This window comes from Diadema setosum, chromosome 8 (genome assembly GCF_964275005.1).
Source record: "Diadema setosum chromosome 8, eeDiaSeto1, whole genome shotgun sequence".
Lineage (NCBI taxonomy): Eukaryota > Metazoa > Echinodermata > Echinoidea > Diadematoida > Diadematidae > Diadema > Diadema setosum.
The window spans coordinates 27,826,885-27,898,973 of record NC_092692.1 but is presented as its reverse complement, the minus strand read 5'-3'; the positions used below and the strand labels follow the sequence as shown (position 1 = coordinate 27,898,973).

At 37.2% G+C, this 72,089-nt stretch overlaps 4 protein-coding genes and 1 pseudogene across 4 annotated transcripts in view; 2 read left to right on the top strand and 3 right to left on the bottom strand.

Moving 5' to 3' along the window:
• Positions 1-14,500: 14,500 nt before the first annotated feature.
• LOC140232177 (retinol dehydrogenase 8-like) lies at positions 14,501-19,742 on the bottom strand (annotated as a pseudogene).
• An 8,468-nt stretch (positions 19,743-28,210) lies between these two features.
• Positions 28,211-33,975, bottom strand: LOC140231853 (retinol dehydrogenase 8-like). Its single transcript, XM_072312004.1, has 5 exons — positions 33,711-33,975; positions 32,925-33,104; positions 31,837-31,930; positions 30,820-30,937; positions 28,211-28,555 (listed from the first exon to the last, which is right to left on the bottom strand). Exons 1-5 carry the CDS (start codon positions 33,973-33,975, stop codon positions 28,328-28,330), a joined length of 885 nt encoding a protein of 294 aa, XP_072168105.1. The 3' UTR covers positions 28,211-28,327.
• A 6,963-nt stretch (positions 33,976-40,938) lies between these two features.
• On the bottom strand, positions 40,939-48,487 carry LOC140231852 (retinol dehydrogenase 8-like). The gene is made up of 5 exons (XM_072312003.1): positions 48,223-48,487; positions 47,845-48,024; positions 43,869-43,962; positions 42,057-42,174; positions 40,939-41,166 (listed from the first exon to the last, which is right to left on the bottom strand). The coding sequence occupies exons 1-5, from the start codon at positions 48,485-48,487 to the stop codon at positions 40,939-40,941; spliced, it is 885 nt and encodes a 294-aa protein (XP_072168104.1).
• An 11,685-nt stretch (positions 48,488-60,172) lies between these two features.
• LOC140232019 (retinol dehydrogenase 8-like) lies at positions 60,173-63,807 on the top strand. Its single transcript, XM_072312170.1, has 5 exons — positions 60,173-60,440; positions 61,427-61,606; positions 62,088-62,181; positions 62,763-62,871; positions 63,580-63,807. Exons 1-5 carry the CDS (start codon positions 60,173-60,175, stop codon positions 63,805-63,807), a joined length of 879 nt encoding a protein of 292 aa, XP_072168271.1.
• Positions 63,808-70,403: 6,596 nt separating this feature from the next.
• LOC140231966 (retinol dehydrogenase 8-like) overlaps positions 70,404-72,089 on the top strand; it is a 7,955-nt gene continuing 6,269 nt past the window's right edge. The window contains exon 1 of the mRNA XM_072312115.1: positions 70,404-70,428. The gene's annotated coding sequence lies outside the window, so the exon portion shown is untranslated. The remainder of the gene's footprint in view (positions 70,429-72,089) is intronic.

Here is a 72,089-nt window from a genome sequence, read left to right as displayed (position 1 = left end):
TTTTCTTATCATTCATTGCCATTCATTTTCTCGCTAAAATACCCATGGAAATTTATTTCTACGATAAATTGCTACACTCCACTGTGCATATTTTCATATCTTTTGCCGAGCAAGAACTAACAATATTTAAGGTTGTTTTCATACAGTTTTATAGCCAATTCAAGGGCTACATCTGGATGAGTGACTATTGAATCAATGAATAATTCTGAGACATAGCTTAATCAAGGCTTACATATTATTACAATAAGATAAGTGATAATAAATTTCCTGTTTGGAAGAACAATGAAAATTGGAATTATGGCGTAATCACAATAAAGATGGCACTTCAAAATGATGAGATTATACAGAGCGGATGAGCGGAGTACTGACGTAAATTCCGTTATATATAAAGTTAGATAACAGCCTCAAACAAGGTATTTGCAGATCTTGATACCAGCAAATGACCGCGGTCGTAACCCATATGGGTTGTATCACAGCAAGGGAATTGGAGGGTTTTGTCCATTCCCATTCCTAGACTTTAACCCCCAAACCAGACTTTTTATTTTTACATGTACATCACATTTTCAAATGATTTATCAGATATTGAGTAAGTCATTCAACAATTGAAGAAATCATCCTTTTTTGGGGGGAGGGGTTGTTTATTGTGCTTCTCGCAACTTGGTTATTCTAGCATGACGCATGGCAAGGAGCAAAGCAATTTCGATTTAGCAATTCTATTCGTTTCTCGATATCTACTTGGAATTTTTTTATACCTTGTGTCAGAGGGGATCGTTATAATAATTTTTCCCTGTTCCAGACTTATGAAACTCTGCCAAAATGCAATTGCTCTGAAAATTCTGACAATACTCTGCAACAAGCACTAATTTTCTCCGTCGACATTGCTCTATTTGCATTTCCGGAGATTTGCTACTCCCCAGTATATCGAAAATCGTATATAAAAACAAGACAGTAGAACAAAGCCGCCCCAAAACTCTCTCTTTTCGATTAACGTCCATAATATACATCTGCGTGCCTATTTTGTGTTTGCTCATTAGTTTGTTTGAATTAGAATTAATGTTCGTTTTTCGTATATCTTTTGGTATGATTATCATGGCACATTCGATCCTATTTCCTGTCAATTTATCCTTTCCATTAGGTGTCGAAGTAAATTTGCTTTGAAGAGTGTTTCGTATATTTAGTAACATTAACTCACCCGTTTTGCAGGATTATAAGTATTACGAAGGATGTTTTGCTATCTCTCGTTGCGCTCTTAATTTTGCTGAATATGTAGATATCTCGCTATTGACGTTTTGGTACTTGGGAGTTGTTTGTTGAGGTGTCTATGTCAAAATGATATCGAAATGTTGGTTATTTGGAGTGCTGCAGAATTATTTGATTACTAATATAGTAATCATGATTTGGACAAATAAAGGTGACAGACACAATTTCGCCATTGATAGTGTCCTTTGAAATGCCGTGGGTTTTTTTTTCACTCTTTTCCCCTAAATATCCTCCAAAGTGTTGATCGCATAGTTGAATAACAACTCTAAGAACACGAAGAATGCAACAGCTCGCGTGTGTGGAAGGGGATTCCCTCGCATTTGTTTACGTGACAGTGGATGAATTGTTATTATCTCCAAAATAGCAAAAAAAATGGAGAGAGAGGTGCTCCGCTGATACTGAAAATGTTAAATTTTGCTCACTATAAGTTTGATATATTGTCTGATCATCTCCAAATTTGATGTCGTTTCCCGAAACTTATTAAGCATATACGTTGTATAAGATATGTTTAATTAGTGTTAAAGTATTTTGGTTACCATGGCAACAAATAAACATAAGCAAGTTCCGTTTCACATTTTGACCCTTTTTTAGCTTCTTGTTACTTATTATTTTATGTATTCACAACATAAAATAATAAAATTTTATACTTTTCAAGGAAGTATTCAATTATGTTTAAAAAAACTACAGCGCCCTCTTGTGTTTTGTCTTGATTTTTTTTCTGTGGTAAGCACCATTTTCTCAAGATTTGGACCTGTAAATGCTCCGAAAAGGTTAAAATGAAGTTCAAATGTGTCTTTATATGTCTATATAGAAATCAACAGCAAAAATTAGTTGCAATTTCTCCTTGACTGCCCGACATATGTCTTAAAATTAGTTAATTTAATATTATTTAATGGAATTCTCTTTGGTTTCTTTGTATTTTGACAAATTGCTCCCTCTTTCTGGTTTCCAAGAAAAGTTTTGACGGTGCCATTTTGTAGAGTATGTCTTGAGTTACATTTGTGCCACATTTCAGAGTAATTGATAGAAAAATATTGAAATGATAGAGGGAGCGGATTGTGCCCTCCATAGTTTACCGAGCTTAAAAAAGGTATTTGGAGTTAAGAGGGTCAACGGCTGATACTGAGACTAAGCTACTTCTCTGGAATTGCTATCATAGCAAAATATCATCTACAGATACATACCATTTGAAAATGCATAAGCAGAATTTGTCCCTTTAAGTGGTACCAATATCGTAAAAATCTGGTCTTGGCCCATGGACTATATTATTGGGAGGGCGCCGGTCGTAATGTGGTATAGTCTGGTTTCCCTCGCCATGTCTTTTGTTAATCACATTGATATCACAGAAACATGCAAGTTATGCTTTTTCAATTCCAATGTCTTCTGTTAAACATTTCAGTACTTTAGCAATGATTGACAGATGAGGTCATCTGAGGAATATTGGTTTGGAAGGATTTTTTGTGGGCGTTCCCAAGTAATCTGAAGAAAAATAGAAGGAAGAATCGTTAAAAATATATGGAATGTTTCTAGATATTCGTTTCACCGCAAAAGTGATCTTGAGGGTATCATAAATCAACACAAATCAAGATTTGGCCCTGGGCAAGGGCGTGCCGAAATAAGTTTGCCAAAGATACTCCTTCTTTGTTTATCGTCGAAGTTATAATTTACAGAAGAGGCGCTCCTTTTGCGCTTCCAAATTCAAATAGTGAATAGTATGTGCGTGGTGAACAGTCTGTTGTCAACCCAACGGTTGTGAATTTAAGGGAGTATAGAAATTGAGTGAATCATGGATGTTGCCTGTTCAAGTCTAGATCTGGGTCCTATCACCTTTCGAACTGTTGAGCACTCGTCTTCTACCATCCAACACTGTCGGGATATAATAGCTTAGAAAATATAATATCAGTGGAAAATTGAGCAAAGAAAATGGGATTCCATCGGGTTTCGAACCCCAGACCTCCGAATTGCTAGCCCGGTGCTCTACCGACTGAGCTATAGAAAGCCCTAGTTCAGTGTTCATCCCTGAAACCCTAAATCCTCAATGCTCGAATGGCTGAATGGTCAGAAGCTGTAGCAGTGTGTTTGTGTGTGACACACACATACACACTTGAACCTGGCATAAACCCGAAGGATAATTCAACTTGGAGATAAATGCGAGGGATCACCGAGGTGATGCAGCTTTTTGAGTATGTAACAAACGCAAACAGAAAAACTGACCAGAAATGAATATTATTTATTAGTGGAAAATTGAGCAAAGAAAATGGGATTCCATATAACATATATCAGCAAGACAAATACAGCATAAACCACTTAATCGTTCCTTCGTTAACTGTTGAGGCTACAAACGTCGTCATTATATGTCTTTCGTCGTCTGCTTACCTAGTTTTTGAGTGAGATGATGTCCGTGGAATCAGTCGTCTACTATGGATAGGTGTCAGAACGTAGTATGTGTCAATAGCTGGTTGGTCCTTCGTTCTATAGCTACCCTTGGACGAGAAAACTGCTGAGTCATTCTGATCTCTCACAGCGCGCTCGTCAGTGCGTACGCCAAATATGCTGTATGAAATGAAATGAAATAACAAAACGAACAATTTTAACAAATGAATGAATGCACACATTCACAGGGCATAATACGAGGCCACAGACGCTGCGACGAAATGAGCCAGTGCTTGACTGGGTACGTTGTCCGATATTTCGTTACATGATTATGCTCTGATGTGAGAACTTCTCACAGAATCTGTGTAGAGCCACCTCCCACTTCCCCGCCCCAGTGTATACATAGTGCGAGCCACTATATCTCATCAATCGCTGCCATGTCTTTCATATATATTCTTTCCTCGGTTTACACCATAATACATTTCAATGCTGGAAACACCCTTACAATGAAAGACACGTACTCTGAGTGAGGGGTCACAGCGTTGGAATACTGGCTCACCAGTGGTTATTCATGCAAACATTAACAAAATCAAAATTCCCACTCCACAGAGATTTTTCTTCGTCTCATCTGTCACTTGTCGGCAGCAAGGTTTGTTGCTTCCGGCCACCAACCGAAGTGTATCGGAGGGCAGTCTGAGGAGCCCGACTGGTGTTGGTAGACCAGGGTCGACTATCAGGTCAATGTCGCACATATCGGCCGTGATCCGATGAGGGAGAAGATCGTCCGATGAGTATCACGATCGACATGTCTGACACTGGCCTGATAGTCGACCACCACAAGTCGGATTCATCACTCTGCGATCCGATACACTTCAGTGGGTGGTCGAAAGCAAGAGACTTTGCTTCCCACGAGTGACCGATGAGGAAAAATGGGGATATTAGAAAGGCTATCGCTGTTGCCAGTATCATGAAGGACTTCTGTAATTAAGAACTTCAAAGCCCCTTTTGATCGGGCTAATGAATACTCTTATGAAAAGAATTTCATCATGCGTAGTAACTGTATAAACCATTCCTTAAGCCTACAACACTGCACGGTAAACGTCTTACACGCTAAACGTGGCCGTTAAGGCCCTTTTTCCGTCTCCTCTTTATTTTTTACCACAAATTATAGTGATCGAATAGTGTATGGTATTATCTATTTATACAATTTATACCCATATCCAATGAGAAGGATGCTTGATATGCTTCACAGCACCTTCTTTGTTGCACTCAAGGCCAAAACTTGAATATTGCATTCAAAGAGACAGGTCAGAAGATACCTTTGTTGTGTTTGTTGTTACCATTTTTGACATTGCATTCTTATAGAATAATCAAGTTCAGCAGAGGTTCCCGACATTATAAATATTCACAAACACAAAATACAAAAAAGACAGAAAATCGAGTTTCGCAAGAAAAGACGCACATTATTGAGCAAAACAAAGAGGAGAAAACACAAGGAGTGCAGAGAGAGAGAGAAAGAGAGGGGAAGGGAGAGAGAGGGAGAGAGGGAGGTAGGGGGGAAGGGGATGGTGAGGGAATCTAGATGTTAAAGATAACCCTGCTGGAAAGAACACAATGTCATTTGGTGGTTTACAGTGTGTTCACTTAGTCGACCATGTAAAAATGCTTGAATTCAACAGTGTGAAAATTATTAGGTGATCCGAGTATCCTCTCGGATCACCTTCTGTATCTGTACGGATTCTTTCTTCTTCTTTCTTTATTTCTCCCCAAAAGTTGTGCAGAGGTTAGCTCAGAAAGTGCTATGCCTATCAAGTTCAAACTTACACCATGTATGTATCGTGTCCCAAAGACGGCAATCGAACTAAAATCAAAGTGATCATTCGACCGTGACGTCACTATGACGTCATTATATGAAAACATTCTCAATCATATCTCATTAATGGAATAGAGTTTTTCAATGAAATTTACGTCACATAAATTTCAAGTCAAGTGCATTCTACTCATATTCTCAAAATTCATCTATACCTTGAAACGTGCGCGTACGCGCGCGTTGAAATATTTGTATGCTCAAATCGAGCTCAAATTTTTTTTTGCACACGTTTCAGACCATTTGGAGCATTTTTTGAAAAATTGAAAAAATCGGACGGACGCGTACGCGCGCGCGCGTATACGCTCGCACAGCTCATATGCAATAGAAATTTCCAATTTTTTCACACGGATCGGATGTCTGAAATGCCAAGGTATATTTCTACCAAGTTTCAAGTCAATCCGACTCAATATGACGTCATACGGGCCCGTCAAAGTTGAAATTCCGCGCGCGCGTCAATGGCGATATACAGTGCAACTATGCCAAAAAACCGATGATTTTAAATCTGATTTTACTCGTCAGGATGAACGGTGACCCCCCATTTTCTTTACATATTTTGAAAGCTGATGAATTGTACATGTCATTTCATGGGCTGGCTATGCTGACAAAATGATTAAAAGATATAAAAATTCTTAATAAATTAAAAAAAGTAAATTTTCAAAATGACGTCACCAAATTTCAAATTCACTCGAGCGTATCTCACTTGAATTTCGCCAATTTTCACCCAGATTTCAGTATGTTGTAGCTTATGAAATGTTCTTTCATTAATGTAAAAACAACATTTTGATGGGATAACGTCATCACCTCGTAAAAATGGATTGAAAGTATCCTTGTAAAATTTGATCAGTTTACGTGTTATCTCTACGGGAGAGCAGTTTTTCTGGCAGTGAAAATTGACATGACTATCTTTTTCGAGCACTAGCTCACTTATGCTTCGGTGAATTTTTCCCAGATGTTAGTACGTTGTAGCTGAGACTTTGGGCTATCGTAAATGTGCCCTCCATTTTTTCATACGACGTCGGCATTACGTCGAAAAACTTGGTTGAAAAATGGCACGTGGCTCCAATGTAACGTCATTTTGCTTAATACACAGGGCCTATGGAGCATGAAATAGGTCACTGCATAGCGCATCCGACTCGTAATCCTAAGGTCCCTGGTTCGAGGTTCACCCCTGCCAATTTTTTTTTTTTTAGATTTTTTTAAACACTTTTTTTTTCTTCTCTTTCGTTAGTTAGTCTTAATTTCCTTTCCTAACTTTATCTTTTTCTGATTTTTTCATGCTTCAAATTTCTATAAAAATAACATAATTTTTTCTTTATTTTTCTTTCTTTCTACTACTTTCTGTGCAACAGATGAACAACAACAATGGCTATTAATCCCATATTTTGCACATGTTTTGTTCATGTCACGTACATTATTTCATAAGATAACAATTACTTGATCGGACACCATCTTGGGTATGTAAATTAGGGTCAAAGGTCATAAATGTTTCATCCTGTATCTTGGTGAATACATGTCCTATCTCTCCCATATTTTGCACACGCAAAAACCATGTTATAAGAATCATTTCACAAATTAACTACTTTTTGCTCCGATGCCATCTTGTCTGTGCAAATTGGGGTCAAAGGTCATATGTACTTCTTTCTTTATCTTCGTTATGACGTGTCATCTCTATGGGAGGGAATTTTTTTAAATGTGACAATTGACATGATTGTCTTTATCGAGCACTAGCTCACTTACCCTTCAGTGAATTTCTCCCAGATTTTAATATGTTGTAGCTGAGACTTTATGCTATCGAGAGTGAGCCTTCGATTTTTCATACAATGTCGGGATCATGTAAAAAACTTGGTTGAAATTAAAGCTTATCTTCGATGTATTGAGATATTTCTTTCTTTGTGCAACTTTCTTTGCAATAACTCAAGAAAAACAGCCCCTACCACCTCCATGTTTGGCACCTGTTTAGTTCATGTCAGGTACATTATTTCATAAAATTACAACTACTTGATCGGACACCATCTTGGGTATGTAAATTAGGGTCAAAGGTCATAAATGTTTCATCCTGTATCTTGGTGAATACATGTCCTATCTCTCCCATATTTTGCACACGCAAAAACCATGTTATAAGAATCATTTCACAAAATAACCACTTTTTGCTCAGATGCCATCTTGTCTGTGCAAATTGGGGTCAAAAGTCATATGTACTTCTTTCTTTATCTTCGTTATGACGTGTTATCTCTATGGGAGGGATTTTTTTTTAATGTGACAATTGACATGATTGTCTTTATCGAGCACTAGCTCACTTACCCTTCAGTGAATTTCTCCCAGATTTTAATATGTTGTAGCTGAGACTTTACGCTATCGAAAGTGAGCCTTCGATTTTTCATACAATGTCGGGATCATGTTAAAAACTTGGTTGAAATTAAAGCCTATCTTCGATGTATTGAGATATTTCTTTCTTTGTGCAACTTTCTTTGCAATAACTCAAGAAAAACAGCCCCTACCACCTCCATGTTTTGCACCTGTTTAGTTCATGTCAGGTACATTATTTCATAGAATAACAACTACTTGATCGGACACCATCTTGGGTATGTAAAATAGGGTCAAAGGTCATAAATGTTTCATCTTGTATCTTGGTGAATACATGTCCTATCTTTCCCATATTTTGCACACGCAAAGACCATATTGTGAGAATCATTTCACAACATAACCACTTTTTCCTCAGATGTCATCTTGGGAGTGTAAAGGTGGGTCAAAGGTCATATGTATTTGTTGCTGTATCTTCGTTATCTTGTGTATACAGAATTAGTACCAAAGATAGCAGACATGACTCCCTTTTCTAAATGAGAATCCAAACATGACACGGCCAATGTCTCTAACTACAGATGAAACCTGTATGGTCATGCCTATTGCGATCATGATTCGAATCTTTGATTAAAAAAAAAAATCGGATCACCTTAATTTGTCAGTAATGAGAAATTACAATCTCTAGTTATTATTATCATTATTATTATTTACAGAGAGCTCACATATCAATGTTGTGATTCAAATTGTGAATTGATGATTCACAATGTGTTCACAGTGTGATGAAATTTCACACTGTGTTTCAGTGTGAAGAGATTTTACACTGTGTTTCACATTGTGTTTCACACGTGCGACAGTGTGTTCTTTCCAGCAGGGAAAGCGCACAACAGGTAAAGGTACTACTTGTCAACTCTTTACCGCTTCCTAGTCGATGACTCGTACGCGTTAATCTACGAAATATTGATTAGTAAGGGGAGACATTTATTCCATCTCAGATCAGCGAAAGGCAATCAAACCTGTGCTATGGTATAGTAGTATTGCACAGAACTGATAAGGCCAACGAACTTTGTAAGCATGTTCGGCAGCGTGATCAGAAATCCCAGCGATGATGGAGAGCTAAATGAGAAAATGACGCGCGTCAAGTTTTGACAACAGAATGTTGCCACAGATATATTTTTGGACATTTTATACCAATGATGGAAAGTCGTGCAAACAGAATGGATCGACAGCCAATTCCAAAACTGCTGACTCATCCTTGCTGTAGTCTACATACATGTATCAATCCGTTGGAAATAAAAAAGCCTTACTTCAGATTGAACTGGAAGTTGATGTGAAAACGACATGATTTTACCAACATTTATATCACAGCTCGAAGGAATAAAACAAATTTTGATAATCAGACTGTACGGAATCCTCAGATTTTTATAACCACATTGTAGTGTTAATTGATCTAATGGTGTGAAGGTTACAATGACGTTGTTTTCAGATTTGTGTTTTGTGTCTTCTTACTTCTTTTTCCTTGTTTCCCCTCAATCTATATAAATTATCTTCAATTGCACTCTTCCCGCATGATTTTCACTTTTAAGTTGAATTCTCTGTGGAAACCTTTGATGAAGTTCATTGAAACTTGAATGGTCATATAAAAGAATAATGACAAGGCGTGTTATTTTGACCATTGTATTTATCTACTGAAATTACTCTTGTTGACGTATAGACAGACATTAACGAAATAATGTAAAGATGAGTTTTTAGTGAGAAGTGGCCTGCTACAGCCATCACACTGTATTCCAAATTCGTACACTGATGAAACATTCTTGTGCAAATATAGTGTTCACATGGAAAAACCACACACCATGTACAGGCCTTTTGAATTAATGTTTGCTTGCTTCAACCGTTTGCTTTCCGTGTCAACATAGATTGTCTGGATGGAAGTGAACTGTGTGTACTCACACATTACAAACATAATCGTAGACATAGAGAAATAGTGAGATGTAATCATTAACTGTGTGTGAATGTGGGAGTGGCGTGATGGAAAATCTACTCGGAGAAATCACCCCATGTATCATGAAACGTTAAGTTCAGATATCGAGCATGACGCATAACGCAAATGAATCCTCTGGTTATGTCGCGTGCACAATACAGCGTTTTAAAGAACAAGCATAAAAAATGTTTTGAAGTTCGTAGTAGCTGTTAGTAGCTGTGAAAATGATCTGAAGGACAGAACAAGATGGTATAATTTCGATTAGCAGTATATCAAACAAATCAAGCTGTCTTTTGATTTTTATCTAGAATAACGGAGTCATTTGAGATAGGTCGAGGCTGAGAGCTACAAGAATGATGTAGCCATACTGATTCTGTTAGTCTTCATTCATTTATGAGTAGAAAAAACAACAACAACAGGTCATATTTGCGATATGACTTTTATTGTAAGCCTCGATAATTAGATAATTATCGTACTTACGATCCCCGTAGATATGCATCAAGATATATTTCCTTTAATGATGTATGTTTTCCCGAGTACAGTATGTTCCCCCCCCCAAAAAAAAAAAAAATACAATCGGGTTTCGGCATTGAATTTAACTTTCAAAATTATTAAAGGAGACCTCCGGATGATTTTCAGATTTTTACATATGAACAAATATAAATTAGTTATACTGAGGACAGAGTTTCAGAATTTATGATAATTGGGATGAAGAATAAGAATATTTTCAAAATTTAGAACAAATTGCAATGAACAAGGATGATGACATGGCAGAGTCACCATAAGAATTCATGAGTTGGGGCTCAAGGAAGCAGAACAGAAGAAAAAGGCATGCATAGATTATACACAGGTGAACTCGCAAGCAAGCGGTATTGTAATGGAATTACACAGCTACATTTCTGAAATATGTGAACCTCCTATGTCATCATCCTTGTTCAATGTAATTTGTTTAAGGTTTTTCAAAGTATTGTTTCTCTGCTCAAGAACCACAATAAATTCCACAAATCTATACATGGAGTTGTCGATTTATATATTACATGATGTGAAATTATGAAAATCGTCTGGAATGTCCCTTTAAACAATCTGAATGTTATTTCAGGGAATAAAACTGCAACTTCTTACGTACATTTTGCAGAAAATCCATTCAAATTGGTTGAGTGGTCACAGAGAAATGTGAATCGTTGTTAAGCATGTCACGGGTCCGTTTCTTTCAAGTTTAGCACTTGGATTATCTTGTGAACACAAAGGACAATACTTAGAGAAAAGGGGTTCCTGACATTGTCTACAGAGAGCCAATTTCTCTTTCACCACTAAAGCAAATGTAATGGAGTTTTCTGAAGACGTAGGTAATAAGTTATCGTTTCATACTTTGAAATTCCATTTGGATTGATTCACCATTTTTAAAGTTATCGTTGAGGAAAGTCCGATTGATTTTTGTGTTTTTTATTTTTTTTATTTATTTATTTATTTATTTATTTATTTATTTTATTTACTTATTTTTTTTTTTTTTTGGGGGGGGGACGGTACTGGTTGATTGGTGTAAGACAGTTTGTTGTATTTTCCCTGCATAATCATTATGAAGGTCACTGTCGCCAAACTTGGCTATGGAGGGCTTTCTACTGACTGAAGGCTTATTCACAATATATCTGATAGTGCTATTTTCATTTTTTTTTTTCGTGATCATCAACATCTCCCTTTGTTACTCCTTGCGTGACTATTCATAAAATCTCATAAAAAAGCGACGAACTGTATAGAAAGCGTGGCACACTCGAAACACACAACACAAATACAAATGCAAACACACGCACACACAGACAGACACACACACACATACAATGTTTCCAGGTTAGCATGCCTGTACAGTGACGGGGCATTAAACTGCACATTACTTGAATGTGAGACCGTTCTGAAGCAAATAATTTTCACACGACAATAAATATATAATGTACTCTTAAATGAATCCCACAAGAATGGGAACAATCATCCCCCAGTATTCCCACTGATTCCCACTGAACAGTTACTAGCCATCCCCTTTAAAATCTCTTGTATTAAATTGAAATATTCTGTTTGTATATGTTTTTCGTTATTCACTTTATCGTATTTAGACGTTCGTCAAACATTATTTTATGGTATGTGAGTGATTTATGTTATGCAAAAGCAAACATGTTTTAGGTGATAGACACCTGTTTCCTGTTAGGTTCCTGCTTTGAAAATGTAATTATAAGATTCAAATTGTAATTGCAATTTCTTCTTTTTCTTTAAGAAAAACGTTAAAACGTTGCACCTTCATAAAAGATAAACAGCAGTGTGAACAGAATGCAATAAAGGGTAGCACGTGTAAAGTCTAGTGTGTCTGTAATAAGAACTTATTTCATCAAATTTGTTCCTTTTTTAACATAATTTTAAAATAACTATCATACTAATTTCGGTTTTGCGTATGAAAAGGTAAATATTTGACGTTATGACTTGCTTTCCTCAAATTTTATCGAATCTGTTTGGGCAAAGGATTCCTGATCTTGTCTTGTTTCCTAAGAAAAAATCGGAAAATGACCCCAATCTCTATTTTTCACTCACTCTATCATCTTGACCGCATACATTTCCCAGGATTTGTTGTTAGCTTGGAGGGAGAGCGAAAGGGATAGACAACCTGCGTATTAACTCTCAGAGTAAAAAAAAAAAAGAAAATACAAGCCCAGGAAAAGATGCGTCGAAGTTTGATTGGCCGTAGTTGAATATTGTAATCTCTTTAAAAGAGGCGATTCTTGTTGTGCGTGTGTTTTGAGCAGAAAATACTTTGATTTATGAAAATGCTGACAAACTAAAGTAGATCTAAATAAAAATTTCATTCCGGTCTATCCATGAGGCTGATCGTAATATCAGGAGGAGCTGAGCATCACTTTTCACTATAAGTATTATATACACATTATGCTTATTATGTACAGTACAAAGTTCGAATATTTAGCGATTGCAGTAAAAAATGACAAATGATAATGTTCAGCAGTAATTTGACACTGAAATTCAGCGTTCTTCAAAGAATATTTCATTTCATTTTCTTTTCATTTCATTTCAGTTCATTTATCAAGTTTTCACACAAATTATACAGTGTTGTATTTGTAACATGCATTCGTAGACAATAATGAAAAGTTGCACATATTTTGTGACCTATGAAAAATGTCATTAGTCATTCCATGGTTACTTTGCAAAATGCTCAATATTTTCCTGGCAATTATCCAGCTCTAGTATTTCTAGTCTTTTATATATAAAAAAATAAAAACCCTACGAAATACCTAATATATAAGGATTTGTTTAAATAATGCCAATAACAAAATTACATAGTAAATGAGAACAAGAAACAAAATATTCGGTTTTATCACGATTTCAATCAACCTTTTATAAAACACAATCATGAAACAAAATTGATTTACGTCGCTGAAATCTATGGTAGTGTCAAAAATGCAAACAATTTCATAACCATAAAAACAACATTTCAAACATATGGTCATAGTGGGTCATCCCACGAGACCGACACCCACGAGTCTTACAGCCCACGAGTTCGACACTGAAAAAAAAAAAAAGGTCCATGAGTCATACAGCCCATGAGTTCGACACTAGGTAAAAACAGCCCGTGGGTTTGACACTACAACACGGGGCCTTGTTTGCTTATAAATAGTGTCGAAACCATGGGCTTTATGACTCGTGGGCTGTATAACTCGTGAGTTGTATGATTGGTGGGTGCCAAACTCGTGATGTGCACCCCATAAGGAGTCATCCCCAACATTGATAGAAACAAGTTCCGTAAACAAAACAAATAAAAAATCTTGTCAGAATCTTGACATCACAACATTAATGCTATGCAATGCTTTAAACTCTTTAATCTTGGAAGATTGAGTGTCTGTCGCCACTGTTGCCAATATTGTATACAAAGTGATTTTCGTAGTCACTTATTTGTTCTCTTTCACATCTAGGACCCATGCCGAATCGTGCCAATCATTGTTTCTTCGGGACTGGACACAAACTATAAAGTAAATACCATAACCACGTAATTAATGTTATATGAAGGCAGTGTGCCGTTATTTTTCGTAACGCTATAACTCGTAAGTTGCCAGGCCTTACCAGTCTAGCTACTAAAAATCATGCTAACATAGAGCTTTAGGTTTTAGACTAGTGTATATCACTGGGTACAACAAGTAACCTTTGAATATTTTGGTATAAAAAAAAATAACTACTATTTCAGTCAAAACCATACGTTGAATATGGTCGCATTTCAATTTCAGAAGATCCTACTCTTATGTATAATAGTTTGTAAGATAGCATAACGTCAGTTGAGGACCAGAAGGATGCTATCGCCTTCTAAGATCTGAATAGAAATACAAACGAAGCAATCCATTATTATGAAATAAAAAGCTTATTTAAAAATGGAGAGATTTATAAGCATAGTTTCAAATGTCGGGTAAAATAGCATCCTTGTGCTTTTGACTTTAACATTTTGCTTAAAATGAAAATAATTGAAAATAGGTACCAAAATGTAGAGGAGATTGAGCTCAGCAACGTGACACCAATGATTCGATACCGGTACCGAATAGCGATAGTGCCTTTCTGGTTACCGGCAGACGATAACGTCGTCTATCGCGATGTCTGCGTCTGCGATGTGAAGGCGAAGACATTGATGATATTATAAATTTAAAACATTTATCTTTGAAGCGGCTCGCTTCTTTCATTTAATTGGTATCTATTTTTGACATCATCTGGTACCACATATCGGACCCTGTTGCCCCCATGCCGTCGGCGTATCTCTGTGACATCAAGGCCCGGCCTACGTCGCTTGTGGCATTGCGGATCTTGGGCTCCGCAGCGACCAAGCACTCGGCTACCACATCAGCAATGTCGCTGGGTTGCTGGATGCTGGGCAGGAGATATTCAGCGGCCTTGCCAATGCAGTTAGTTAGCAGCTGTCACGATGAAGGATAGGAAAGATGAAATTGTTATATTTTGCTAATGACGACAATATTTTTTATTGGATACGCTTATCGTCATCATGGCTGCTGCCAGCATACATGGCATAGGGTGAAAATAGTTTTCTTTTGACATGCAGCGACAGTGACCATTATACTTGTAATCGTCTGACTGGTTGGAATATTGGAGGATCCAACGTCTCCCTCCATTTGTGAATGTGTATGCATCTGTACTTCACGGCCCATGTTAATTGATCGCGCTATTGAGGGGAACTAAAAAAAAAAAATGGCGATTGCCCGCAGAGACAACATACGTTAGTCTGTGTCCGAGTTAATTCAATTTCATAAGACTTGATAAATGCGTTTTGTGACAGACACATAGCCAGTCAGTTGCCGTGTATATCAGTTTAATTCAATTCAATTCAAATTCATTTTATTTTGATATAAAACGTGATACACCTGTAATAATGGTGGACAGATTCTGGTCCGTGACATAATGTTCATAATGATAACAACAGACTAAACTAAAATATGTCGTAAACAGGAAATACAGACGAACACAGTGACAAACACCGATAAAAAGTGTTATAACGTGACACCATTCTTTGTATAGTGAACTATACCATGGATGTTGTCATCACTGACCATCACTGACCATCACTGAATATAGCGTTCTCCTATAATGTACAGTGATCGTCATTAATATGTGAGCGATTGATTTTTCTTTTTTTTTTTTTTTTTTTACTCATAGCTTGTGTAAAGTGCCATAGGTATCAACCTTAGACACCACTGTTGAAATGGTATCCACCGTGGCACACTTATCAATAACATTTTAATCTTTTTCCTTTTTGTTAAGTTTCGCTGGAGAGACAGAAAACAAATACATCATATACAGTGTTGAGCCTCTTGTAAATTAATAAATTCCATGGTTTGACCCTCAAAAAAAAATTAATTTTTCTCCTGCAATATTTCATTTTTTTTTTCTTTTTTTGTATTAAATGTATATATTTTATGTATGTATGGTATAAAACTCATGTTAAGTTATTTCATGATTTATATTCTTCATTTATGCACCTCTATCTTTATGTATGTCCGAAAACAAATTTTATGTATATTTTATACATGACAATAAATTATCTTGAATCTTGAATCTTGAATCTTGTCACTTTGAAATCCTTAGCTTCTATTACAGCATCTTAGTCATGTTAGTGTATCATTATTATCAGTCATGGCAATAATAATAATAGTAATAATAATACAAATAATAATGATAATGATAATGATAATACCTTTTTTTTTTCAAGTAGTGGTATTCATTTATTCATTGTCCGCTTCATTCATTTATTCAGACAAATGAAAATGACAATAACAGTTACATAACGTATGTTCACATGGAAATGGCACAGTGGACGTATAACACAAATAGTACGAACAGGGAAGCAACACATGTTCTAGGGATACACACACACACACACACACACACACACACACATAATATTTATATATCTGTGCGTGTGTGTGTGTGTGTGTGTGTGTGTACGTCAATGCATATGCAATGCATATATGTGTAAGGTTTGCTGATTACCTTTCCTGATGGGTCGTTCGGGTCGACATCTCCTGCTGAGAGAGTTAAGTCAGTCGAGCCACTTTTATTGGAAGACAATAGGTTCTCGGAGAACTTTGTACTGACATGCCCCGGGACAAATCGAGCTTATCCTGCCATAGATGTTCATTGTTGGAAAAAGACAGAATGAATACACCAATGCTAATGCATACAAATATATACAGATACATACTAATTTTTAATATGCTTTTGTATTACCCATCCACATAGACCTCCATGATTACTAAGAAAGTCGAAAGGTACTCCTGTAATCAAATGTTACGTGAAATGGTATTTGTGATTGACCCTATTATTTTCATCACTCCGTTTATTCATGAATATACATTGTAGTGAAAGTCAACGCATCGCTAGCTAAACGAGCACTCCATCAATGTTAAAGGATAATGATATGCCTATGAATATATCAATAATGATGACAAAAGAAAATGGCACGATTATTTTTCATAAAGCACATTGATGCTGATGTGGAAGTATACTTCCATCCAAGAACTATGATTGCTGGCACAATAACTTCTACTTTTATACCGGGAACTGGTGAACCGGGACATAAATACACACACTCTAGGTGGTTAACCCATGATTTTCCAGGGTTCTGCTCCAAAACTCTTCCTATCGATCCCTGATCTAGAGAGATCTATATCAGATATCAACCGATGCGACTGTTGGAGGTTTTGTTACGTATTACCACGGTTTGATTTGCATTAGTGCTCTGCTGATTTGAAATTCAATACGCTAGCTCACCATACTCCAAAACATCGCAGTTCGGGATGTAGCGATTCTGTCAAGCCCTCCATTGCAAACTTCGTCGCAGTGTAGATGGCACTCAATGGGAAGGCTGCATATCCATGTGATTCAAATCAAATATGTATATATATATATATATATATATATATATATATATGTATATATATATATTTTTTTTTATTCACAATGAACTTAAAATTTTGAAAGCAACAACTAAATCTAGTCAGTGTGATTACTACACATACACGATAGCTACCCACGTATTATTCGAAATGATTTTCAACTCTGATATTTATTATAAATCCATTATTTCATCAAAATATTATTTCATCTATTATAGGTATTCATTATCCGTTTCATACCAAACTTACTATTTAAGAAAGCAGTGATGGCCAGAAATGCTACGTTGTTCTTTTAGAATTCATAGTCATTATTTTGTAAATTTATTAACATGTGGTTGGTTGTCTTACACAACAATATCGAGACTGACTTTCTTATCCATAGCGCAATTAATTGTTACCAATCGAAGGAACTTCAAAATGTCTAGATGGGAGCCAAAATGGCCATCAAGAATCTTGACAATCTCAAAATACCCAAGGATGCAAGAGTTGCATTAACCAGATTCCGATGCAGCACCCTTGAAATAGTTTTAAAACCGTCGATTTATTTTCAATGAATTTACCATTTCTGAGGAAATACATATATTGGATTTTCAATTTTGTTGGCCACCTCGGCTATCTCAAAACCCGCTGGGATGTAAAACTTGCTTCCACCAGATTTTGACTCAGTACCTTCGAAATAGGGTGAAACAAAGAATCTTTTTTTTCCCCCAATTTTCACCATCTATACGGAAATACTTACATGAATAATGTAAGTATTTTTCTGGTAGCCAATTTGGATATCCCAAAACCCTCCGGGGGTCAATAATTGTTTCATCATTGAGATTCGGATTCAGCAACCTCGAAATAGGATAAAAATCCAATCTTTTCCATTTTCACTGTTTCTTAGGATATGGGAATTGCAATATTTGGAAACCTTCTGGAATATCTCAAAATAATCAAGAATGCAAGAGTTGCATCATCTATATAGATTCGAGTTTAGCACACTTGCAATAAGGTTAAAATCATCAAATCATTTCAATCTATTATCTGTTTTTAACTTGAAGAACATACTTTGAATTTGAAAATTTGAATTTCAGTTTTTGGCGGCGATCATGGATATCTCGAAATCTTCATGGGTGCAAGAGTTTCATCACCTAGATTCGGATTCAGCACCCTCAAAATAGAATGAAATCATTGGAAAACATTGGGTAGAGGGTAAAACAAAATTACACTATAAACCTGACTTTTGGCATCCAGACTAACAAGGGAAAAAAAGTAACCCAACATTCAACACACCGCTGATTCCCCCAACACTCCTGATATTGATGATACGTCAAGATCTTTGGCGTTTCATGATAGGAACCACTTCTTGGATCAGGCGGTACGTCCCGACCATGTTTGTGTTCACCATTTGCCTCATGTCGGCCACAGGCATTACTACACGTATTTTGTTCGAAGATCCCCATGTAACCGTACGCGGCGTTGCTCACTGGGAGACAAGAAAGGAATATAATATTGTCAACGTTACCGAGTCAGAAAAATATCGAATTTTAATGCATGAAACATCGTTGCACAATGATATTTATGAAACACATTTTGCAGAGGTTGCTTACAGTTCTTTACATAAGTAAAAGAGAAGCACCTTAGATAGTTATGCGTGAGACTGGGTATGAAAAAACATTGAGCAGGCTGTCTAGACAAGTCAATGTATAGTCCCGTAGACCAAGTGCATGACCTGGAAAAGTTGTTAAGTACAAGATTATTTGCTTGTGTATTTTGATTTGTTTTGTTGGTTCGTATTCTAGAAAACTATTGAATGAATTTAGCTTGTTTGCCACCTTCGTAACCTTGAGCAACTTTTAGCCTAGATAGCATAATCATGTAATTAGCACATGAAACATTTGTGTAATGCCAATTTCAATCCAGGAAGCCTAAGACATAAAATATGACAATTTTGAATGATTTTCCATGACAAGGAATCATTTTATGACACCAGTTTAAATCTTAAAGTAATGTGAATGTCTTAAAAAGCACAATTAGCATGATAATTTAATTTGCACAACGTATTCGTTATGAGCTCGTTAAAGCCATTGCAGTAAAGCAACTCATTATGAATATTCGTTATTTTGACGGCAGTTCGCTGTACGATTTCAAAATTATATCAGAGCTCAAAATGTGGGGATTCGTATATAAGGCTGTGCTGCTCATGTAATTTTCCCTCTTTTGCTCTTAGCAGCTGTGCCTACATTCAGTCACTGATTCAGTCACACTAACCGATGACGTCAATTCGGCTGTGCCTCTTCATGATCTCCTTCATGACTGAAACGATCTGTTCTTCTTTTGTGATGTCCAGTTGGAGAATGAAGAGAGTCTTGTTGAGGGCGCTGCCGGCTGTTTCCTCGAGTTCTCCTTTCTTTGCCAGGTTCCTAGTGGTGGCGTAGACCAGATACGACTTCTTTGGGTCCTTGGCCAGCTTGACCGCCGTGGCGAGTCCTATTCCTGAAGAGCAGCCGGTAATGAGTGCAACCCCTGTAGCCATGGTGATGTATCGTTTCCTGGAACGCGAGTTTAAGAAGCGGCAATGACTGTGTACTACTGTTCATGATGATGTACGTCAAAAGAGCTGCAAAAATAATTTATGTAACGCTGTCGTGTATTTTACGCTTGTTTACTCTTGTTTAATGTTATTCAGGATTTTTTACATGATGTTTATCATACTGTTATACTGTCTATCTTGGATCAGTCACTTTATGAGTTAGACTAACAAAGTTTAATGGGCATGTTGTAGCTTCTCTACAGTGCATGTACTAAGATTCCTTTAAAACATCGTGAGAAAATTATTTTGTAACTAAATCATGAGTTGTTACTTAGAGATGACATCTATCTAGTGAAAAGTACATTATACATGCTTTTCTTCCTGTTACGACTGGCACATTCGCATACAAAAAAAAAAACAAAACAAAACATGACCTGTCATACCATATACCCATAAACCCTGTCATTTCTCACATCAGGAGCTGACAGTAGATGATTACAGCGGTTATAATGCTTTCACATGTTCTATATAGGTCAGATAGGTTGTAGTGTATGTTGACTATGCCCAAGCCGAACATAGAAGACAACAATATCTGTTTACCTCCAAACACTGCTTCAACCCCGAACGGACCTTTCAATTAGCAGGGGCGGATCCAGGAATTCCGTAAAGAGGGGGCGTGTTTACAAAATTAAAGGGGGGCGCACGCACCCCTCCCCCCATTTTTTTTCTTTTTGTTTCTTTTGTTTCAACAAAAAATAAAGGGGGGCGTGCGCCGGTTGCGGTCCTCCCTGGATCCGCCCCTGATTAGGGAGGTGGGAAGAGCTTCCCAAACGTTATCAACCAGATGATAATAGAATGTGGTGAAATCGCATTCGGAGAACAAATATGTGAGACACTTTCTCATGTGCGCCACTTCTTTAAGATGATGATACATTCGGGGAATATATGTTGTACTGCTTAGGCACTGCCTCAGCGAAAAAGAAAAGAAAAGAAGTGTCATTCCTCTTTTATTATTTGCGCGCGGTCTCTGACATTTCTTCTGTTCGTGATTTAGACCCTAAACAAGGGCATGCCGAATTACGTTTGACGTTGAGCGTCAAAGCTATACCACACAAAAGAGCCAGTCAATTCGCTTCCAACTCAATAAATCTTCAATTAATGGAATCCATGCGTAGTGGACATCAGTATCAACACAACGGTTGTGGATCAGAGGGAGCAAAAATTGAGTGAATCATTTCTGTTCAATGTGTTATTATGACATATCGCCTCTTAAAAATTTGGAATATTCATATTCTACCAACCGACACTGCATTAGTGTATGAGACATAATACACCATTAAACCGTCCCTTCGTGAATAGTTTTATGGCGGTCATTACACGTAAATATATTATTTGTTTTTGTCCTCCGCTTACCTATGGGGAGTGAGAAAGCCGCCGCTGAATCAAGCGTCTACTAATGTGCCCGAACAAATTGTATGGTTGGTTGGTTCTTCGCTTAGTAGCTGCCCTTGGACGAGAAAATTGCTTAGTCATTCTGATCTCTCGCAGCACGGTCGTCAGTGCGTACGCGTCGGTAAACGAAAAAGACGATCAACAAAGTTTGACAAAAGACGCATCCAGACCCAGACGCTGCAAAGAAATGAACCCAAAGTGCATTTAAAGTGGTTGGTTATCAGATGTTCGACCTTCTGTAAAGCCACATATCTCCCTCTCTCGGTCCCACCCCATGCAGTGTATAGTATAAGCTACATAGTATTATGTCTCAATCGTTGTCATGTCTTTTATGTTTTCTTTCTTCTCTAACCTTCATTATTTTCATACATTTTCATTCATTATTTTCTTACATTGATGCAATAGTCTAGTACACAAAACTATGTTTCACATGGAAATACCACACACACTATTATGTGGTGTCTTTTGACTGCTCTGTTTTCTCTGGCCTGGTAGGTTTGTTTTTTGGTATTAATATAGACTGGAAGAGAACTCTGTCCATAACAGAGAGAAATAATGACATAACCGCTTCCCCGTGCGTGGATTTGGGTGTGGCACGATGAAAAATCTGTGCATCGATTAATCGCCCCATGTAATAGGAAGCGATGTTAAGTACACACTGTATTTACTCAATAAGGAAATATCTCCTCTGGTTTTACTCCAGCTGAATTTTGTGTTCACTCTACTTTCTACAGATCTAAGCATTATACCCTTGTGTTTTTAAAGACTTAATGACAATTATCTAAATTAGAGAATTCTTGCGTAGAGTTGTCTTGATAGAAACTATTTATCAAATTGTCCTTCATCAACCTAAATAAGCATCGATTATAGGCATACTTTACCATTTGCAGATGAAACAAAAACCCAGCATTAGTACTTCAAAATAGTTCTAAAATGTGAGTTAGGGATAGAAACAACCAACGTGAAAATTTGAACAAGTATAATCGATGTAAGTATTGTTAAATATACAAAATGTGAACAATAGTTATAATAGGAATATTTCCAGACTAAACAGTCTGCAGTTATGGTTTAATGAGAAAAATAGTGATATCTCCTTATGTTTTAGGCTTTATTGCAAAAAAAAACATGACATGGTAGGATGTTTTGTGATACAACTGACCTACACAATATATCCATCAAAAGTAATATCTTGAACATTTTTTTTTTTAATCACTGCTCCCAAAGGTAAACAGGACCTTTATGCAGTATTAGTAGAATACTGCCATAATAAGAAGTATTGGCATATCGTTGGGTTGGACTCGAACCAACGATCTTCTGATCTAGAGACAGACGTCGTATCCACCTATTGACCGATTCGGGTTCGTTGAGGGCAGCAGACATTTTATGGCACTGGGCGCAGCCATGAGCTCAAATTGCGGTGTCTCAGCCGACCCCCCCCCCCCTGCTCTCCCCCACCCCACGGACAACATGTTTATCGCGCACTTGTAACAAAGGTTCGCGCACTAAGCAAGCATTCGCGCACTCAGTACGAGATGCCCATTGGCTAAAACAACCATGCATCAGTTTTTCATTCTGCGCGCGTAAGAGGGGTGGGGAGAGAGGAGGGGGGGGGGGGTCGGATGATACACCGCAGTAATGGCGCTGCCCATGCCAAAAATACACATAGCGCGTCACAGAATCGGTCAATACAAGATGGAGCTATTGCTCACCAGCCAGTGCATCCAAAAATATATATTGGGGTCGACAACTGGTGAGAAAATTTCGTCTCTCGAACCTCTAATATTGGATGACATGTTCTCGGTGAACTTTGTGCTGACTAGCCCGGGACAAATGGAGCTTATCCTGCCATAAATTTCCATTGTTCAAAAGAGAGAGAGAAAAAAAAAAAGAAAGAGAAAGAACACAGAAATGCATCCAAAAAAATATAGATATAAAATCGGAAATAATGGAACTTTCTGAGATAGTGAAGAGACCTGGGGTCCGTTGCATAAAACTCCAACCGGATTTTTTTTTTTTTCCGGTTGAAATCACAAAATTCCGGTTGGAAGCTCCCAACCAGAGTTTTTATGCAACGGATTTTACATTCTTAGGTTAGCAACCTTAAAAAATTCAGGTTGGGCAAATCCCAACCTGAATTTTTTAAGGTTGCTAAAAAAAAAAAAGTTTTATGCAACGGGACCCTGGCAGGATAGCGTCTTGGAGGGACATGGCCATAAGCAGTCATTTTTTTTTTTTTTGGAAATATTATTCGAAACAATCATATCTCAGCCGATTAAACGAGAGTGTTAGAACGGTTTAATATATCTCTCTCCAACACGAGAAAGCTTTAGTGTTGTTAGAATTGAAATTCTGCGATCTGGCGCACACTTTTGGTGGAATGATTGGAAAATTACATTGATATGTCGGATATCTAAGATGGAAACCAACCAAACTAAAAAAACAATTACTTCATTGTTGACTGTCATGATACACATAGAGAGCAATCTTCCCAAGACTGGACACTCAGAAACCCGTACCTCACCCGAATTACGCCATAAAGTTGTCCAAGGTTGCCAAGATGGTAATAGAGGTACCCATCAAGAACATGAATCAGTAAAGAACGTTGTAATGAACACTTTTTCCCATTCATACCCATAACGCATGATACCATTTATATTGCTACATGTGATTAATAGCTTATTATGCTAATCATGGTCTTTAATACAATCGTGCTGCTTTTCAAGATAAAAACTGGTATCATAAATGGATTCATCGTCAAAGAAAACCCTTTACATATTGGTGTTATTCTTGTCTTAATGGCTTCCTGCAGGAAGCTTACAAACATATAACATATAGTGCTAATTAGCCGATTACGCTACTCAGCTGATTTTGCATTATAATTAGGCCAATAAAGATAATTAAGATTATCGACATATTACACATTGTTTATGTCTGAATTAAATGATTTTGGTAATTAGGCTAATACAAACAAGTAAGATTATCAGCATATCGCATATTGTACAGTTAGGTCTTAAACATAATAAAAAGTTTTGGTACCTCAAAAGTTTCCCTGAATTTCCGTGTTTCAGGTTAAAGTACCTTTCAAATAACTAACACTGTGAGACTTACTCGCCCAAAAGTGCTCTTATTTCTTAGTAATCATGCAATTTACTGCGACCAGCAGCCCCATACGCATAGCGTAATTGGGCTTCGCATTGTAGCATTCAGAATCATGACAGATTTATTATCGCGGGTAAATATCAACTTAAAATCCAAAAAATTCTTCAATTTGAAGACTTACCAATTAAGCTGAAGTCTTGAAAACAGGCTTCGGGCAACGTTTGGTTCTGTCAATAGTCCCTTTCTGTTCGAATTGATGACTGAATGTGACTCTGTCGAGAGGACCTTGGGAGAGCTACATACACTAATTACTACGCACACATCACATGCGAACAAATTTTAAATCCACGAACGGATAAGATGTTAGTGTGCGCATGCGCTGGCTGTCAATTCAGTGTAGCTCTCCCAAGGTCCTCTCGACCGGAGTTGTCGGGCATCTTTTTTTTTTTTAATTCACGAAATTACACGATAAACATCACTCTTTGAGAGAAGATAAACCTCTTTGTGTTGGCCAAAGTTAATACAGCTGTAATGATGTTCAGAGTATGAGACTGCTCATGAGACAGTGTGTTGTCGCATCTGATTCTTGTTGCAATGTGCATCATTCAGTTTCGTGATTGATTTAATTGATACAATGTGTAAAGTCAGTTTCGCACGATATGTTGGCAGCTTGAAAAGGGGCATTCAGCACTAACCGACGATGTCGATTCGGCTGTATCTCTTCATGATATCCTTCATGACTGAAATGATCTGATCTTATTTCGTGATGTCCAGTTGGAGGATGCTCATTTTGGATAAAGTCTGCTGGACAATTATTATTCTTTTTTTAATTGAACATAATTATCACCGTTGCTAACTTGACAAGAAAACTCCCTTCAGTTTTTTACTCGTCTTTTTTTTTTTTTTTTTTTTTTTGCGAGCACAAATTTCTAAACGTAGGCCTCGAGGCCAATACAGGTCCCTGTTCACATGACAATGTAATCGTTTGACGCATGGTGGAATTTTGATCTGAAGTCGTTGAGCAAACAAATCGACACGTAAGTAGGCCTATGTTATCACATGCGCCTTGCAGTGTAAAGTGCAATGTTAATGACCGCTTTTCTATTGATCACAAAAAACAGATGCAATGCACTTCAAACAAAAAGAAAGAAAGAAGAAAACTATGAATCGCCCCGAGATAATACACGGTTGTTGATTTTTGCTCAGTAATATAGATCCATTCTATTTTGATACATCGTACAAGTATCACAACGGTATCATCGTGTTTAAGCATTGCCACGTACATCCACACACACACACACACACACACACGACATTTCAGTTTATGTTCACTGACCTGGATCGATACCTTTTCTTGTTGTTCGTAGTGTTGCGATGCCGTAATATTGATATTTTATTTTACATTTTCATTTCCTCTGTACTGTGAAACATGTAGGCCTATTACACTGTTTGTAATATACTTTCATATTATATACGTGCATCACATAAACAGTTATCAATAAAATGCTCTAGTCATGTATATAATCCATTTTAGGATAAATACTTTATTTGCATGTTGTTTATCGAAAGATATGCGTCTTACAAGCTCTACTCTTCAGTAGATCACTCATACCCATCGCTGTTTTACTTTTGTCGTCCTTGCAAAGTAAACAGTGTTTCTTTCATCATAGGTTCATTCGTCTACATTATATTCTGTATCATATTTTTGACTCGTAATTTTACAGATTGGCAAACAATATAATTTGAAAGATGTATACGTTGTGTTATGTATTACATTCGGTTGAATATACTTCGACATATAGGTATCGAATAGGTATACTTCGATTGAATTAATGCAATTGAACCAAATTGGATTGAATGTCAAGGGACTCGTTTCCAACGTCCTCTTTCTTACATAGCTTTATTATGTCTTGCTCTCTCTCTGTCGTATTTTCTACCATTTTCTTCATTCTCTTATTCTTTTAAAAAAAAATACGCATACACAACATAAACACGCACAGAAAATATTCTGGAAAACTTTGTAAGAAGTTGATGCTCATTCTTGGCAGTATGCGTAATTTTATTAGAAATTGAATACGAACACGTTTGGTTATAGTATTCAGTTGAAGTTGATTCAGTTTTAATAGCACAATTACATCTTTAACCTTCAGGTTGCTGGTATGACTTCTAGGTTATGCCGGTTGAAACATTGATAATTATCAACAATGTAGTGTGTATCACGAATCATTCCAAAATAACATTTATAGTACATTACTTTTGAATATTCTACACGCTCCATGCCTAAGTACATGTAAATGATCATGTTATAAACAAGAGCACAAGGTGAACTTTGTGCGACATTATGTCCCATATTTTGTGCAACATCTACGACGTGGTTGTTAGATTATTATAATCATTTCACCAAGGCAAATAACCGGCCCAAGTACTGTAGTTAGCAGTGCTTTAGTGGTCGGGATCAACCGTATGTGATGGTGAGGAGAAAGCAAATAAAAGAACAACAACAAAACTACAATAGCACAAACGACACTGATAATTTTGAATCAACACCAAGGAATATGCAGTATCAATGTGTTGATTCTTGGTGAATGGGAAATTTTATTAATTTTCTTTAAATTATTCTGGCATTAACACGGCGAAAGGATTAGAGAATGCAGTACAACACATTGAGATTCCAATAAATCAAAATCAAATAGAATCTCAAGTCAACCTATCAAATGCGAAAAGGTTGAGTGTTTTTCTTTTTCTCAATAACCATTTCTGCGTGCTAAAATAAGTACAAGTTATAGGCCTGCCTACCCGAGCAGGTATAGTATGAGCTTAATGATGGTTGTCAACTAGATTGAAAGTACTTTATCTCCTTGCCTATATGCCAGCATGCTCTCTTCGGCAATTCGAAAAGCAATTGAAATATCCATGTTATCCAATTCACAAAAGTCTGAGACTGTATATTTGCATATTAATAAACAAGCGCATTATGCTTGGATCACATCAGGAATAACACTGAATGAAATTATAAGGGAGTTCATGATTTTCCGAAAGCAAATGGTCATGAGAGCTTGTAAAAACCATAAATACCATTCTTTGTAATTTTATGATCACTCATGTTTAACAACGCCCTTCTTGCAGGCGAAATTGTAGACTAGTATACAACACAGTGGAATGTATATTGGTGGGATATCTTAAACATGATACGGCACCTGGCATGGTAATAATGTAAACGTTCATCCTTTTCTATCGATAATACACTGTGTCATGGTTCAATTTCAAATATTATCTAGGAGCTGAATAAATCTATACATCACTGAGACTTTCACGTCAAGTGGTTATAATTGATAATGTTGCTTAAGCATGCCTGTACAGTGACGGGGCGATCGTTAACGGCCTATTAACGATCGCCCCGTCACTGTACAGGTATGCTAACCTGGAAACATTAAACTGCACATTACTTGAATATGAGACCATTCTGAAGCAAATAATTTTCACACAACAATAGATATATAATGTACTCTTAAATGAATCCCACAAGGATTGGAACAATCATCCCCAAGTATTCCCACTGATTCCCACTGATCAGTTACTAGCCATCCCCTTTAAAAGATAAAATCACACTTTATGTAAGTGGAAACCAAATTTTAGAAATTTGATACTTTCTTTATTCTAGTATGAGTTGACCCGAATAAAGTAAATTTTCCACTCCCCTGTAATAGTTCTAATGAACAAGGTATACTATAGTACATTGTAAGAATATGGCAAAAGAAACGGTGTCCCTTTGAAAGAAAGATAAAGGTTTTACAATCATCCACTGAAACTAGTTCAGGGATATATATATATATGTATATATACATGTATATATATATATATATATATATATATATATATATATATATACCACATCAGGATTACTCATTATTCAGATAAATGGCTTGTCGCAAATCTTACGAACAAATTTTCAGTTTACGATGCTAATTGTAGTTAGTTGGCTGTGAAAGCTGCATGGGCGGAGATGATACACAATAATCCATAGATACCAGACATGATTACGTCGACAACTTAGACATCAGCTGATACCACTCCTCCGCTCTTTCTCCGCCTACTCCGTCGGCGTACTTCTGCGACATCCGGCCTCGCGAATAGTCGCTGGTTCCGTAACGAATCTTCGGTTGTTCCTCCCGCAGACACTCGACCACGACATCGGCGACATCGGGGGCTTGCTGAGCGGTATTCTTCATGTGACTTGGAACCATCTCCAAGAAAGAGCTCATCAACTATTAGGGAAAGGTACTAGTATACGGTAATGTGATCACTGGAGTCATTGATTCATCATCATGTTCGTAATCATCATTTAATTTGACAATGTTGCCAATGTTGATTACGTTGTTACACCAGGGTTGGCAATAATTATCTCCACCAAGAAAGGGGCTTAGGTTTTCATCGGCGTTGGTTTATTTGATTGTCTGTTTGTCAGCGTGCTAAATAAGGCTGTGAATGGATTTGAATGAAACTTGCAGGAAAGGTCGATAATGACACAAGGAACAGATGATTAAATTCTGGTAGTGATCCGGCAATTGTTTTGGATTTTTGAAGGACTTTTTTTTTCTAATCTGTTGGCATATAGGGTCAATGGATTTGGGAGTTCAAAAGTGCGTGTGATCTGATCGGGCGTGGCGCCGCGTACCTGGTGGAAGCTGATGACGAAAGCACAAGTCTTCTATACACTGTATTGGGAAATTGGGCGATTTTCAGCCTGCGTGTATTGGTGGTAATGAGCGGTGCTCTCATAGCGGTTTTCTAGTGACCTCTACCAAGGAAGGAGGTTATGTTTTTATCGGTGTTTGTTTGTCAGCTTGTTTGTTCTTTTGTCTGTGCCAAAAATAAATCCAAAAGTTGAGGACGAATCTGACTGAAACTTGCAGGAAAAGTTGTTAATAAGACAAGAAACAAATTAATTATTAAATTTTAGTAGTGACCCGGAAAATTTTGACTTTTTGAAGAATTTTCTTCCATACTCTTGTGTGTGTGTGTGCGTGTGCGTGTGTGTGTGTGTGTGTGTGTGTGTACTCTAAAAACATCCGGGTCAGAACTGACCCGGTCCGTTGGGGTCACACTCCGTTCCAGGTCAAAAATGACTTGGAATTTGGTCATGAAGACCCGGAATGGGGTCACCCTGACCCAATTCGTGACTCTGAATGGGGTCATATCTGACCCCATTCCTTGTCATTTCTGACCCGGAACGGAGTGTGGCCCCAACAGACCCTTTCCAGGTCACAGATCAAGGAGGTTTTATACATGAAGTAACAACAGTTTTATTCCCTTTGGTCTCATGTTTGATGCCGCCACTAAGAAATATTTTAAGTATGTGCTAAACTGGAGCTGCCTCACAGATAGGAAGACAATTGACTAGTGTCTCATTGCATAATCACCAGCCACTTTCAAAGGAAGATATGTCTTTGTGATGGTAATTACTTTTCGCTACCCCTTCTTAATAAAAGGTAGGTGGTACAGACACGATGATGCGCGAACAGAAATTGAGCAAAAAATGCTCGAAAATTACTCGACTGGGCATATGTGCATGGGCACTAATCTGATATATCTATCAATAAAGAACTATACTTGAAGATCAGTCCATATTACTTTTCATTGGGGAAATTAAGCCGAAAAGTGATAAAACCAGCTTTCCAGGATGGTACAGTTTTAAACATTTTCACATGATACAGCTCTGATTTACACTTTTGTGCAAATTTCCGGACGGAATTGACTTTTGTTTTATATGCTTTATCATTATTAAAGTGAAATTTCATTTCATTTAATGAGTAAATAGGCAAAATATGGCCAACATTATGATAAAGTTCAAAATATATCTTCAGATTGCTAAGCAAGACGGCGGCGTCAAACATCGATTATCAAAGGCACAAGGGCACCTGTGGAATTCTTTTGTACATCAATAGAAATCTGACAACTGTTTGAATATTTACAGCCAGTTGGAACTCCATGTATAAAACCTCCTTGGTCAGACTGACCCGATTTTTTTTTTTAGTGTGTGTGTGTGTGTTTGTTAGAGAAAGAAAGAGAGAGAAAGAAGGTAGAGGTATATGTATATTACGTGTAATTATGTTAGACACTTAAAAGAATGGTATGTTATTGGATGAGGTGATGATACAACTTTTGTTTCGTGAGATATTTAGAAACCACTCCATAAAATGCCAAAGAGCATACAATTCTAAGGGGAAAATCGGTTTTGAAATGTGATCGAGATATCCAAAACCATGGAGCAACAAAGAGATCCTGATGAAAGTGGTGGCCTGTCACATTTTATTAGGATCGATTTTTGTTGTTGTTGATATCTCAGCCATTTCAAGACCAATTTTCATCAAATAAATTTTGAATTCCTCTAAGAATTGCATGCTCTTTCATACTTCATAAGAGCTTTTTCATTATCTCACCAACACACACACACAAAAGTTGGAAACCTGCAGCCCCATCTAAACCAAAACTGTTCCACTGAGGGTAAGATTTGAATTCAGATGCCTACCTTTCCCGAAGGGGATTCGGGGTCGTTCGCGCGAGCTGCGAACTCGCCCGAAGCTTTGTTCGATGACAAGTTCTTGACAAAGTTTGTTGTGACTGCTCCTGGACAGATGCTGCTAATCCTTCGGGTGGAAGATGTAATGAAAGAAAAAAAAATCGATGATGTGCCTCACACTCTAGATTACACATAAGCAGGAATGTACCTTCTACGCTTAGTCTTTTATGCTTCAATACGTCTTATCCTTCTGCCATACGCGTGTATACATGTGTGTTTCTCTTCGACATGAAATGAATGGTGATATAAAACAAGAACAAGGCTAGACAAATTAAAAATTTTTCAAACAAGAGAAGGAGAGAGAGAATGAGAGAGAGAGATAAAGTGAGAAGGGGAAAGAGAGCTCATAGATTCATCATCGCGCCCTCTATCGGTCTGATGCCTCAATGTTAAATGCCTATTTAATGTGTCCTGCCATTGTTTGTAGACATGCAGAATAAAGTTTTTTACATGGAATCCACTGCATGACTTCTTTCGAGGGAGACAGTCTTCTGCATTCGTAAATATAATATTCTCCATATACATCACAAAACATTTTATCTTTTGACGGGAAAGTAGCTTCTCTGAATAAAAAAAAAACATAACAACAGCAGAAGATGACAACTTATTTAATCCACATCGTCCACATCAGACCACTTCCTTCTGATTGGAGACAATTATTGAAAGACAAGTAGTACGCAGAGAGTGACAGATGACGTTAACTATCAGGAAGTTTGTCAAAATTAGACGCTTTTTTTTTTCATTTCCTTCCCCTCCTGTGACAGAATGAGATCATTTAAGAAAGGCACAAAATCTAAACACGGAGTAATTACAACGTTTGAAATGCAATAACTGCCTGGCCGACTGGAAATGTCAGAATGAGACGGATGATAGCATTTGGACGAGCCATTAACAAAATTGGTATTCGCTTTTTCTCATTAAACTCATTGCTCATTTTGGAACACCTAGAGCTAGCGGTGAGCTTACCAAACTTTGAAGCACTTCAGTTCTGGATAGAGAGCCTCCGTTAAGCCTTCCATTGCAAACTTGGTAGCGCAGTAAACAGCACTATACGGGGATCCTGTCATGGATGAAAGATGACCAGTATAATATCCGAAACTGGCCTATAAATTACCGAAATACATATTCTTTTTCTGTCTAATTTGCTGCTGTATCCTTTAATTGTAATTGTAATTTTGATAATTATTTTCAGCATTCTTACAGTGAAACAAAACATTTTTGTCGTGTAAGCACTACTTTGGTAAATACCATTGTTTATTTCTGTAGCAGAATCAAGAACAGACTTGAAATCACTGAATTTGTTTTTATCCTTACATTGGCAACACATTCAATATAATTAACTTCAGTGTTCCTGTATGAAATGTATACTTTTTTGTTTTTACTTTATTCCTGTGTCGACACAATCGTCTCAATCGATGCAAATTGTCGGTAGCAATCTTTATTTTTCTTTTTCTTTTTACAATATAGATTACTGCAGTATAACTTACAGTTGCCGATGTCATTAGGACGACATTGTAATTCCTGAGCCTAAATTAATCTCGGACTTGATTGGTCAGCGCAACAGCCATTTAGTTTCATGAAAAACACTGCCACGTGTTCAGAATACATAATCGCCATTGATTTTGTCATATCATTAATTATTCATTACTATTATTATTATCAGACTGGTTTATTTAGTTAAAAAAAAAAAACGCAACGTGCAAAATCTGAGCCTGAAGGCTAAATTACATTGCAATCCCATATGAATACGTCCAAACCACACATTGAGCTATCTTGACATCCAAGGAGGAAGTAAATAATGTCATTGACAATTCCTATAAAAATTTGTTTCTTTTGTTCCCCTTTTTCATACTTTGTGTCAAATTGCTGTTGTAATTGAATATAACAAAGAAATACAGAAATACAACCTAATCAAACAAAATGTGTCTACAGATAAGAAAAGCATCTCGAGTATAAGATACGAAATGCACTCCGCAAAAAAAAAAAAAAAAAAATATATATATATATATATATATATATATATATAGTTGAACATGGGTCTGCTCGTTGCTTACCACAAACTCCTCCAACACTGCTGATGTTGACTATGCGTCCAGACATTTGTTTCTTCATGATTGGAATCACTTCCTGGGTCAAGCGGTAAGTCCCAATCATGTTAGTCTCCAACATAGACCTCATGTCATCCATGCTCATTTCTTCGAACAGCCCAAAGTAGCCAAATGCAGCATTGTTAACTGTTTTAAGAGAATATGAACCAAAAAAAAAAAAAACAGAATCTAGCACAACAACTACTTCTAACAAGAAATACATCTGCCAAATCTATTATCTTATATCAAAATAAAATCCAACGAAGAAATGGAAAAAAAATAACGAAATGTTTTGTTTGATGTTTGATAGATACTTTATTTTCTGCAAATCAATATACATAAGTTACATAATCATGAAGATGCAGGAAGTATACAAAGTAAATTCAACGCAGAGTCGTTTGACTTGCATAAACCACGATACATATAAGTACATAATCATGAACATGTAGGAAATATATAAAATAAATTTAACACAGTCTTTTGACTTGCATAAACAACGATATGAAAGAAATATAATATACAATATGCATGTCTATGCAGCAGTGATAAGAATAGCATTTATAGTTAAGAAACGATTATGCAGAGGGCCGCCATTATAAGCATTGCTTGAAAAGATGGCCGGCCCATCTTTTCATGAATTAGAATTTCAGAGGAAAGAGAACAGATTAGGCTCTAAAACCGTTTAAATGTGCACAGTTAGAGAGTCTGTCGACGAGATCAGGAAAGAAATGATAAATCAAAGATTGTACTCACTTAAGACATCGAGTTTTCCGTGTTTTTCCACAATTTCCTGCACAGTTGAGACGACTTGGTCCTCTTTGTTGATGTCAAGCTCCTTGACAAAGAGAATGTCGTTGAGGGCGTTGTCTGCCTCCTTCTCCAGGGCATCTTTCTTTGCCAGGTTCCTCATGGTAGCATAGACCAGGTACGACTTATTGGGGTCCTGGGCCAACTTGATCGCCGTGGAGAGACCGATTCCTGACGAGCAGCCGGTAATGAGGGTGATTAGAGGTGCCATACTTATGGAGTTTAAGGCTGTCTGAAACCAGGGTATGCTGAAACGAAATGAAGACAAAATATAACTGTTTATAAATGGACCATTGCCTACAAGCAATGTACACGTAGATGCACAGCAAGCTACTGTTGATTCGAAGGGCCTGCTGACAGCTTCAGACACAGACGTTTTACGTGGAAGTGCTTCGGCAGAGAAATCGACATAAATCGATAACAGCTGTCAGGCGATATAACAACTGAAGGAATTCCTGTTTCCCTTTGTCATCGGGTGTTCCCTCGTTGTTATACTTCATTTTCTCGAATGTACCCTGACACATTCAATTTTATATTGTAACCATATTGACTCTAATTGCATCTGCCTGTTATCACTTACAGTTGCATTTTTTTAATTCTTTAATGATATAGTAATAATATATCACTGCTTTTAGAAATACTCTGTACCAGTAATGTCTGTGTTACTCCATCTTTCTCAATTGATTGTATCAAAGGAAGGATAGCATTAAAATATCGTGGAATTTGTACATAGATCACTATTTCGACGCTGGAAATTATATACGTACATCTATTTTTATATATCAGAATTGACAACCCATCAACCATACTTAGGTTGGTACCTTTACCTAAATAGGTTTGAGATAACAGGCAGCCACAATTGCTGTGGTTTATTTTTGTTTTTCAATGAGAATGATGCATAAAGATGATAAATTACGGAAAATTACGGCAACGTCAACAGGGCGAAAAGCAATGCCAAGTAATTGCCAATATTTGCTAATTTCAATGGAATCCAGCTTGCGCGTTGTGCTAAAGCGAGTGCAAATATTAACTCGACGGGGCTCCCTTATCAGACTTTGCCCGGTACGACACCATACAATGCGTGTACTGTATAATGCACTTAATATTACGCAGCGTACAGTATACACTTGTCTTTAATTTCAGTCAAGTCCGATGAAAATGATGCATGATCAAAGCTCCACACTAATCATTCTTTTACTGCTGTTGTGGCTGTCTTAGTGAATCGTTTAGGTAATAATGAATCCATATATTCTATCTTTTACAATTAAAAAAGTAGTATTATTAGATTACTAGATTAGTGTAAAATCTAGTTGTAGGCCAACATCTCAGTGCGGTATTTGTAATTAGGAGTGTCAGCGACAAACGAAACAGAAGGGTGACCGCATGTATAATTGACTTGTTGTTCAATATTGCCCAGGTGCGATACTGGGCAATTCCTGTCATACCGTATACGTTACCCTTATTACAACCTGCTTCACGAGACCTGTTCTAATTTGTTATGATCCCATGTGCAATGCATAATAATGATATATTATGCACATAGGTCATGGAAAGAGCACGTGACTCTGCAACCTATAGTCCTATATTTATACGCGTACTTTGGACTGGGCGATGTTTGCTCCTAACTCTTTACCTTACACGAAAATATCCTGCTTTCATTTCTCAAATAACAATGGACGGCTAGAATGAAAAAGAAAAAAACCCACGAAATATGAGAAAATACACATGACGCGCAGCAAAGCAGAGAGACACGCTTTATATCACGCACAAAAATATGAGATCTGCTTTGATGATAAAGAGGAATGGGGGAAGGATTAATCAAAAGAGTATGTATTCATACGTGAGCCCTACATCTAATAAAATCGTATAAAATGGTTACCATGCACCTACATGTGAATGCAATCGTCTACGGGTGCTGTTCGTTATTCCGAAGGCTCGATATTCCGAAGGTTCGTTATTCCGAAGGTTCGTTAATCCGAAACACGCAAATTCTCTATACCTAGAGGTTTGTTAATCCGAAAATGAAAAAGGGTTCGTTAATCCGAACATTTGTGGAGTTATTCCGAAGGTTCGTTATTCCGAAGATTTGTTCATCCGAAAATGAAATTCGGAAAAACGAACCTTCGGAATAAGGAATCTTCGGACTGAAGAGCCTTCGGAATAACGAACCTTCGAAATAACGAGCTGTAACCTAGTCTACATCGCAGGCCGCGCTTTCCTTCAATGCCAGAGAGCATAGTGTATGTATGCACCAACCCCCCCCCCCCCCGAAATATGAATTAATATGAGAAAGCAACAAGTCGTGAATAGTTGTTGGTATACATCATAATATGTTGAAGATGGGTGGAAAAAAAAAATCAAAATCAAGTGTCTGAAAATTATCTTTTAGGAGTGAATCAGAAAATCACCGATCTTCATCCAAAAAAAAAAAAAAAAAGGAAAAAAAAAGTAACTTAGCTTTTTTCAATACCGGGTAATTGTTCGTGCGTGCGAAGTTGCATTGTCATCAGGCGTGCATATCATCTATAGTGCACCATTGCAGAGACATGTGGACAGACAGACGAGAATAACTGACAATACACACACATACACACACAGAGAGAAGCATACAACATTTCTTTGTGTAATACCCATTGTAAACATCATAATACACATATGAACTGTTTTTTTCTTTTCTTTTCTTTTCCGGGACATTATTATTGCCCCGAGGGATCTCAACTGTATGCTATGACCCGAGGAGCTTGCTCGGAGGGTCATAGCGTGGAGTGGACAAGGAGCAGTTATGTATCACTTCTAATGCCCCGATTAAAGCAATTCATGTCTGACTGATATAAACAAAATAAAAGTGATTACAGTTCTGCTTGGTTGATAGCAATTGCGCTAGCCAATTTATACACTTTCATAAACAAAATGTCGTATGTTCTGCCTTCGCATTGCGATCAAATTGGACAAGGGTAACCTCACGCCTTGGAAGCCAAGCGTTCACAGCAAAAATGTATACAGTTACCATACGTACTGTTGCGAACCAATAAGATGCCGTTTTAGTGCTACGAGGCAGTAGGGGGCACCGACATACGGACACTATGAGGTGGTTTAGCACGATCAAGATTGATGGCAATTACTGAAGTTATGCCCCTTATTGCAACCAATCACAACCAAGAAACTATCAAACAAATGAGGTTCAAGCGTATTATGTTTCCTAGCTACGACTAGGTGCTTCGCTTACTACTAGTGTGAAGCATGATACGAATATTACGCATATCTGTATCAGTTACATTTTTGTTGAAGGTGTTATTGTAATATTCATGCTGTTGCTGTTGCTTATAGTTTTATCACATAGCCATTAAGTCCTAAATCAGGGATATTTGGGAATGGGGCAGAAAGAGCATCGTATAATGATAAAAGTAGGTCTGTCAATGTATGCACCTTTGTATGATAGATATGCATATAAGCATTGTATGTATAGGCTATGTAGCCAATGTATCATTGATAAGCAGCATACAAACTACTATCATGTAACTACACATTTTGCATGTAGGTAGTCTATGTAGGCCTACACCAGTAGGCTATTTTGTGAGTTTTTACGATACTGTTCTGTTTACTATACCCATAAGTCACATAACACACAAAATGTTGAAATGCCATGCAAAAAGAATATGATGTTATGTGAAACTACATACAGTCCACATAATACTTATTTGTAGGCTTACCTACCGGCTGTGCCTGTAACAGAAGAGATGGATAAAGCACAGAAAGGGACTTGTAAGATTTCACCGAGCACAAAGCAAGGTCAAGGGATATGTTCTCATGACATCAACACAGACGGGCAAAACCAGTCCCTGCAACCTGGTTGTTCTCGCTGCGGGACTATAGACTTTTTAACATGACATTATAATACACGCACGTACTCGTAACTGCATTGTATGTAACAAGTGGTCGTGATCGGGTTGGCCCCCGGGAAATCCCCACTCCGCGGGTTCGTCATGACATTACCATTAATGTAACAGAAATGGGTGATTTCGTGTGAGCTTTACCGGACGATACATGACTAAAGATTCAAAAGTCTTACCTGGGGAAGTCGTTGTCAGTAGTCCGTGAGCGGTCAGCTTCCTAGGTAGGTGTTCACTGGTTGATACCAAGGCTTGGACTGTGAAACGACAGCCGGATGTGTGTCGGCAGCTGGCAGTGGTGGCGGGAGGGGACGGAGGGTGGAACTTAGGGATTCAACGACACTGATTTACAAAAAACAATTTATCAAAACAAAGGGAAGATAATGTTGCGACCTGAATTTTTATTTCGTTGTAACCGAAATTTCGTTATATATTACATATTTCAAATGTTTTTATCTTTGCACTCAGAAGATAATATTTAACTTTTCATTAATAATTTTCTTCATCAGGAGTATGACATGAATGCACGCTACAAAGTAAACTATCAAGCTGAAAGTATTGAGGATTTTGTATCATTATCTTAGCGTTATACGCGGGACAACTGTGAGTAAGCCTATACTCAGAAGATCTCATAATAGGGAGGGATCTCAAAAAGGAACACAATTGCTTGAACTCCAAGCAAAAAATTTAACGGGTATTGAATATTCTGCTTCTAGTCCGCTCTGAGATAGCATCTAGGCGTTTGGTGAAACTAATGAATATCTTTTCCTTTTCTCCCTTCGCTTTCTTCTCAATATTCCCTTCATTCTTTGTTTACTTACAGTATGTATACAGTATATATTTCTTTTATCTTTGCTTTTTTCTTTGTTTTTTATTTTCCATTTGTCTTTTTCTCAATTATGTCACTCGTATTTCTTTTCTTACTGTTAATTTGTGTACTTTGTCATTAGTTTTGTGCGTCCTTCTCTCTTCCCTTCCATTTCTCCTCTCTATCTCTTTCTCATAATATTTTCCTTCCTTTATTTTTGTTCACTATATCGTGCATATTTCTGTGCATTTTTCCCTTTTCATCAATTGTATTTCACTCTTGGTTACTTCATTATGGTTATTTTGTGTGGTTTTTTTTATTAATTTGAAACTCAGTTTGTATTATTGAATTGAAGTGTGAAAACAATTGTTTTTACATTGATTGGACTCCGATACCCAACATAAATGGGTTGTTAAGTATTACAAACTCTCAAACTTTCAAACTTTCAATCACGTATTCTAAGTAAAGGACCTGCTAAAATAAGTAAAAGTTATAGGCCTACCTACCCGACAGGGTACCAATTAGCTTTAATGATGGTTGTCAACAATATTGAAACTACTTGAACCCCTTGCCTATACCTGCTGGCATGATCTGGTCATCAATTTGAAAATCAATTCACATATCCACGTCATGCAATTGACCAATTTCAAATCTGAGATGGTATTAGATTTGCGCATTAATGGAAACAAATGCATTGGATCACATCAGGAGAAAGACTGAAGGAAAATGATAGGAGTTCATGGTTTTTCCAAAGGCAAATGGTCATGAAAGCATTTAAAAACGATATTAAATACCATTTCGTGTCATTTCATTATCACTCATGTTCAAGTACGCCCTATTTACAGGCGAAATTTTAGACTAGTATACAACACAGTTGAATGTATATTGGTGGGTCACCATAAACAAGGCACGGCACCAGGCACTGGTGATAATGACTTATGTAAACGTTAATCCTTTGCTATCGATAATAGTATGCTACAGTTTCAAATATTGTATAGCAACTAAATAAATCCATTCATTACTCATTTATTCATTAATTCATCCATTTATTTCTTTTCCATTTCAAACAGAAACATATGAATATTTTACTGAAAATGAATACATAAACTACATCACAATGCATAATAAAACATAAGTTTTCGGAATATTGTAAGTATACGGAAATGCTAAAAATCAGTGCTTGTAGGGTTCATCCCCCCCCCCACACACACACACACACAAACACATACGTAATACAATTTACAAGGCATATGATTGATACACTTTTGTACATAAGAAGCGGAAGTACAAAAGAAACTAAAATATGGAAACCTATTAAACTAACCTGAAACAGACACCTGGACAAATCCTTATACACTATGTTGCTGTCATGCAGTAAGAGAGAAGGAAAATAATGTCAAAGAGAGAAAAGAGAGAGAGAAAAAACTGACTACGTGGTGTGAAGATAAAAAGATAGAAGACTATAACAAAACGAGAGTTAATGGATGGTTTGAGTCGCTCAGCAATAATTGCTTGGTGATTTTAAGAGAAAATAAAGTTCGATATTCCGGTTCTTTTGCAACCATTAAAGGTTCAGCTTAATTTCACTATTCCATAATGTTAATCCTTACATTTCAATATATAAAACATGTTTATATAAAACTCAGAACCACATGACAACAGACCAAATTAATAATGTCGCCTTAAAGACCTTCTTGAAGGTACATGAATATGGAATCTGGTCATTACATCAACTCAAGAGATAATAGCACGTCTTACGTAAGTGGCACCCAAATTTTAGGAATTTTATACAGGATTTGTGTGTGTGTGTGTGTGTGTGTGTGTGTGTGTGTGTGAATGTTCTTAGTTGTCCCTTGATAAAGTAAATTTTCCACTCTCCTGTAACAATCCTAATGAACAATGTGTACCAATACCACTGAATATTTCAGGATACGGCAAAAGAAATGGTGTCCCTAGGATTGTATGTAATGATGATGTTTGCAGTCCGCGTGTCGGTACCAGTACAGAAAAGATGACGGGGTATAGGGTAGTAATGCATTTCAGTCCAACAGTGATATTAACCAAATTTCCGACGCATACGTACGTCTTCATCAGAGTCATCTTGTTTATTCTCATAACTGTCATTGTCGACCCTGAGGAAGACGTGAAGATGTATGCTTCGAAAATTTGGTCTGAATAAATAGCACTGTTGGACTAAAATGCATTACTACCCTACTTCGTCATCTTTTCTTTTCTCTCTCTCTCTCTCTCTCTCTCTCTCTCTCTATATATATATATATATATATATATATATATATACATCCCATCAGGATTACTAAAAATTCATATTAATGGTTTGTCATTAATCGTACTGAGATAATCTTTTTCAGTTTATGATGCACTTTATAACAAATTTGGTACAATTCATATTTAGTTGGCTGTGAAAAAAAAAAAGTAGAGGTGGAAATGATACACAACAGTCCCAAAACGGACGTAATTACGTCGACAACTTGGACATCAGCTGATACCACTCCTCAGCTCTCTCTCCGCCTACTCCGTCGGCGTACTTCTGCGACATCCGGCGTCGCGAATAGTCGCTGGTTCCGTAACGAATCTTCGGTTGTTCATCCTGCAGACACTCAACCACGACATCGGCGACGTCAGGGGCTTCCTGACCGTAATTCTTCGTGTGGCTTGGAACCATCTCCACGAAGGATCTCATCAACTGTTAGGAGAATATTCGGTAATGTAATTACTAAAATCATTGATTCATCATTTCATTTCATTTATTTTCCATTGGAAATCTTAATGAATCAACATACATAGTTATACATATATAGAGCACACATTTCAAAATGAGATACAAAAGGTAATAACACACATTTGTTTAATCATTGTATAAATAACACAGAAATCATTACTTTCTAAAACAAAAAATACATCCACGACATATACATTACACTTGTTTCTTCTCAAATCCACAACATACATAAATGAGTGTGAAAAAAAAAAATCTAAGCGTATGTTTGCCTATATACTTGTATAATTTTTTGTGTATGTGTGTGTCTGTGAAGGTATATAAAAATTACATGGTAAAAATATATACGTTTATAAAATCCACATTTACATAAGATTATCATGTTTGTTATCATCGTACATACTTTGACAACGTTGACATAATTACGTCATTACACCAGGGTTTGCAATTATAATAAAGGCATATTCACATTGCTGTTTTATTTCATTACATGTCATTTCACTCGTTTTATTTCTTATGAACGTAGACGTAGAGCTACCAAGATTTTGTTTTTTCATTGAATGAAGTGTCGATGATACTGAAATGATTATTGTAAAGGGCTTATCCACATTGTCGTACTATTCGATTGAAATGTGATATTCGAGATGGAGTTGCATATATACAAACGGCTCCTTACGATGTGAGAGTAAACATATGCCTGTTTGCTTATTCTTGTGAGAGTGTGTGTGTGTGTTTGTGTGTGACTGTGTGCGTGAGAGAGATAGGCTTATAATGTTTTTGCGTATGTGTATTTATGTCAGACATTTCGTTTGCAGTACTCGTATCATTGAGGGTAAAATTTAGAATCAGACGCCTACCTTTCCCGAAGGGGAGTCGGGGTCGTTCGCGCGAAATATGGACTCGCTCGAAGCTTCGTTCGATACCACGTTCTTCAAAAAGTTTGTTGTGACTGCTCCGGGGCAAATGCTGCTGATCCTGCCATCCGAAGATGTAATGAAAAAAAAATGCCAACATGATTGCCTTAATGTTATGCCTCAGACCAAACCCCTCAAAATTGCGCGTAATGTAGGAATGTACCTTCTAATCTTAGTCGCTTATACTGTATATTTACTTCTTAACCCTTTGAGATATACATGTATGCGTGTGTCTTCTCAAGATGAAACGAACGGTGATAAAAAAAAAATCCCGAAGAAAAGACAAAACGAAAAATAAGAAAATAAAACAAAACCCAGATGAGAGAGAAAGAGAGAGATAGAAAGTGAGAAAGGAAGGGGGAATCACAGACCCAATACCGCGCTTTCCTCTCGACGTGATGTCTTAATGTTAAATGCCTAGTCAATGAGTTCAGTATTTGAGTCCCGCTATATGTTTGTAGGCCACCGTAGACAAAATAAAGATGTTTTCATGGAAACACATTGCTGCATGCGTAAAAACATATATCATTCTCTACATCACTTAAAATTTCATCCTGTGGCGGGTAAATGGCTTCTCTGATTAAAAACATAACAACAGCAACAACAACAACAGAAAATGACAACTTATTTTATCTACATCCACACCAAACCACTTTTTCTTTCTGATTCATTAGATTACAATCATGAAAGATAGGTAGAACACAGATAGTCACAGACGATGTCATTAATTCAGTGGGAAGCTGATTGATAGGGAGTTCGTCAAAATTAGATTTTTTTTTTTTCATTTTCTTCCTTCTGTGAGAAAGTGAGATCATTTTAGAAAGTCACAGAGTCTAAACATGGAGTAATAACAACGTTTGAAATGTCATAATTACCTGACCGACTGGAAATGTCGAAATATTAAAGACGTTGGTAGCATTCTGACAAGCCATTAACAAAATTGGTATTCGCTTTTTATTAACATTTTGCCCTCCTGAAGTGTGTACACCTTCGCTCGATTCCATTCTGTTGTGGTGTGGTTCACCATTATTGCATCTTGCGGTGACCGTAATAGATATGACAACTTTGGTTTTATATTGATCCTTCCATAGAAATATAATGTTTCTCAATCAAACTACTTCTTAAACATGTTACAGAATTTGGCTGAATCTTTCTGGCGGAACATTTCCTCTTCGCTTGCTGGTGTATTTTCTTATCACCTGAAATGTATATTATATTTTTACATGAACTTTAAGCTACAAATGCGATTCATTTTCTTTTGTTTTGTTTATTTGGGTTTTTTTTTTTGCTTGCTTGTTTTTTTTTTTCATTATAAACCTTTGATAAGTTACGTTGAGTTATCTTTATAAATACAGTGGACTCCCGTCCTAGTCCTAGGGACAGGCAGTTTTCTTTCGTTACATAGAAATTTCGTTATAACCGAAAAATAAACAATAGAAATACATAAAGCGGATAGTATTGCAGCCTGAATTTTCACTTCGTCGTAACCGGAATTTCGTTATAACAGTGTTCGCTATAATGGGAGTGCACTGTTTCCATCACGGGACTATATAGCACACTGCTATCATCATTATTTCATCATATTCAAAGCACTTGTAGTAATCTTTACCTTTGTAGGCATGATCATCACCCAGCTATACATGATAAAATTCTAGTACATTTGTACTGAGTTCCCGTATTGTTTGAACGTGATTCTTATTTTCCTTTGATTAGAATTGATCATGACGGAACAGATAGAACAATTGGAAAGCTTACCAAACTTTAAAGCACCTCAGTTCTGGATAGAGAGCCTCCGTTAAGCCTTCCATTGCAAACTTTGTAGCGCAATAAACAGCACTATACGGGGTTCCTGTGAGAGAGACGACAAATATATTAATTGCTCGTTAGCCTATCAATTGTCCCCATATACATAATTATTTCTGTATAGTTTGATGCAGTACCCTTTAATCGCAATCTTATCTATCATTTCCAGCATTTTTTAGGATAAAGCAAAAACTTGTTTTCATTTAAGCACAACTTTGGTAAAATACCATTGTTTATTTCTGTTGCAGACTCATGAAAAGGCTTCATATCACCAAGTTGATTTTTTATCCTTAAGTTGGTAACATATTCGAGAAGATTGACTTCAAGTGTTCCTGTATCAAATTGACACTTTAACTTTATGTCTGTGCAGACTCAATCGTCTTAGTAGATGCAAATTGTCTGTAGTAATATATATATATATATATATATATATATATATATATATATTTTAGTATAGATTATGTATTTAGGCCAATGTCATTAGGACGAGATAATAGTTTCTGAACTTAGATTAACCTGGGATTTGATTGGTCAGCGCAACAGTCAGTTTCATGAAAAACGCAGTCAAATGTATATATATTAATATAGGATACAAGGAAAGGACTTACTAAAAAGAGGACGACTCAGCCCCACATACAGTGTACATGATCGTAAAGAAATGAAAAAATAAGACCATGTAAAATGTGCGCTGAGATCGACTGGGAAACGAGAAAATCAATGAACGAGTAACGCAGGCCTACTAGAATAGAATTACCCGTGTGCATCGAAGCGTACTCTCATCGGTAATATTCGACTCCAGCCGAGATTCTTCGGGTGTGTGTGTACATATAGATCAGTGATAAAGCTGTGCCCAATAATCGTTAAAGAATTCCCGAATATATCCGAGGCGGGCCAGGCTTCGCATTGCATGGTATCCCGCGTGTTTGAATTCTGACTGTGCGTATTGGTATGAATAGTGATAATTATTAGCTGCTTCGAAGGTTTACAGAAAGAGACTGTCATGATCTTAACCACCATTGATTTTGTCATTTCGTTTTCTTTTTTTTTTCTTTTTTGGATTTTTATCTTAAAAATAGTGTACCTGGTTAAAAAAAAAACAACAACTTGAAAACTCGTAGCCCGAAGGCCAAAATACATTGCAATCATACATATTAAGTACTTCAAAACTATATATATATTATCAAACTATATCACACGTAAAATCCACAGAGAAATAGATAATGTCATTGACAAAACATATACTTCTAAAATGATTGACTGGCAACAACAACAAATTTCAAGTTCAAGTTTAATCATAGTTTATTTCCAATCAAAGAAAATCAAAACGTAATGCAAAGTATACATATCATAAAATGATATTGTCTACACTTTTACAAAAGGTTCATGTAATATACGAAATAAATTATATACATCAACATATGTACAATAATCAGAAGGAACGATGCGTATACATGTATACTTCGCGAGCTTTCAGAAAATAACTTCAATTTTGGAAAATAGCGATCCACAAAAAAGCTAAGCTTGTAGGACGTGGATCCCTAGATAATTGATGAGTAAGCAATATATTATTCAAGTTTGTTTTATTATTTTCTTACAGCATTTATATTAAATATAGATTACTTAAGTCGTTTGTAAAAATATAGCTATACGCTGGCTTCGACAATAATAGGAAATAAGTATCAATGCTAATGCCCAGACGGTATTCATTGAACTGGTGTACCGGGAAAATATAAGAAGGACGACACACTCGTACAGACATTCAGTTACCCACACACATATACGACGCGAGACAGTACCGAGAAGAGAGAAGACGGTGACAATACAAGTCTACGAGGAACAAAGACAGGAAGGAAGAGAAAAGAAGAATGAAGAGAGAAGAGAGGTCTGCATACAGAACACGCCAAGTGCTGCGACATGAGGACAGGTGAAACCTCAAGCATAAATTAAAACAATTAATTCAGATTATCTAGAATTATAAATAGATAACAAATGTTTTCTGAATTTGTATTTAATGTGAGGAATGAGGGTGAGTCTTTTAAGCTATTATCTAGATTATTCCAAAGTCTGGGTCCGGTATACAGAAATGTATTTTGGGCATGTACGGTTCTCATGAATGGAAGATGGAATTCGTTGGATCGTCGCGTAGGATAGTTATGTACATGACTGTTTCGATGATAAGAGTCGTGAAATATTTTGGGTAAAAAGTTGCTGTTATAATTAAACATGAACTGACCAAGTTGAAACACATACAAATCTTTTATTTTTAGTATTTTATGGTAAAAAAACAAAGGATCTGTATGTTCTCGTGTAGTTAGGTTAAAAACAGTTCTGAGTGCTTTCTTTTGCAATAAAAAAAGTTTATCAAGTAATATCTGATATGTATTACCCCAAGCAAGAATCCCGTAGTTTAGATACGGTAGTATCAAACTAGAGTAAAGAGTTAATAATGCACATGAAGGAAGATAATATTTTAATCTGTTCATTACGCCAATGTTTCGTGAAATAGTTTTACATATGCTATCAATATGATTCCTCCATGAAAGCTTGTTATCAACGCAAACACCAAGAAATTTAAAAGTAGAAACTTCTTCTAGGGGAGTAGTATCAAATGATATATTGCCTGGGAGGCTATCTAAAGAGTTACTAAAAAGCATAAATTTTGTTTTTTGAATATTAAGTGACAATTTATTTGCGTATATCCATTGTATAACCTTTTTCAGTTCTTCGTTTACTGTTCTTGCTAAGATATTTGGGTCGGGATGGGAAAAGAAAAGGTTAGAGTCATCCGCGAATAATATGAATGATAGTTTCTCCGAGGATCTATGAAAATCATTGATATAAATAATGAATAACAACGGGCCTAGTAAGCTCCCTTGTGGGACACCACATGTTATCGTTTTATTTTGAGAATCAAAACCATTGACATGTACAAATTGGGATCTATTTGATAGGTAACTCGTGAACCACTCCAAGGCCTTTCCACGTATGCCATAATGGGATAATTTTGCGAGAAGTATTCCATGGTTAATCGTGTCAAAGGCCTTGGAGAAGTCCAAGAAGATACCTATCGTGTGTGAAAATGTGTCAAGTGCGTGTGTGACTTTGTCGATGAGGGCGAGTAATGCGTGTGTTGTGCTGTGGTTTTCCCTGAATCCAAATTGAACATTTGAAAATATGTCACAGGTTTTAAGAAAACGTACTGTCCGGATGTAAACTATTTTTTCAAGAATCTTGGAGATAGAAGATAATAAAGATATAGGTCTATAATTGTTGACATCATCCTTCTCCCCTTTCTTGAAAATAGGAATTACTTTCGCAATTTTCATGCTATTTGGCACATGGCCAGTTGTAAGCGATGAATTGATAATATGTACTAAGGGATCCACTATTTGAGGAATTATGTTTTTTATCAGGTGGTTATCAATTCCGTCGTGGCCAGGACTTTTTCCTTCTTTCAAATTGGCAACAATCCTTACTATTTCTTCTTTATATGTAGGGTCAAAAAATATAGTTTTGGAGTTAGGTGTATCTAAAAAATCAGTAAAAGTTTTACTAGAAAGAGGAATATTTTGAGAAAGATTTTGTCCAATTGAAGAGAAGAAGTCATTAAAAATTTCAGCCATGCCAGCGGGAGTGTTGCTGGAGGCATCGCCCCATCGAACTTCAGTAATATTGGATGAATTGTTAGGTGTATTCATAGCATCTTTTGATATTTTCCATGTGTTTTTAATATCATTTTTATATTTATTTATCTGATTTACATAAAAGTTTTTCTTCCGCGTACGTAATAATGTGGTGAGTGTGTTTTTATATGAAACATATTTTTTCTTATTTTTTTTCAGTAGGATTGCATCTGTATTTATAAAATAAATTATTTTTTCTATTTCTAATGATCACACCAAATCACTATCATCTGCTCGTTGCTTACCAAAAAATCCTCCAATACTGCTGATGTTGACGATGCGTCCTGACTCCTGTTTTTTCATGATTGGAATCACTTCCTGGGTCAAGCGGAAAGTCCCAATCATGTTAGTCTCCAGTATAGACCTCATTTCATCCATGTTGATGTCTTCAAACAGCCCAAAGTAGCCAAGTGCAGCATTGTTAACTGAAAATTTAGCACAAAAAAAGGATATCCATTTGCTACTTCGTTTTTATTGTTTGATCCAACAACAACAAAGCGACATGAAGGGTGTTTTAGATTTTTAACAAAACAGAGTAGGCCCTAAGACCGTTAGATGGCGACAGTGAGACAGTTTGTTTACGAGAGTGGAAAAGATAATGAGAAATTAAAGACTAAACTCACTTAAGACATCGAGTTTTCCGTGTTTTTCCACAATTTCCTTCACGGTTGAGACGACTTGGTCCTCTTTGTTGACGTCAAGCTCCTTGACAAAGAGAGTGTCGTTGAGAGCGTTGTCTGCCTCCTTCTCCAGGGCATCTTTCTTGGACAGGTTCCTCATGGTGGCGTAGACCAGGTACGACTTATTGGGGTCCTGGGCCAGCTTGACCGCCGTGGAGAGACCGATTCCTGACGAGCAACCGGTGATGAGGGTGATTAGAGGTGCCATACTTTGAAGTGTGGAGTTCAAGACTACGTCTGAAACGAAGTGAAGACGAATACTGTTTAGTGGAATACTACCTACAAGGTTAATACACGTATATACACCGTTTTTCTGAATGGACATGTTTGACTTAGAGCTAATTCGACAGAATCGAGAACAGCTGTCAATTAAATGAATTTCTTTTCCTTTTGTCATTTGTTCCTGCGTTGGTTCTTACGGTTCATTTTCTCAAATGCACTTGGACACATTGAATTTCATATTGCAACCATGTTGACTTTAAAGCCCCTTCTTAACACGCCACAAGACGCAGGGTAGCTTCGGGGTAGCCTTCGGCGAAGATTGTTCCCAGGGGAAGATTGTGTCTGTTTAGACGCAGCACAAGCCCTTTTTACACTTGTGTTTCTTAACCCCGGACTTTCTCTCACCCAGGACTATCGTTAGTCCCGTACCAATTTTTTTCAGCTTTTTACACTCGCCAATTAGTCCCGTACTATCTCTTGTCCGGGGCTAAGGAGAAAACTGACCTTTTTAGACTTGTATTTCTTAGCCCCGGACTTTCCAAACCACATGAATATTCATGATTACGCTGTGTACTGTACACGTACACGCACGCACCGGCAGCACTTGATTACCTCGTTTCTGATTGGTCAGTGAGGGTCGGACTTCGTCTCCGTCGCTTAGCCCAGGATTATTTTTTCGTTCTGTTTACACTCACTTGCTTTGGCCCCGCAATTGCGGTGCTAACCCTGCTATTTTGCAGGGCCAGATAGTACCGGACTATCGGTGGGGCTAGCCCACTTTGGCAAAAACGAGTGTAAACAGATAGTGGGCTAAGGATAGTCCCGTACCAACGGTGGGGCTAAGGGGGGGGGGGGGGGGGGGCTTAGCCCCAACGTTGGTACGGGACTAAGCAAAAATTTACAAGTGTAAAAAGCCCTACAGTGGACAGCCTCGGGGTCGCCTCGGGGTAGCCACGGGGTAACCTCCAGCGAAATCTTACCCTGCGATCGACCAGGGTAAGATGAGGGGCTTTACTGAACTTACCTGTTATCACTAACGATTGCAGTTCAGTTCTATGGTAATCTATAGGTATTTGGTAATATATCATTGCTTTGGGATATACCTAAGTTGGAACCTTTACCTATATAGGGTTAAGATAACACATTTATAGCCACTCATATTGCTGCCTTGTTTCTCAATGGGAATGAGAATAATAAGAAAATGTAATTTGTGATTTACAATTACGTGTGTTATGACAAAATAATGAGGAATGCAACGGGACAAATTTCTTCTCTATCATGTGAATATAAAAAGAATTACTCATATTGTGTATTGAAAGCGTCATCCATCAACTTTGATGTAACTTCAAGCCTCTAACAGAAGAAGAATTTCAAGGGCGATATACACAAAAGTGATGATAAAGGGACTCCTATGAAAGCAATGTCAAGTTAGCGCTAATATTTGCTCGTTTCAGTGGAGTCCAGTTTGCGCGTTATTTTTCTGAAAAATGCAAATATTGAAACTAACTCGGGGCTCCCTTATCAGACTTTGCCCGGTATCAGTGCACGTGTATTGAGCATGCACTTCACATATCCTACTGTTCTTTCTATACACAGCGTACACTTACACTTGTAGTTTATTCCAGTCATCGGTATAGTTCGATGATAATTATGCATAATCAACGCTCCACCCTAATCTTTCTTGTACTGTTGTTGTTGCCGTCTCAACGAATCGTTATGATAATAGTTCAAAGTTCAAATCTATTTCCATTTCCATCACATAAAGAGAGAAATTATATACAATTTATAAGCTGAACATATTTATGATAATTGCAAAAACGTGAATTAACAAAAATGCATGCAAAAATGAGTAACAAAATGAAAAAAAAAACATAATTGTATTTTTAAAATAAATGCATATGCATAATACAAATTAAATAAGAATGGGAATGAAATGGAGGGTCCCACTAAAAAGCAAAGCTTGTATGATATGGGACCCTCAGAAAATACATATGAAAACGTAATAGAAGTGCTTAATCTAAGAGTGTTAAATGTGTATTTCCCCACGCGAGAATACCATAATCCAAATAAAGCAAGATAACGGATGAATATAATGTAAACAGGGACGATAAAGGAAGACAACAATAAAGCTTATTAATTATATCAATGTTTCGTGAAATAGTTTTGCATACATCAATATGAAATTTCCATGAAAGCTTATTGTCGACTGTTATTCCAAGAACTTTAACATGGGAAACATTTTCCAATGGAGTATTATCAAAAAAATTGTCAACAGGTAGTGCCTCTAAAAAGTATGAATTTTGTTTTCTGGTGTTTTTTTTTAAAGATTTAGAGGTAATTTATTTGCTTTTATCCATTGGGCGACATTTTCTAATTCTGAGGTTATTGTACTTACAAGGGTAAAAGGATTATTGTGCGAAAAAAACAAACAAACATAAATTTGAGTCATCCGCAAAGAGAATAAAGGAAATAACATCTGATGATATATATCAGATGAGAAGATGAGAAGATGATATGTCGATCGCATGTGCCACTTTCTTTTTATAAAACTTAATAGTGCATGTGTAGTACTATGTTTTTCCCTAAATCCAAACTAGGAATTTCAAAATAAATAATTTGATTTCAAAGAAATCGTTAGTTAATTTTATAAATAAATTCTTTAAGAATTTTTGACAATGTACATAACAAAGAAATTGGTCGCTAATTATTCACATCTAATTTGTAACCTTTCTAAAATGAAGAGATTACTTTTGCTATTTTCATACTTTGGGGACGATGCCGTTAAATAGGGATAGATTAAGTATGTGAGCTAAAGTATCCGCAATTGACGATATAACCCCCTTCAGAAGAAAATTACTGATGTCATCATGTCCAGAACTTTTTTGGAACTAAAATCAGAAACAATGTTGATTATATCCTGATTGTATGTTGGACCAAAAACATTGAGCTAGAATTTGATGGACCTAGACATTCAGGAAAATGTTTTGTTGAGGGAGGAATATAGGCTAACTTGCAAGATTTTCCCCAGTTGAAGAAAAAAATTCTTTAGAATATTGAATATTTGATGAGAATTTTCAAAAATTACATCATGAAATCCAATTTTAGGAATATTAGATTCATTGTTTGATACATTCATTGCTTGCTTTAAAACTTTCCATGTATTTTGAATATTATGCCTGTGAAATTGTAACTGATTAGTATAATCTTTTTTTTTGTATACGTAAAATTGTCGTCAGAATATTTTTATAACTATAGTATGTTTCAATTTTGATTGCTCATAAACCTTACGTTCCATTTTAAATTTATGATATAGATTATTTCTATTGAGGGAAAGAGCGATTCAGAGATCCATGGGAGCCCTTTTTTGTAGTTAGATGATTTTTCTTTTCGTTTTGGAATAATTAATCCATATTTTATTTTTCAGTAATGCGGTCATTATGATTAAGAGGGTCAACTTTTTGAAAGACCCTTGAGAGTATCTTACAAGATATGCTAATCAAATTTTCATGAATTTTCCATGGAAATAACTTTAAAAGAAGGCAGTTCGAATATAGCTGATTTCTTGTCGCCCAGGTGCAATACCGCGGGGATTTCTGTCACACCATAATATGTTGCCCTCATTACAACCTGCTTTACGAGACCTGTTCCAATTTGTTATGATCCCATGTGCAATGCATACAATATAATTATGCACAAAGGTCGTGGATAGACCACGTGACTCTGCAACCTATAGCCCTATATTTACATGTGTACTTTGTGGATGTTTGCTCCTAGCTCTTGAGCTTTCACAAGAATATCCTGCCTTCATTTTTCAAAGTGCATTTGACGGCTAGAATTAAAAAAACAAAAACAAAAACGAGAAAATAGAAATGATACAAAGCAGCAGCAGCAGCAGCAAAGAAACACGGTTCATATCACGCACAAGAAAATAAGATCTGCTTATTAAACAGGAATGGCTGGGAGATTAATCAGAGGAGTCCGTACTCATACGTGAGCCCCACTGTACATCCAATACAGTCGCATAACAATAACTTTTATACCATGCACGTATAGGTGTTCATACAATAGTCTACACTTCAGCCCGTGCTTTCCCTCATATCCATAGAACATAGTGCATGTATTATGTGGACCACAGCACCCCCCCCCAAAAAAAAAAGAGAGAGAGAAAAAAAAAAAGAGATGAAATAAAATGAGAAAGTAACAAGTCGTGAATAATGGTTAGTATATGTTGTAGATGCGTGAAAATCAAGTGTCTGAAAATTAACCACATAGAGTGAATTAAGAAATGGGCGATCTTTATAAAAAAAAAAAAAAAAAAATCCAGTAACCTAGTTCTTTTCAACAGCAAGTAGGCTCTACTTGTTCATGCGTGCGAAGTTGCATTGTCATCGGGCGTACATGTAATCTATAGTGCACCATTGCAGAGACATGTAGACAGACAGACAAGACAATACACACACACATACACACACACACATACGAATCATGCAATATTTCTTTGTGTAAGGCGTTGTGTCAACATATAATACAAATAAGAATTTTTTTCGGGGCATTGTTGACATTATAGCCCCGAGAGATCTCATCTCCATGGTATAATGACTCCATGAGCTTGCTCAGAGGGTCATAGCGTGGAGTTGAGATCGCAAGGGACAGTTATGTATCACTAATAATGTCCCAAATAAAGCAATTTATGTCTGATTGATATCAACCGAATAAAAGTGATAACAATTCTGCTTACTTGATAGCTATATCTGCCCAATTCGCACACTATTGTAGACTAATTGTCGTATGCTCTGTCTTCGCATTGCGATGGCGTTGGAAGCCAAGCTCTTACCCCAAAACAGGGCGGTTTAGCACTATCTTTAAAAGATTGAAGGTTATTGTTGAAGTTATGCCCCTAATTGCAAACCCATTCTGTGGTCGTTCCTTTACACTGTCACCACGATCTCCCCGCTTGCTTTACGATTCAAAATAGGTCAATTTTAATCAGGATCGGGGAGAAATTTTGAACAGGTTCAAAATTTCTTCCCGATCTGAAAATATGCCCGCTCCAAACCCGTCTATGGAGCCCCATTTGCTCAATAATTCCTTTAAACTGGGTTTATCACGAATAAATTGGTTTATCGGCAAAAAATTATGTTTATCAGTCGGCAAACTTAGCTTTGCACTTGATAAACAGGGTTTATCGATAAACTTAGTTTTTCGCTCGACAAACAGAGTTTTCCTCGATAAACCTATAGTTCTCCGTTCCTTGCATTGGTTACCTGTAGAAAAAGGATTATTTTCAAGATTCTGTTATTAGTACATCATTCAGTTCATTCTTTCTCCCCCGTGTACATAAGTAATTCTGTTCAAAAATACAATCCGACACGAAGGCTACGTTCATCATCAGATACATTTATACTCCAAACAGCCAGAGTAAAACATGGGTATGGTGATCGTGCTTTTTCCGTTATGGGACCAAAATTGTGGAATCAGTTGCCTCTTCAGTTAAGGGAACTGTCATCTACAGAGTCATTCAAATCCAACCTTAAAACTTATCTGTTCCTTTCATACTGAGGACTGTAATTGCTGTATGTCATTAATGTTGGATCAATATTATATTTTTAATTGATATATGTTGCATTCTTTATTTGGTATATATTTGTTTTTGTTTACCATTTTCTTCTGTGTTGAAATGTTTGAATATGTATATGCATGTAAATATCTTTTCATTTCTGAAGCGCCATGAGCACTGAAAAGTGGACCTGTGCGATATACAAATAGCCACTTATTATTATTATTATTATTATTATTATTATTATTATTATTATTATTATAAACAGAGTTTATCGGAAAACTCAGTTTAACGATAAGCTCTGTTTATTATGCGAAAAGCTCAGTTTATCGATAGTCATGGTTATTAAGCTTTGCCGAAAGGGGAGGCTTGTACGGAATTACGAGGATTAAGACCTGCTAGAGCTCAGCTAGCTGCAGACTTGCGACTAGTCGCAATGCCAAACATCCATGTGAAATCAAAAGTGCACTTTGTCTGTGCAGGCCTATAAAATGTTGGTTGTATAGTAAATCTTCACTAGCTCAGTCTCATAGACGAATTGCGGTAGGCCACGCGAAATACAGTATGTCATTTTTTTTTTTGACAACTGCCGAAATGCAACTACTCGTTAGTACAGTGTAGGCCCTATCAGTGTCGTTTAACGTCTGAAGCGAGCACTGGCAACGCTATAAGCTCAAAGCGCCCACTACTGACAAAGCTTGAATTACTCAGATTATCGATTAACAAAGTTTATCGACCAAAAATTTTTATTGCGATAGTTTATCGTCGAAAAACTCGGTTTATCAGTCGATAAACTGAGGTGTGTTGTTGTTTTTTGAGAAAACATAAGTTTATCAGGATAAACTTAGCTTTTCACTTGATAAACTGATTTTTTTTTTCTTTTGATAAACAGAGTTTAGGTAAGCACACTTAGTTTATCACTCGATGAATACTTTTTCGGCGATAAACTACTAGATTTTGTAGATTATTGGGCAAGTGGCGCGCCATATCCGTCCCCCAAACGCTGCTGCTACGATGCTTTCGATGGCTGTACGCGTTTGCCGCTCTCTCCCGATCTGCTAGCTGGGTTGTTTACGCAGCGAGACTACATTTTTAACATGATGCGCACATTAGTGGTCGTGATTGGGTTGTTCCCTGGGAAATCCCCACTCCGCAACTACCTCATTAGTCACTATTAATGTGACAGGATGGATGATATCGTGCGAGCTCTTACGTGACGATGCATGAATCAAGTTTTAAAAGTCATACCTGGGGAAGTCGTTGTCAGCAGCGAGAGGTATGCTTCCTAGGTGTTCACTGGTTGATACCAAAGCTTGGACTGTGGAATGACAACCCAAATAGTGTTGGCAGCAGTGGTGGAATGAGTTGGGGGGGGGGGGGGTCTTGAAGGATGGAGCAACACTAATTTACAGGCAATCATTCGACTTTGAACGTCGTTTTTCACTATCACGTAACCTACAATCCACGTTAATCACGTTGATAAGTGTAGCTTCGTTACAACATAAAAGATGTAAGATACGCCCACTCGTACTACTATTGTAACGTGGATTATGTGAAGTGTCATAACGATGCACGAATTGTTATAATATCATTTTTGGATTTTCCCCCTAAGATTTTAAATTGAATGTCATTTCGTCGGATAGTGTCAACAATTTCTGCATGTCCTCCATAACAGTTGTTTGCTTATACACTTCCTATTGCTCCAGTCAGGACAGGGTCAAAGGCATGATAATGACTTGATAATGTTATCAGGTTAGGACAATGATTTATTCGGACCTTGTCCGATATCGAAAATGAAGGGGGGGGGGGGTAATTAAAATGAAGCGGCAGTGCCCTTACAAAGTCTGTAAATCCGTCAACTCAATGGGTTGTTTTTCAAGTGTTACTTTACGTTTCAAATAGTTTGGAATATTATTTACTGCAATCATTTCAAACGTTTTTATCTTGCACTTTCAAAAAATAGTTGATCTTGCACTACTTCTTTCTCTTCATTAGCAGTAAGACATGATAAGACATGATTGCGCGCTACAAAGTAAACTATACGTCTAAAGTTATTTGAGGATTATGTTGTTAATATAATTTTATATGTTGGCCTACTCATTAGATGAGAGGGAGGGATCTCACAAAGGCATTTGCAATTAATACTTGAATTCTAAGCAATAGGTGAGGCGGCCTTTGGCTATCAAATTTTGTTTTTAGTCCGCTCAGAGATAAAATCTAGGCGTTTGACGAAATTGTAAAACAACTAATGCATAATCTACCCTAAATACATACTTATGGGGGTAGGTGGGGAGTGAAATGGAATGGTATTTTTTTACTTTACCATGAATGAAGAAAACGAGTAACGCTTGTATGGAAAATGGCTCCGTTTCATTTTCTTACTTATGTTATACATTCAAATAACGTGACACAAACTGAGCACGTGCAGAAATAGCAGGTTATGACTGTGATTAAGACGTGAGGTAAAATTTTGTAAGAACACGTCGCATATAAGCGCTTCCCATGCAGAAAAGAAAGATGTCAATATACACAAATGCACTACATTCACATGAATACACACACAAACATGACCACATTACACATACAAGTAAAGAGTCCTGCACGTTGTTATAAACCCGTATAGGAACCACGCATTCTTCAACAACACTTTCATTCACGCACAGAGACTCAAAACAAAACAATATTCAAATTTGATCAGGTTCAATTTAATCTTTCTTCGTCTGTTCATCCAATAAAAGATAACACATGATATAAAAGCATACATCTGACATATCATAATGTTTATTAACAGTAGATGACAATTTTGTAGAGGTGTAAGTCATAAAGTTTTATGCAAAATATAATATGTACAAATGAATAACTGAATGATAAAATTAACAATGCAGAAACTTTGCAATGGTGTAAAAAAAGCAAGGCTCGTACTCCGCATCACGTGGTCGATAGTTAATTCACGGACTCATTAGCAGTCTCAATCATCACGCTTAGTATAGGTTATTTTCATATTCAGTTTACTGAATCACCACCAGTTTGAGACGATATTTTCACAGCTCTTGGAAGCACACACAAAAAAAAACCACATACACACACACACATATAAGTCTACACATAGGAAAGAAAGCGATTTTAGTTATCCTCGACCTTCTTGGAAGGTCAATGGTCTGTATATGCACTTCCTGATATAGTAATGAATTAATACATTTAGTTAAGGTTAAGGCAGATAAAAGAAATCAATCAAAGTCAAGGTCTCTTTGTGCGAAAATAACAAACACAATTTAAGTTTGCGTGAAAACGAACAAGCACCTTAAATTCATTCAAGACTATAAGGACTCTGAGAATTTCTGACGAAGTGGCATTGTTTATGCAGACATTGCAAAACTGATGTTTGTTGAAAATTTAATCATCCGATCGTTGATTATGTGATTATTCAGATGCAAAAGATACTCTCAGGTCAGTTGGTTAATGCGTATAATTATGTTATGAAAGCTGTCACTTTTCAACTCCAAGTAAGGGAAATTATTGAACTCGCCAGAGAATGATTTCATGAAATATACGGAATGATCCAACACTTTTCAACTGATGAAAGGTTAAAAGAAATCAACGTGAATCGTCCTTTCATCTGAATAATCTCAGGCTACTCTAGCCTGAATAATAGGAGTTTACAGATAATCTCTATCTTCACATCATCCATAATTCATTTTCCAATTTTTCAAATTGCCATGAAAAGGACAAATGAGAAAGAACGTTTTGTTTTGTTTTGTTATTTGGGTTTTGTTTGTTTTTTACCTGAAGTATCATATGTCCTGCTTCGTTCTTATCTGTCCTTATATGAAAAAAAAAATGCATCGCAATACATAATGTACCATCTCTCCGCAATGCGCTACAGCAACATTAAGAGGCGATATCCACGTCATAGGTAATGAGAGCTCATTCTTCGCCTCACGTCAAATTATATTATGGCCACTCCATACAATATCCCCTTCTTCTGGTTTCCATGGTGTTTCCTATTTCTGACACAAAACCTCAAATTCTCTTCATTCGTTGAGCGAGCATGCTCCATCAAGGCATTTCTTTCTCTCTTTTTTTTTAAGGATGGGCATCGATGGATGTGTGAGTCCTTTGTGTAGAGAATTTTGTCCACGGTGAGTAAGCAAAATTTGCTGGTTTGCTCTGTCAATAAGAAATTATAATATTATATGCACGGGAGCAGCGGTGCGTGCATATTGGCGAGAATGGACTTGGCCATACTTCAGCTATAAGCTGAGGGACAGAACGAACGCCATCACACCTGCTGAGATACCATTCGGACTTCTCCCGGCGATCGCTGATTGCTGTAGCTGGCATATTTCGCACGGAATTTACTACTCTCAAAGGTAAGAATTCGACACAGGTTTTTCCATCGAATTTAGTCTTTTTTCCCCATTCGGTTTAATACATTATTATAAACTAGGTACTTTAATCCTGACCCTCGAACCCGAGTTGTACCAATACACATTTTCATTTTCGTCTTTGGTCGACCATATTTGCATAATGTCTCAGTCATTTTCGTCAATGTACTAACATCATTGTCATAATTATACAAATCAAAATCTTCGGTCGAGTTAACTGATGGGCAATAAATGACATGCAATAGATAGTCATGAAGCAATTCATTTTTCGTCAAGCTTCGTTGAAAATCGTCTCATATTTTAGGCTGTAGCTCTTATTTTTCATTTTAGAGCTTCTTGGCAAATTTATTACAGTGGTGCAAAAACAGACACATGCTACCACTCACACGCACACACACAGCTTCTTATGCTCCATATACATAATCCATGTATACAGACAAACAAAATGTACACACAAACATAATATTGTATACATCACGATGTTTACATTATAGCAGTCGGCTTGTCAATGTTCAATAAATAGGTATATGCATATTATATATATTGGCTCCTGTTTATCATTCTAGCTTGTGTAGCCTGCTGTTATCATACGAGAGAGAGAGGGAGAGAGATAGAGGGAGAGAGAGAAGGTCCGAAAATGAATGGGAAAACCATGCAATATCAAACCGTTCGCTGCAAAGATAAAGGGAATTGTATTATGTACGTTGCTATACTTCATTGGATATGGCCAATAGTTGTGTATGAAGGACGAGGCACAACACACACATACATACACACACACACACACACACAATAGCAATACACAATATGGGTCAATACTTTTTTTTTTGCAATATACAGCTACTCTATAGTGCTTTCAGTTTGGTCTGATGCCACGGATCATGTAGCCATTAACTGTCTATTAGGTTGGGTTATCCTTTGTTGTAGACAAAGCTATGAAGTGGAAGATCAATGGCTACGTCAAAAGGTGGCTGGGTGTTCCAAGTGTCTGACTAATGTTGCCCTCCATAGCAATAAGACGAAAGTGAACGTCTTAGTCAGGTCCTTGGTTGAAGAGGTCAAAGTGACAAAGGCTAGATCGTTCATGATGCTCCGAGGGTCTCACGATCCGATCATCAAGAATTATGGATCAGCCAGATGTGAAGTCTGGTAGAAAGTGGCGTCCTCAGATAGCAGTGGAGATAGCCGAGTCAAGGCTAAAGCATTAAAAAAAAAATGGTTGCTGCAACTCAAACAGGTCTTTTGGGTCTAGCTGGAGTGGAGCTCAAGCAAGCGGTGGTGGTCAACGGATTCAGTCAGGTAGCAACGTGACGTTGTCATGCTGAAGATTCGGGAGGCTGCTGTGGCTGCTGTGGAGGTTTCTTGTGGAGGAAGAATTTGAGTGCCTGTGAAGCACAGCCACCATTACGGTACTTAACTCTCGGATTACCACTGACAGCTATCTACACAAGACGTCCATGTTTTTCAAGAAAGAGATCCTTAAACAACATTTTATTTCATTACATTTCATTTCCGGCAAAAGTAAAAAAAAAAAATACAATGATATTGTATTGTAATATTATGTCATTTGCATATTTTTCTTAAAAATGAGTACAATATCCCTATTAATCTATTAATGATTTAATTTCATCTTTGTCAGGATATTTATTGCTTATCTGGAATAACCGTTTTCCAAACTGTGTTCTATTTCTATAAAGAAAAGATTTGCGTCTGAACCAGGTAGAACAACATGACATCCCCAAGAGTGACCCTCATCACCGGCTGCTCGTCCGGCATTGGCCTCAGTACCGCGGTCAACCTGGCCAAGGATCCAAACAAGTCGTTCCGGGTCTACGCCACAATGAGGAACCTTGCAAAGAAAGGGGACCTAGAGAAGGCGGCAGGCAGCACCCTCAACAACACGCTTTTCATCCTGAAGCTCGACATCAACGAGGAGGAGCAGATCGTCTCGGTTGTCAAGGAGATCATGAAGAGAGATGGACGCATCGATGTTTTGGGTAAGTGGTCTTCAGTGGTTGCAGTAGAGGAAGACACTCGGGGTGAGACAAATTGAAACAAACAAAAATCATTTCGCTGTGATCGATCTAGGAAACTTAAGATAGTATACCTTATGAGCCTACAACTCTCTGGAGGAAAAGGCGCCGCGACTCTTGCGACTTGAAAGACCTACTGGCTTGCACTAGTCCAGGGCAACTTTCGATACGTCTTCAAACAAGGTGGTAAATTATTCTCCTACAAGTCGCAGATCCGTCGCTGCAACACCTCCGAGGCGTCTTTTCAGTCGCGGAGTCGTCTCCACAACGTTTCCTATGGGTGGCGGTCTCCGCAAGGTCATGGAGACGCTTCTGAGCTGAAGCAGACAAAAATTAGTCCCCGCGACCTATCCGCGACTAAGGAGACGTCGCGGAGACGTCTCCAAGACTAGCTGGAGACTAAACAAAATCTCCAAAAAAAAAAAAAGAATCGAACACGTTTGATTTTCCTGCGACTCCCCGAGACTCAGATTGAGGGAGACGTCGCGGAGACGTTGCAAAGACGTCTTCTTCTGCTAAGAGACTGAAGTCGCCAACAGATTGTGAACTAGTTTCCAGACCAACGGGATACCCAATTTTCCATCATCGCCAGTTTTTTTTTTTTTTTTTTTTTTTTTTTTTTTTTACTGCCACTGTAGCATTTGTTGTCATAAGTATCTCTGTATAGGCCTATCGATCAGGCTAATTCATCTATACTCCCACAATGTTGTCCACCATGACACATTTGAAGGGAAAAAAATCTATAATAATAAACTTGACTTTCGTGAGAGCAATGTCTGGATTTCCGTAGTTATTGAACGATGATTCCATACAGACTGCAATTATAGATCTGCCCAAGGGAACAGAAATGCAAAGAGATTTTACATTTTCTGAACATTGAACACTATTCAACTTGACTTGAATAAAGCTGTAAACATTAACACAGTATACTTTTCTAACTTATTTTTCAGTTAACAATGCTGCATTCGGACACATGGGTGTCTTTGAAGAGATGAGCATGGCACATATGAAAAGTATGGTCGATACGAACATCCTTGGGACTTTCCGGCTGACCCAGGAAGTAATTCGGGGCATGAAGGTCCGAAGGTCAGGGCGCATCGTTAACATCAGCAGTCTTGCAGGCATTATTGGTAAGCAATGATCGTTGTTTAGGTGATTACAGTGCCGTATTTACTATTGGAACTCTTACACCTTTATGTCAGAAGACACAAATCTACATTTGTGCCGGTATCACGTGCACATGGGTGTGTGTGTGTGTGTGTGTTTGTGTGTGTGTGTGCGTGTGTGTGTGTTAAAAGGCGAAGGCAGACAACCTTACCTGAACAATATTGGCAGAATCTGTGTTACAGAGAAAGTTAGCTCCAGTCTTGTCATTTTGTTATATATTTACATCTAAACTGCAAAAAAAAAAAAAAGAGGAAAATAGTAAGATAATATGTGATAGGTAAATATAATTCAAGGACATTTCTTTTTATGTAACAAGTGAGGTATCATTTAAAAAGCCTTTGTTTTGTTCTTTCTTTCTCTTCCTCTGTCTCTGGTTCAAATGGTTGACTTACTTTAATATTTTTACAAATGAAACTGTTTTCTCCTTAATGTATCCCCGCCAAGGTTTGCCTTACACCCATGTGTACGGAGCGACTAAATTTGCACTGGAGGGCCTTGCGGAGACCTTGTACCCGGAACTGCGCTGCTTCAACGTTTGGTACGCTCTCTGTCATTTTATACTGCTGATTTTCACGTTTATTCTATCAGTATCAGGAGTGGAACCCAATACAGTGCCAATATTATTAGAAATTTGTAGAAGAATCGAAGTGACCTAATAAAGCTGGGTGCTTGATTTTCCTATACATTTCTTGCCTTAACAGTTGCTTAGTATCCTCATTGGCCTGCATATACTGCACATGCATGACCATCTTACCGGAAGCAGAAAAGTAAAACCAACAACAGAACAAAGAGAATGATAGTGTGGCCATCTTGAATTGCACATTGTACAATGAATAATTATCTAAACCATCGGGCACTGCATGGGGAACAATCATTGAGTAGTATGACAGCCTATATTGATATAGTTAATGTTGTGGTTAATAACTTTGATGATGATGTTGATTAAGATGATTATGGTGGTGGTGATGATGATGACGATGATGATGATGATGATGATGATGATGATTATAACGCAAATAGTGTTCTTGGGCGGAGGGTTTGGATTCAAGAAAATGGCTCATCTCCTTGTTTATCTCCTCCAGGCAATTTATGTGTTTTATTTTTGTGTCCTCCTGACAGGATCAGTACAATTTCCCCCGGTCCTGTGCAAACCAAATTCCAGGACAACATGGAGGCCAACAAAGAGGACGCTCCATCGTCAACTGATCCAAACTCACCATCAGCCAAGGTATCACGTTTGTACCAATTACTGATAATATGAGCAAAGTTGACCAGATTTCGATTCTCCATTTTGTGGTCGTCGCTGCCGTGATTAGTGTGCTATTTTGATCAGTTTCATTGATTTTTTTTTTTTTTTTATGGAAGGAGATCTTGCCTACTCTCCTTGCCATGGTGTTGAGTATCGTTGAGTATTCAAAACTGTAGACAAGATGAAATGTTGTCTAAAAGGTGTTTTCAGTTGGCGTTTATATGAAAGTGAAAGAAAAGTGTTTTAATGAAGCTGTTACGTCGAAGAAGGTTTTATAATTTTATGCTGGAAATGACGGAAGCAAGACAAGCGCTTAAGAGTGTGTCTGAAATTGAGAATAGAGTAGATAAAATTAATGCAAATATGAAATAGATTTTACTAAAGAAGAATTTACATAGCGCAAGAGCATACAACAATTTAGAAGTTTGAACGTGAATCTTTGTAATTATCAAACAGATCAAGAAAAACTGTCATTGCTAAGCCATTATTTTCTCACATAAGTAGTCATATTTCTTCCTCCAAATCTCTCGCAATTCTCTCTTGAAATTGTTTAACTTTTTTTATGAATGACTTCCTTGGTTTTTTCCGATAATAATAGTGCAACGTCAAAAGATTGTTTGTTTTATGCTAGTAACCGAATAGGTCTATAATCATTACGATAAAATTGTCCGTGTTGTCCATTTTCAGCTCATGGGGGCGTACTTTGGCAAAATGTGGGACTCGTTTATGAAGGAACTGCAGAGCGGAGAAGACGTTACCAACGTCATCTTGAAATGCCTGAATAGCGCGGAGCCGCTCCTCCGCTACCCGACTAGTGGATGGGTGGACGGCTACATGAAGGAGCGATTCGCGGACGGCGTCGGGTCGGCAGCGGCCAAAAATTTCTTTGAAATCATGGAACCAGTTGCCAAGTAGAGGCGAAACTATAGTTATCAGGTAGAGACGGAGCCAGTTCCTAGATAGATGGCAAAAGCAGTTGTGACGTAAGAGGTTCACCTAAAAAGACACACTCGGTATGGTTGGGTATAAACTAACGATAGTGAGACCCCGTGAAACGAAACAGAAAACGTGTAGCTTAGTGGATATTATTTTTTTTTTTAAATAGTGCGCGGGTGAGATACTTATTGGCTGACCACCGAGTCATATTTGACTCCATTAAACAACTCATCTCGATGTATTGTCTCGAACACACAAAGTGCTTATAAAATAAATCATAACCTCGACCATTTAGGCTATAATAATGTTATAATCGTTTTGTTTTTGTCTGTTGGAAATATCACTCAGAAACTTATGAACTGATTTTGATCATTCTGTTCAAGGAAAAAAAATGTACTCTGTCGTTAAAAAAAAAATAACAACAAGTGACTAACTTTGTTGTTGATCCAAATTACAAATTTTTAACGAGGATTCTTTCTTCTTCTTTTTTTTTTTTTGAGCGAATGCTTGCGGAAGCTCTATTGCTTTAATGACTAGTCACCTCGGTAGAGGTTGGCGCTCTTCGAATGCTTCTCGCGTTTAAGACCGAATACGTCGTTTTAATTAGCTGTCTTTGTCTGTATGATTCAATGATAGAGCTATCTTCGAACTCGATATCATGACACATGAATGATTCGGTTCAGCCACTTCATAAGTATGTTATATATACTGTTGAATTTCATCGAATTGAATGCACTTATTGAAGGGTGAAATTAGACTGCATGTAAAATCATTGCTGTCTCTTTCAATAGTTTCAATCGAAAGTGCTGTGTTTATGTAGCAAGAGACCTTAGGATCACGGGCAGTAATAGGATTGTCAAAAATGAGATCAAAGTTTTAACAACATTCTTTTTCAAATGTGTGGGAAGATTAATTTCCTTCATCAGTGTCACCGGGATTGCAGATGGACCGCGTAGAATGTGTCAACTAATATCTCAGTTATGGTGCAATAATCTTTTTGCAAGAACAATGACAGGCGTTCATTTGCTTTAAGGTGATTCAGTAAACACCGTAGAATAATTGACGAAAGTGACGTACTATATCACGATATTTCCACTGCAATCATGTGTTCTCTCGTTTTGGTTTTGTCATGGTAAGAACTCTGTGCTATGAATATAGATATGAGCAAAGAAAAATATATCAATAAATAAGAAGAATGTATTACATAATATAATAGCTTGTTAAGTGTTTAAACACCTACATTTGTTTAATAATTGAGTGAGTCATACAGTACAGGTACATAAGTCAAGGATATGAAGTATACTAACTGCACATGTATACACATTAGTATAGCGAATTGTTTCTGCCAATACGGCGTTGGTGCGATGTTAGCAGGAGGCCCTCTATTGACAGAACCTCAGTAAAGGTCTTACAAAATTGTACAATGTTGTTTAGTGCACGTCTACTATTACATCGTAATTGTTCATTGGCTAAAACATCATTGAAGTAAAAGTGGAAAGATTAAGTAAGCATGCAATAGTCATGAAGCAATGATACCGGGGAGCTTTTGATCCACTATGCGAACGCTAAGACGACGGAGCTTCCCGGGCTGGACGATGGAAGCAGCTGTCTCGCGCATGTGCGGAACACCATTTTTTAATATAAAGTATGTGAAGCACTAATCATATACAACACTTAGGCAAATAAAGAAAGCAGTGCCTATTGGTAATTGTTATGGGATTATTGTCTTGTGTATCCCCTCTTCATGAGTAGTTGATGTGTGCATGAATGCGTGTGCATGTGTTTGTGCGTTTGTTGGGAAAGAAAGACGCGATGGTCTTCCTAGTTTAACCGTCTGTGTGCCACATTATTTCCTGTCCATCCGTTTGTATGTTAGCTTTGTGCACACTTTGACCCGTTGGCACAGAAAGGGTTAAGAATTAAATCAACAACTAATTCCAATTACTGTCACTGGAGAGGCTTGAGGTCACATTATTGAGAAGAATGCGTAAAAGACCCCGTCGGAATCATATTGAGCGAGCATGTTCCATCGCAACATTATTGGGGAATTTCAGAGGTGTTAAGAAGCTTCTAGAGAGAATTTTGTCTTATGACGAGTAGGAAAAAAATTGCCGGTTAGCTATATGCCAATATGCGTGTGAGCAACTTTGCGATAAGGAGCTTCACCACTGCATTATGTTCACCTATTAAGAACTGAGGGACCAAACAGTAACTAATCGCACCTGGGGAAGGGGGGGGGGGGGGTGTTTATGGTGGGGTTACACAGTCCCGAAGTTGACACAAGATGGCGATACGACCACTGAATGTTCAATTTCGTGCGAAGTTTCCTCGAACATGGTCAAAGCCAATCAACAGCCAAAACAAGTACAGAAGGTCGCACGACGGCAACCCGCACAACACACGATTTTTACACGAACATGTGAATCTTTATTTAAAAAAAAAAAAAAAACATTAAAGGGATGGTATGGTTCTGGTTAAGATGGGGATTCGGGTTTTAACTTTTTGTGAGATAATTAGAAACCACTTATAAAATCATGAAATATAAAAGGGCGTACAATAATCTAAGAGAAATTGAAAGTTCATTTGACGAAAGTTTGTTTCGAATGGCTAAGATATCCTAAAACAGAGTAAAACAAAGTGGTCCTAATAAAAGGTGGGACCCGCCTTTTACTAGGACCACTTTGTTTATGGATATCTCGGCCAATTCAAAACCGATTTTCTTCAAATAAACTTTTAGTTCCTCTTAGAATCAGATACTTTGTAATATTGGATATAAGTGGTTTCTAATCATCTCGCAAAAAGTTAAAACCTGAATCTCCACCAGAACTATACCATCCTTTTAGAATATTAAATCTGCCCACAGTTTGTCTGTATTCAAGCACAGACTTTAAAGGCATTGTTTACCATTTGCAGATGAAACAAAAACACAGCTTTATTGCTTCAAAATAGTTCTAAAATGTGAGTAAGGGATAGAAACAACCTGTAAAAAACCCCCCAAAAAAGTTAATCAATACAATCAATGTAAAGTATTGTCAAATATGCAAAATATGAACAAAAATTATAATAAAATTGTTTCCAGACTAAACCGTCTACAGTTATGGTTTAGTGAGAAAAATAGTGATATCTCCTTATATTTTAGGCTTTATTGCAAAATGTGGATGTTTTGTGATACAACAGACCTACACATAATGCATCAAATGTGATAACTCGAACATTTTTTAAATCACTGCTCCCAACACTTCCATGCATCATGTTGATTGATGATTATGTGACTTTAGTTGATGGTCAATATGTGTATTTTGTACTCACAAATGCAGTTATTTCTTCTGCAGCTAATTTTGTATCATTTCAATTATGTCACCAGGATCGGATATGTTCTGAGGCTGTAGTACGTATATTTAAGGAGAACGTTTTTGGTTAATATAGGTTTTCCCGGCCAATTTCGCACTTTTTGTCAGTCCATTTGATAAAAGTTTCATTCAATTTAGCGAAAATCCTCGTCACTGCACATTCTGTCATTCAAAATTGCAACTTGTTCGTTCAATTTACCATTTCGGTCAATGAAATTCGCACATGTGCCTTTCGAATTCGTAAAACGGGCATTCAAATTGGCACGTGCTCTTCAGTCATTCAAATTCGCCAGCACTGGCGGAAAATGGTATTTCAGTCATTCAATTTCGCGTATGGACACTCAAATTCCAAACATGTTCATTCAAATTGGCGTAATGTTATTTCTATTTTGAAAAGGTGAGAACCGTGATTTATACGTACAATGTATTTAAATGTGAATTTTTGTTTCATCCACACACTGTTAAGTATATAGTAAAGGTATCTTTGACCCTAAATAACTCAAGTTTGTTGTTCTGTAACCTCTTCTTCCATACATGTTATCAGAACTATACATGCCATGCTTGCACCAGTACCATAGATTCACTTCACTTTCTTATGTCCAGTCATGGCAGCACAAGTTAGATACAGGCGTATCTCTCAAGAAAACAGGGAAAGAATATTAGAAGCATTTGAGGGTAATAACCTTGACAAATTGATGGCTAGAGCTGATCCAAGAACTTTTATTTATTCCTAATGATATAGGTTTTCCCGGCCAATTTCGCACTTTTGTCAGTCTATTTGATAAAAGGTTCATTCAATTTAGCGAAAATCCTCGTCACTGCACATTCTGTCATTCAAAATTGCAACTTGTGCATTCAATTTAGCATTTCGATCAAGGAAATTCGCACATGTGTCTTTCGAATTCGTAAAACGGGCATTCAAATTGGCACGTGCTCTTCAGTCATTCAAATTCGCCAGCACTGGCGGAAAGTGGTATTTCAGTCATTCAATTTCGCGTATGGGCAGTCAAATTCCAAACATGTTCATTCAAATTGGCGTAATGTTATTTTTATTTTGAAAAGGTGAGAACCGTGGTTTATACGTAGGAGGTAAATGTGAATTTCTGTTTCATCCACACACTGTTAAGTATATAGGCCTAGCAAAGTTATCTTTGACTCTAAATAATTCAAGTTTGTTGTTCTGTAACGCCCCTCTTCTTTTATATATACATGTTATCAGAACTATACATGCACCAGTACCATAGATTCACTTTACTTTCTTATGTCCAGTAATGGCAGTACGAGTTAGACACAGGCGTATCTCTCAAGAAGACAGGGAAAGAATCATAGAAGCATTTGAGGGTAATAACCTTGACAAATAATTGATGGCTAGAGCTGATCCAAGAACTTTATTCATAATGATAATTTACGAAATATAGATAGCACCCATCAAATGAAAATAATGAAACATGCAGATGAAAGAAATATATAATTACGGTGTAAATTGAAACCTCCTCTCAAATAGTGTCAAAACAAACAAGATTAATGTATCTGTGAATGAAATCGAATGCTATAGAACATTTAAAAGACATACACATATTTTGCAGAAGCGGATCTAGAAAAAAAAACAAAAAAAATTCGGGGACCATTTTTTTTTTTATCTTATCTTTTTTTTTAAACTTGTAATTTTATTTTTTTCTATTTATGGCAATGACCTCTATACCCAAAATAGTGGTGTTTAAGATGCAAGAAAACGCCATTTTCACACACAGATTTTCAAAAATTCTCCCTACTGTGGGAGGGGGGACACCCTCCTCCCACAATCCCCCCCCCCCCCCCCGCTCGCTCCGCTCGCTCGGGCCGGTCGCTACGCTCCCTCGCAATACCGCCTCCAACCCCCTCCTTTATAAAAAGCTAGATCCGCCCCTGTTTTGAAAGTACTGTTGCAAAGTGATATCAGCATAAAGAATGCATACGAAAATATGAAATGCTAAGATGCTTGCAAACACTACCTATGATGAATGAAAGTGGAAAAAAAGGAATAAATGCATTAACGTGTCTGCTAAATTGACTGCAGTAAATGCGAAATTGGATGCCCAAGTTTATTCGAATGAACGAGCGCAGCGTATACGTGATCACGTGACTACATCATGCTAAATTGAATGAACGATTTGCAAAATGGCGCTTGTCTTACGAATTTGAACTGAAAAAGTGCTGATTCGAATGATGTTAAATGTAATTTGAATGCTACAAAATGAATTTGAATGAAAAGATTATAAAATTGAAATACCAAACATGCCATCCAGGCTAAATTGTGCCAAACTGAATGCACAAATTAGGAATTGGACTGAAAAAAGTGCGAAATTGGCCGGGAAAACCTTTAATTAACGCCATCTAGCACCCACCAAATGAAAATAATGAAACATGCAGATGAAAGAAATAATCATGTACATGGAAACCTCCTTCTCCTAATTATTGACAAAACAAACTTAAGATCAATGTATCTGTGAATGAAATAATGCTATCGAACATTATGAACACATACACTTATTTTGAAAGTACTGTCGCAAAGGTGATATCAGAATAAAAGCATAAACGTGTCTGCTAAATTGACTGCAGTAATGCGAAATTGGATGCCCAAGAATGAATTCGAATGAACGAGCGCAGCGTTTACGTGATCACGTGCCTATATCGTGCTAAATTGAATGAACGATTTGCGAAATGGTGCTTGTCTTACGAATTTGAACTGAAAAAGTGCTGATTCGAATGATGTAGAAGGTAATTTGAATGCTCCAAAATGAATTTGGATGAAAAGATTATGAAATTGAAATACCGAACATGCCGTCTAGGCTAAATTGTGCTAAATTGAATGCAGCAATTAGGAATTGGACTGAAAAAGTGCGAAATTGGTCGGGAAAACCTATATTTTGCATTTTCGTCGTTACTCAGGTGAAATCTATTGCATACAGTTTAGAGCAAACATTGACAGTTCTGCAGGCATATGAGAGCTATACGTTTTCCCTTTAAGAGCTGTCTCGTTCACGAAGATTTGATATGTTTGCACTCATGAGTCAATAAAATGACTGCCAAATTGCACGTATACGCTACATGCGGCTTTGTCAAGTTGCGAACGGCTGCCTGCAGTTACGCGCGACTCTTTGTGAAACAGCTTGGGCCCTGCTGATATCCACTCGGGTCTGTTCCAGCAATTGCTGACTTTTGTAGCGGATGTATTTCACAGAGAAGTCATCTTAGGTCATTCTCTTTTCAGGTAAGAATCTGATTTAGGCTTTTCCGTCGATTATTAATTTTCTTTTCCATTCAGTTTCATACATTTTATATACCTCAATTTCGTCTCGAGATATCTGTGTAGTGCCGATACACATTTTCGTCTCTGGCTGACTATTCTATGCATAATGCTTCAATTGTTGCTTCAATGTTGTAGTCTTACGTCGTTGTACTAACATCATCTTCATATACAAATAAAAATTTTCAGTCCAGATTAGTGGCAATATCATGTCGATTACAAGAACTTTTAAACAACAAATTTTCACTAGAAATCCTCTCATGCCGTTCTTTTCATATTTGATATGATAAATTTCTTATCACCTTCATCACATGGTGTAAACACAGCCATACTCCCATACTCGCTCACCCAGCCACCCACCTCCACCCTCCTCCAAGCACTTACACACAAAAACAACAAATATGCACACTCATAGCTCTTCAAGTCACTCATACAGACAACCAAATTTAAGACACATAATGATAATGTCTGAGATACACTACACCAGTACATGCACAATATGGGGTCATATACTTTTCAATGGAACATACAGCAACCTTAACAGGGGTGTGCATGTACATTCACCCACTTAAAATTCTGTAGACTTACATACAGATGTACTTCAAGCACATTACAGAGGCTTAGGCTTATGAGACTCAAGTGTATTCTAAGGTCATCGAGAATGAATCATGGCAGAAACTTGAACTTGGACATAGATAAACAACGTTTAGCAGAGGCTGTTGTAACAGCCATCCAGGGTCCAAAGGGCCCGCTGGGATGCATGCACACGGCTCAGTCAGGAAACGAGTGTGACCTCTATGATCTGTGAGAGTCGAGCATGGTACTGCCAGGCACCTCCTACCTATCAAAGCGATCAAATAGCGTAATGGCATCCTCCGAAATTGTGGTCCGCTCATGTTTTTTAAAGCGGCATTCAGCTATTGTACAAAATAATGTGGTGGTAATCCAGTTCGTAATTTTGTTACGACCATAATTCACATTGAAAAACAAACAATAATCAATGAATCGATGTTCAGACGGGTTATCAGCAATGACATTTTCGGTACATAACTTGAATTTGCTGTCCTTTGTTAAAATCCGATATATTTTCGGAGGTTAACAATACCCACTGGATCGTGTATTTCTTATAATCGCCAGGAAATATGTCGGAAAAATTATGCTTGATGTTCGAATGAATGATCCACTCCGAATTTAGTGTAAACGGGTAGGAATCGGTTATTGGTACTCCAATAACATAAAATCCACGGTGATTGGCCTAGGCTAACTGTAAAATGCATTTGCGTCCGGTCAGTGTGTGACCTATACTGCGGTAAGTGGTTATAGATCTAGCAAGTCAAACTTCAATATAGCAATGTCCAAGTGGAGGCGCGGCCACAAATTGAGGCAATTACTTCCCCAGGACTTATATCCACAAAACATCAGATAAGCAAGTCAGACAGGATTATAACTAAATTTACTTCAGAGCAAAATGTAAGGCTGAAAGTGTCGTTACATCTCGTCTCTCGTTGCTGCCTGATTTATACACTTCATTTAGTTTTCTCATTCTCCTAAAACAAAGAAACAATAATAATTGTTAATGAGGTTAACTGATTAAAGGAATAAGCACTGGATTTGGTGACCGCGCA

Coding starts and splice junctions, on each gene's coding strand:
- LOC140231853 (XM_072312004.1), bottom strand. CDS start 33,975: ATGGCACCTCTAATCACCCTCATTACCGGCTGCTCGTCAGGAATCGGT. Junction 33,105..33,710: donor CGGAAAACTCGATGTCTTAA/GTGAGTACAATC, acceptor CTCTTAAAACAG/TTAACAATGCTGCATTTGGC. Junction 30,938..31,836: donor CTGAAGTGCTTCAAAGTTTG/GTAAGCTCACCG, acceptor TTCCACCCGAAG/GATTAGCAGCATCTGTCCAG.
- LOC140232019 (XM_072312170.1), top strand. CDS start 60,173: ATGACATCCCCAAGAGTGACCCTCATCACCGGCTGCTCGTCCGGCATT. Junction 62,182..62,762: donor CTGCGCTGCTTCAACGTTTG/GTACGCTCTCTG, acceptor TCCTCCTGACAG/GATCAGTACAATTTCCCCCG. Junction 62,872..63,579: donor CAAACTCACCATCAGCCAAG/GTATCACGTTTG, acceptor GTCCATTTTCAG/CTCATGGGGGCGTACTTTGG.
- LOC140231852 (XM_072312003.1), bottom strand. CDS start 48,487: ATGGCACCTCTAATCACCCTCATCACCGGTTGCTCGTCAGGAATCGGT. Junction 48,025..48,222: donor CGGAAAACTCGATGTCTTAA/GTGAGTTTAGTC, acceptor CTAAATTTTCAG/TTAACAATGCTGCACTTGGC. Junction 42,175..43,868: donor CTGAGGTGCTTTAAAGTTTG/GTAAGCTTTCCA, acceptor TTCGGATGGCAG/GATCAGCAGCATTTGCCCCG.